This window comes from Cnephaeus nilssonii (assembly GCF_951640355.1).
Source record: "Cnephaeus nilssonii genome assembly, chromosome: 8".
In the NCBI taxonomy this organism is placed as follows: Eukaryota; Metazoa; Chordata; class Mammalia; order Chiroptera; family Vespertilionidae; genus Cnephaeus; species Cnephaeus nilssonii.
The window spans coordinates 97,796,607-97,868,695 of NC_137079.1; the positions used below are offsets into that span (position 1 = coordinate 97,796,607).

General features: G+C 41.2%; 1 pseudogene across 1 annotated transcript; it reads left to right on the forward strand.

Annotated features, from left to right (window-relative positions):
* Positions 1-7,273: 7,273 nt before the first annotated feature.
* Positions 7,274-46,680, forward strand: LOC307104083 (neurofilament light polypeptide-like; annotated as a pseudogene). Its single transcript has 2 exons — positions 7,274-7,333; positions 45,046-46,680. The product of its transcript is annotated as a neurofilament light polypeptide-like (transcript).
* Positions 46,681-72,089: the final 25,409 nt, after the last annotated feature.

A 72,089-nucleotide genomic window follows, 5' to 3' on the forward strand; every position in this document is an offset into this window, starting at 1 on the left:
TATTTTCCATGAAATTTTTACTGTCAGAGTCTTCGTCTGTCATTAATCTTTTTAAATATGCTGGGTATTCTGGAAAATGTATATCATTTGGACAGACTTTACCTTTGCTACAACATTGAGTAAATTTCCCATTGGATGGTTTTTCATCAGATAAATTTAGTGACAGGTAAAATTCACATCTAATAGTCATTCCACCACAACTATGTTCAAGAATTACATCCTCATGTATTCCATTTTCGCTGAGAAGGCAGTTCCTACCAGTATTGGTAGTTCTTGTTGATGACTGTTCTCTAGACATATTCTGTCATCACCACTGCCTTCTTTCAACTTCAAAGGCACGTTGATCTTTAGACATTTTCTGTAGATGACACCGGCGTTTTTTTGGCTTCAGAGTGACTTTTTTCCAATAGCTGCTGTTCAGATACATTCTGTCACAGGCACCGCCTTCTTTCAAGATCAGACACCCGTTGCTCTTCAGACATTTTCTGTCAATAACACCGGCATCTTTCAGCTTCAGAGGTACGTTGTATCAACAGTTGTTCTTTAGACATGGTCCCACCTCTCTGCTCTCATGGTCTGAGATGCAGGTGAATGAGAGTCCTGGCTGTCAGGCCGCTGAGAGCAGTCTGACCCACGGCTGATTCTGGCTGATTCTGTGGGGGCAGGAGTTCCTCCTTCCTGCTGTCAGTCTCCATGGCGGTGATGAGGAAGCTGGGGCAACTGAGGGAGCCAAGCCCCCCAAGCCACCCGCTCTCCGTTTGCTCTCCCGCTCTGCCAAGCCCCCCAAGCTGCACGCTCTCCACCCGCTCTCCACCTGCTCTCCCGCTCTGCTCTCCATCCGGCCACAGGCCCACCATCTTTATTGGGTTAATTTGCATCCTCACTCCTGATTGGCTGTGTGCATCGTGGATGGATGGTCAATTTACATATTTGTCTATTATTAGTATAGATGATTATCTTAGTGGTTTTCTTTCCCACTAAATTATGCTTCATGTAAACAAAAACTGTTGTTCATCCCCAGCTTCTTGCAGAGCTCCTAACATATTCTAGGGTATCAAAGCTCAATTAACATAGGTTGAATGAATGAATGATTCCCTCAGAATGTTCTCAAGCACATGGTCAGCATCATTTACTTAAATGTATCTGCCTCCACTCCTAGAGAGTGGATTCTGGAGTCTAGAGATAGTTTCATCAGGAACTATTTATCAGTGAATACATGAATAGATGGCAGAAAGTATCATAGTTATGACATGTGAAAGATCTAACCACTTCCTACAGTAGGCTTAGATAAAAATCAAGGTGCTAGGCCAGTTGTGGGGTTTAAGGAAATTAGAGCTGGTAAATAGGACATTTAAGGACTGAAACATGTCTTATTCACTTAGGTCTGATTTGAGGCAAATTGATTGTATCACTTTTCCTCCATAGATCACTTGAGTGTTCAGAGATGAATATACTTATAACTAGGGCTGAATACATGGGTTTACACAGTCCTATATAGCTTGTGACCACACATTCCTAGCCCTATCTGCAGTTGCTTAAGTAAGGCATGGACACCTGACCCAAATGTATCTAATTTTATCCTCTTCATTAAATTTGGAATTGGAAAACTGAGAGACTCTGGAGCCAAAAAAACATACAAAATCAAGACCAAACCATTCTATAACAGAACAAAGCCAATGACAAGCTTATCTCCAGTGAACAGAGGGAACCATACATAGCAGAGAAATGCAGGTAAATAGAGAGGCATGAAGGATATTACTAGATTTGGAATATCTTTAACACGAGAAATGAACAGAGCAGCCTCATTTATTTATTTATCTATTCAAATATTTACTGAACCTCCTAGGATCCCTACATTGCCATAGGTGCTGGGAATTCAACAGCAAATGGGACAATGCAATCCCATGCCTTCCTAGGGCTGAAGTCCTATAAAAGGACTGAAAGGAACAAATTATAATGAAGTGTCACCAGTGTTATGACATGGGAAGTTCAGGACACTCTGGAAACATAAAACTGGGGAGCCCAACCTGGTGTATCTTTACTATAGACCTTCCAGTTCCAATACTTTTGTGGTCCAGTTGTATTTCATTTCCTACCCTTTGATTCATCTTTATTCCCTCAAAAATAAGCTTTTTTTTCTCTTGAACCAGCATACCAGATATCATATGTATTTTGTCTACCCAGCACCTTTTTGGATGCTAACATTATAGGAACTGTCCCTTCTCTTCCTGGTAGGGGGTTAGAGGGTTGCACACAAACTACCCTGGGTGACTTGGAATCCTTTTGTGGAGACTGATAGAGAGTCTCTGTCCTTCTTTGTCCTATCTAGAACAAAGGGTCTTTTGAGGTTGTAGTTGTTGGGACTGTTCTTGCCACCACTCGGAGAGGATTTGCCCAAGCATAAAGCACAAAGGATGGCAGAGTCAAGAGATTCTGAAAAAGATGAAGATTTCTAATGACATATTTTTAAGCATCTCTAAGGCTTTCTAGTTACAGGACCCAATGAGTTCATTTTTTCCTAATTTACATGAGTTGCTTTCAATCACAACTAAAAGTATCCTTACTAATATAACTATTATGAATAAATTTCTATTTCATGCATAATAATCCTGACCAAGATGATTTATTGGGGTGGGAGAGTGGAGAACAAAATTAACTTGCTCTATCTTTCCCATACTCTTTCCCAGCTTGTAATAACTCATTTGAATAATACTTTATGCAATAGTTACTCACACAAGTTCCTCCGGCCCTTCTGCCATTTCTGTGAAGTAGGTGTTAGAACACCATTTTGCAGTGGTGTTATAAGGTTAATTTGGTACTTGGAATGTCATTCTGAAACCAATACACAGCTCTGATTCCTGTTCCCCCAAACCCAGTCCCCCAGTCTCAGTGCCACCATAATCAACCACCAGGTCCAGCTCTAGTCCCTTGGGGTATTTACTGGAAAATTATCCATAAATTTAATTATCTTTCTTGAGGAATTAAAATCATAACATACATTTTATTACCCAGGAAGAGTTTAATTTTCATATGCAAATTTTAATAAGTTAATAGTAAAATCAGATTTTTTCAAGAACCATGCCAAGTTATTTAATGCATGAGATAAAATACATATTTTCTTGACACTTGGCAAAATATCTGGAAATAGTAATAGCAATAATCACACATAGGTATAATCACACATGGACAATAGACAGAAAGATCTTTTTTATCCAGAGTTCTTCTCTTAAATATATGAGAGTCCTCAGCAAGAAATAAAACCCAGAAAACTATAACTGTTTATTTGTTAATAAAAAATTCCTATAGTGCTATGAGATATGATCCTTAAATCTGTAGGATTTGGGAGACATAAATAATATTTTGTTCCATTACTCTAAAATATTCCAAATAATTATTAAATTTGGATTGGAACATTTAAAATACCATTTATTTCATTCATAATTAAATTTATGTTAAAATGGGGCCCTGCACTTTATTTCCTTGACAGCCTAATAAAACTAAACTTTCTCTTTCACACTCCATTATATTTTTAGTGTTTAGAATTTCATTTGGATACTATCTTGTTATTTTTGTGTCCATTTCTGAAGAATGACACCAACAATTATGCACTTGAAAGCCCTCTCCTAAATTACCTGCTAAAATAAGCCAGGGACTCTCACCACTCAACACACTTTTACTTTGATGTGCTATTAATTAAAGCTTTATTTTAAAATATAAATATTGCCATTTGTTACCCATTAACATAGGCTGGGGTCATTTAATAAATCTCATATTTGTGTTTGTAAGCCACAATTTTTTCATTAAAATATTATCCTATTTATATATTAAGCAAAAGAAAAAATCTAAAAATCTTTTTCCAAGCTCATTCTGAAACCCTTCTTTGGTTATTATAATTCTATTAAGAATTTTTCTGAACTTATTTCCATCTTGCTTACACAAAAATGAAGCATTAAATAATAATCAGACATGAAGATTTGATTCTGTGTGCAGTCTGAGTAACTGCCTATGCAATATGATTTTGAAGACTCCACATCTCTCAAAATTGAAATCACTTAATACAGTCTGAGAGCAGGGACCTTTGTACCTCCTTGCGGTATCATTGTCAACTGCTAACACCTGGCCATGAACAAATGATGAACAAATCAGATTTTCTATTGTAGCAAAACATTAAAAAAATGAAACTGAGAATTGATGTGTTTTGTCAGAAGCTTAAAAGAGACAGTAAGAAAGTACCAGATGACTGCATGGAGCTGTGAGCAGCCAGGGAACATCATAAAAGCCCTAGAGTCCTGTGAGTATGGAAGGGCAGAAATAAAAGATAAGAAATGTTAAAGGAACTAAAGAGAAACTCACAAGAAATTTCACCTACTTCACATTTTAGACAGCACTAATTCTATTTAGTAACACTTTCAAAATATAATATCAGTATCATGACATTAAAAACAGACCCTGGAACTAAGGGTATTGGTGGTGGAAATTATTCTCTTAATTAAGTTCACCGAGATAGCTGGCTAACTGGCAATGAAATTTAATTTATTCTTTTCCCCATTCTCTCATATGCACACTCTTCTGCACCTTACTGAACAAGCTGAACATTCAATAGATAAATGTATTCATTAATAATTTAGTATAACCCAAAAAGAAAGGAAAAATGCTGGAGTCACTCCCAGGGTCTCCACTTTGCCTAAAATGATTACAGTGGTGCAGAACCAATCTTTCGAACCTGGCTGTGGGGGCCCTGGGATGCTGCTGCTCTGCAGCAGCCGCTGTTTGAGCGATCCTCTCGATAGCCTTAGTATTTGCACACCCACAGTGAGAAAAGATAAACTTAAATGTATTCATGTTAAGGGTTTTTTCCTTCTCCCCCTTCATTATGCACCAAGAGATGTTCTAATAAAATTCAAGACATCAGCTTAGAATATGTTAATGTTCATAAATTAACTTGCTCACAGAAGGTGATCAATTTTTAATGTTTACACTCAAGATGTTCTTTTTAATTAACACTTAGCTACATTTGTACTCTCTGTTCACTCAGAAAATGTATGAACTTGCAAAGAACTGCAATAAGTTGTAAGACATCAGACTACAATAATTTTCAAAGCTGTGCCCTTCAACTGAACAAAAAGGGATTAGCTGGAGAGTGTGGACATCACAAAGAGACCTAACTTACTCTTAGAAAGTGGTGGGAAGCTACTCTGTGTGCATAAATATTTTTGGAAAGTTACCTATATTTCTCATATGGAAGTGGAAATTACCCATCCTTAAATTTCTATGATGTTTTCTAAGACATATATGAGAAAATTAAAAGGGAATTTCCAAATTTAATGAGCAGAAACTCAGTAATGAAAAATCCACTGCTTTATAATTGATCACTTGTTAGCTATATAGGACTATAAGCAGATTGTTTACTAGCTGTATAACCTTGAGAAATTCACTTACTCCTCATCAGTAAAAATGAGAATATACAATGGTTTCTTATGACCATTAAGTAACATAGCACTTGTCAGTACCCTGCATACAGTAGCTACTAAATAAACTTTAGCTTCTTTCCTGTGTATACTACCATACTTAGTTGCATTGTGCTTCTTAGTACTTTCTCTCTAAAAATGGGAATATGATATGTATAAGTATATATACATATACATATATATGTGTGTGTGTGTGTATGTGTATATATATATATATATATATATATATATATATATATATATATATACTAGAAGCCTGTTGCATGAAGATTCATGCAATAAGCCTTTCTTCCCCTGGTTTTCCTCTGACACCCGGGACCTAGGCCTTCGCTCTGGCCGCTGCCTTCCATCTTTGCTCCGGCCGGAGCCTTCAGTGTTCACTCTGGCCAGAGCCTTCAGTCTTCTCTGCTCCGGCCAGAGCACCGAACCTGTAGCTCCCTCCACCCCCTGCCCTCCCCCTTATAGCAGGCATCCCGCCCTGCCCGGCTGCTCTGCACCTGTGTATGTAAATTAACCCGCCATCTTTGTTGGGTTAATTTGCATACTCACTCCTGATTGGCTGGTGGGTGTCATGGAGGTATGGTCAATTTGCATATTTCTCTTTTATTAGTGTAGATAAGTATATATCTTCTTGTGGATAATGTTGCTTCTGGTATAGTCCAGGGGCCTGCTCCGCGATAGGAACAACTCAGGAAAGCAGACCCAGGACTATAAAGTATTCTACAAAGGAAGGAGTATGGCTTATAATTTTAAAAAAAACTAGTCTCAGTAGAAAAACAGATATTCATGTACCATAAATAACAGAATGGCTTTCATGGTGGAATTGTCAATTATACAGGAAACTAGAGGCCTGGTGCACGAAATTCATGCATGGGGGGGGTCCCTCAGCCCAGCCTGCACCCTCTCCAATCTGGGACCCCTTGAGGATGCCTGACTGCCAGTTTAGGCTCAATCCTGGGGATCGGGCCTAAACTGGCAGCCGAACATCCCTCTCACAATCCTGGACCACTGCCTCCTAATCGCTCACCTGCCTGCCTGCTTGGTCACCCCTTACTTCCCCCCCTGCCGACCTAGTCGCCCCTCACTGCCCCCCTGCCAGCCTAATCACCCCCAACTTCCTCCCCCTGCCAACCTGGTCACCCCTCATGGCCCCCCCCACTGGCCTGGTCACCCCATGCAGCCTGCTGTTCAGTCGTTTGGTAGTCCCTCACTAACTCACCTGCTGGCCTGGTCATAGGCAGCCATCTTGTGAGGGCATGAAGGTCAATTTGTATATTACCTCTTTATTATATAGGATAAAAGCAGAACAGTGTAACGAGAGTATAAAAGAGTAATTTTTTTAAATGTTATGCATTCTTTCTCATCCTTATGTTCTCTCTATGCTAACTGTATTTTTTTAAGTATCTGTAAGAATATCTTGAGCAGATTTCAAAGTTGTTTTAGTTTGCTGGGAGAATAAACTTCAAGCCTAAAGAAGATAGTGATAAAGGAGAAGTATTGGCACCAAAAAGGGTGGGTGGGGCCAAAAAAAATTTTGCAGACTAATGAAGTGTGATTTTGACAAAGTGGATTTTTTTGGGCATAATTCTACATATCTATGCTCAAACTAGCTGTTGAGCGGCTGAAATATCCTATCTAATAAAACAGTAATATGCAAATTGACCATACCTTCGCTATGCCCACAGCCAATCAGAGCGAACAAGATGGCGGTTAATTTGCATATGCTGAGGGAGGGAGGAGTGAAGAAAGCAGAAAGCATGGCGGCTGCGTGGGTGGGTGGTGGTGCAGCTGTGGAGCAGGCGGCCATGGTGGCCTCTGAGGCGGTGGTGGGCAGTGTGAGTGGCGGCGACACGGCCACAGTGGCGGTGGGCGGGGCGCACAGTGGAGGCGGCAGGCAGGGCATGGCAGGCAGTGTGCGAGGCCGTGGTGGCCTTGGAGGCAGTGGTGGCTGCGGGCGGGGCATGGCGAGGTGGGTGGGCGGGTGGGGCGCGCAGCAGCAGCTCTTGGGGCTGAGGAGGCGGTGGCAGTGTGCGCGGCAGGTCGGGGTGATCGGAGGTGACGGCAGTGCATGGCCACAGAGGCAGCTGCGTCAGCGTCAGCGGGCACAGAGGGTCGGGAGTGTGGGGCGAGGTGGGCTGGGTTCAGTGGGCGGGACGGGCGGGAGGCGCCACGCCCATTCAGCCCACCCTTCCCCGCCCGCTGCAGCGGGAGAGGTGGGGGTGCGGGAGGGAAGCCCACCGCCATAAGTTTTGCAGGAAATATTCCTGCAACGGGTCCCTAGTCTATAATAATAAAAAGCATAGTATGCTAATTAGACCAGACAGCTGAATGACCTTCTGGATGTCATTCCGAAAGTCCTTCCAGACAAAGCTATGGCAACGGGGGGGGCCAAAGCAGAGTTGGTTAGGTGTGATTAGGCAGGCAGGCAAGCAGTTAGGGGCAATCAGGCAGGCAGGCAAGCAGTTAGGGGCAATCAGGCAGGCAGGTGAGTGGTTAGGGGTGATCAGGCAGGCAGGTGAGTGGTTAGGGGCAATCAGGCAGACAGGCAGGCATGCAAGCAGTTAGGAGCCTGTGGTCCCGGATTGCAAGAGGGATGTCTGACTGCTGGTTTAGACCCGATCATTGGGCCTAAACTGGTAGTTGGACAGCCCCTGAGGGGTTCCGAATTGCAAGAGGGTGCAGGCCAGGCTGAGAGGACACCCCCCCCCTTGCATGAATTTTGTGCATTGGGCCTCTAGTTAAATTATAAATGCATAATTTTTACTCTTGGTGTGTTAACCTGACCAGGAAGTTCTCAAGATATATTTTTGGGATAAATATCCTGAAGTTTGAGTTTCTTCATCTATAAACAATTTCTACCTATCTGTAATTCCAATAATTCATGTGTCTTACTTCGAGATGTCTATAGAAAATTTTGGTGTGTGACTTATTCAAATTATCATTTAAGCCCATAAAAATCAATGGTGCACTAGACAGGTCAATGAGAGTGTATATTCTTGGAATACTTAAAACCAGATCTGTGAGAGAGCTTCCTGATCCATTATATCTGGGATATCTTACCTAATAATAGAGTAATATGCAAATTGACCACACCTTCGCTATGCCTAAGCCACGCCCACCAGCCAATCAGGAACAAATATGCAAATAAACCCAACCAAGATGGCTACCGCCACTGAGAGCAGGAAGGAGGCTTGGGTTTCTGCGGTAACAAAAGAAGCCATCCTGTTGCTGGCCTAAGCCTCCACTCAAGGCTACAATGTTTCAATTATAGAAGGTGAATTAACTCCAACAGAAATCGTTGCTGGCCGCCGAGCGAGCAGGAGGGAGGCTTGGGTTTCCGTGGTAACAAAAGAAGCCAAGCTTTCCGAGCCTCCTGTTACTGGCCTAAGCCTCCACTCAAGGCTACAAAGTTTCAATTATAAAAGGTGAATTAACTCCAACAGAAATCACTGCTGGCTGGGAAGCGAGCAGCAGGCTTGGCTTTGCTCCAGGCTACAAAGTTTCAATTGTAGAAGGTAAATAAATTCCAGATACCAGGGCCTCCCCTTTGGTCTCCAGGGGGCGTGGCCAGCCTGCAAACCACCAAAGGCACCTCGCTCAGGCCGCCCCACGCCCCAAGGGAACCCCCACCCTTCAGGGCAAACCAGTCAGCCCCCACCCATGCACCAGACCTCTATCCTATCTAATAAAAGAGTAATATGCAGATTGACCATCACTGCAACACACAATATAGCTGCCCCTATGTGGTCAAAGATCCTACCCCCATGTGGACACTAGATGGCCACCACAAGATGGCCAGCAGGGGAGGGCACTTGGGAGGCACCAGGCCTGCAAGGGAGGGCAGTTGGAGGTGATCAACCCTGCAGGGGAGGGCAGTTAGGGGTGACCAGGCCGGCAGAGGAGGGAAGTTGGGGACAAACAGGCTGGCTGGGGAGCAGTTAGGCATCAATCAGGCTGGCAGCGGAGTGGTTAGGGGGTGATCAGGCTGGCAGGCAGAAGTGGTTAGGGGCAATCAGGAAGGTAGGCAGGTGATCAGTTGGGAGCCAGCAGTCCTGGATTGTGAGAGGGATGTCCAACTGCCTATTTAGGCCTGAGCCGGGATCGGGCCTAAACGGGCAATCGGACATCCCTTGAGGAGTCCCAGATTGGAGAGGGTGCAGGCTGGGCTGAGGGACACGCCCCCCCTCCGTGCATGAATTTCATGCACTGGGCCTCTAGTCCTACCAAATAAAGAGAGTAATATGCAAATTGACCGTCTCTCCACTACGCCCACCAGCCAATCAGGAGCGAGTATGCAAATTAGCCCAACAAAGATGGCGGTTAATTTGCGTATGCAGGCATGGAGTGAAGACTGAAGACAGCGTAGAAGGAAGCCAAGCACTGCAGAAGGAAGCGAAGCGGTGGAGAAGGGAGATAGCGAGGCAGGAGAGAAGGGAGGGAGCAAGGCAGCGGAGATGTGAGGGAGCGAGGCAGCAGAGAAGGGAGCAAAGCCTACCACAGGAAACCCTATTCTTGTAGAATAGGCCTGAGGAAGCCCTATTCTTGCAGGAATCTTCCTGCAACAGGCCTCTAGTTCATTATAATTTGCTACATGTTAAAGTAAAAAAAATGATTTGCCTTTACCTTACCAAAACTTAATCTTCTTGTATTTAAACTGATTTCCCAAATACTTTCTAAGCATTGCAATGTAAACAAATTTTCTAACAGCAAGACAGAATATAACTATACATGATATGGAGTTTTATTTTCTAAAGTCAATTATTCAAGAGTGTTAAGGCACAAAAAACAGACTAAGTGACTCTTTTGTTAGCCTGACAATTAGTTTTAAATCTGGAGGCTTGTGGGGGAAGCAATGTTAGTTTACATAAAAGAAACTTACACCAGCAAAAATTCCATTGCCTTGGGACTTTAAGAGGACCCACCCAATCCTAATTAAACACCCACCAGTCCTTGAATTTTTTTATTTTGTTAATCTATTTCAGATTTACTTTATATCATATTTGAGTCACGGTAAGTCAAACTGGATAATCCTACATAATAAAATGGTAATATGTAAATTACCATCACTCCACTACGCCCACGATTGGGCCAGCAGGAGGCACAGGGGGCGGGACTCAGGGTGGCTGGGGTAGCTGATTGGGCCTGCAGGATGCTGAGCCATGGCTGCGCCGGAGGCTTTCAGAAGGCCTGGTGCACCGGCGGACAGCCGGCCAGCTCCCCCGCGATCAAAAGCCAAAGCGGTGGAGCTGGCCGGCTGTCTGCTCCGGCACAAGGCCTTTCGAAAGCCTCCGCCGCGCCGGAAGCTTTCGGAAGGCCTGGTGCACCGGCGGACAGCCAGCCTGCTGGTGCACCAGGTGCATGATTAAATCATGCACTGGGCCTCTAGTTACATAATATAACCCTTAGAGCAAATAGCTGAAGTGTAAAATAATAATCCTGATCAGTGCTTTGTAACTTTGGAAAACATGCAATATCCATCTCCCACACAGTTCATGTCCAAGTAACTGTAACACTACCCAAATGATTTTTTATGTGCAGACAAGATTAAAAAGCACTGCTCCCAATAAAGCCTTTTATTAGATAGGAAAGAGACAAAAAACTATGCCCACCATAATTCCCTGAATATGGAGAACAGTCAACAAATACTAGAGCCTTAAGTATTTAAATCCATCATGGTTGGAAATTTTTTCTGTAAGAGGTAAGATCATAAATATCTCAGGTTTTTCAGGCCAAAAGGTCTCTGTCACAACTATTCATTTCTGCTGGTCTCTGTCACAACTTCTCAATCCTGTCATTGTAGCACATAGTAACCATGGACAATATGAAATATACTAGAAGCCCGGTGCATGAAATTTGTGCATGGCGGGGGGGTTGTCCCTCAGCGCAGCCTGTACCCTCTCCAATCTGGGACTCCTGGAGGGATATCTGACTGCCTGTTTAGGCCCGATCCCGGATCGGGCCTAAACAGGCAGTTGGACATCCCTCTCACAATCCAGGACTTCTGGCTCCCAACTGCTTGCCTGCCTGCCTTCCTGATTGCCCCTAACCGCTTCTGCCTGCCAGCCTGATCACCCCCTAACCACTCCACTGGATCAGGGTGGGGTTCCCTTGGGGCGTGGGACGGCCTGAGCAAGGGGCCTGTGGTGGTTTGCCTGGTTGATGCTTAACTGCTCCCCTGCAAGCCTGTTTGCCCCCAACTTCCCTCCTCTGCCAGCCTGGTCACCCCTAACTGCCCTCTCCTTCAGGGTTGATCACCTCCAACTTCCCTCCCTTGCAAGCCTGGTCCCTCTCAACTGCTCTCCCTTGCAGGCCTGGTCCCTCTCAACTGCCCTCCCTTGCAGGCCTGGTCCCTCACAACTGCCCTCCCTTGCAGGCCGGGTGCCTCCCAACTGTCCTCTCCTGCTGGCCATCTTATAGTGGCCATCTTGTGTCCACATGGGGGCAGGATCTTTGACCACATGGGGGCAGCTATATTGTGTATTGCAGTGATGATCAATCTGTATATTACTCTTTTATTAGATAGGATAGAGGCCTGGTGCACGGGTGGGGGCCAGCTGGTTTGTCCTGAAGGGTGTCCCGGATCAGGGTGGGGTTCCCTTTGGGTGTGGGGCGGCCTGAGCGAGGGGCCTGTGGTGGTTTGCAGGCCGGCCATGCCCCCTGGCAACCCAAGGGGAGGCCCTGGTATCTGGAATTTATTTTCCTTCTACAATTGAAACTTTGTAGCCTGGAGCGGAGCCAAGCCTGCTGCTCCCTCTGGGGCGGCAGCCATTTCGGTGGCAGTTAATTCACCTTCTACAATTGAAACTTTGTAGCCTTAAGTGGGTGAGCCCGGCCAGGGTGTGCGGAAAGCTTTGCTTCCCCTGTTGCCACCGGCAACCCTGGCCTGCTCTCTCAAGCTCCATTCTGCTGCCATTTGTTTGAATTTATTTACCTTCTATAATTGAAACTTTGTAGCTTGAGTGGAGGCTTAGGCCTGCAACGGCTATGGAAAGCTTGGCTTCCTCTGTTACCTGGGAAACCTTGCTCTCTTTGGCTGTAGCCATCTTGGATTGGGGTTAATTTGCATACTCGCCCTGATTGGCTTGTTGGCGTGGCTTGGCTGGTGGGCGTGGCTTATGTAGCGGAGTGATGGTTAATTTGCATATTACCATTTTATTAGAGAGGATGGACCTATCTCTGTTCCAACAAAACTTTAGTTACAAAAACAGGTTGCAAGTTGTATGTGGCTCACCTGCACCTGGCAGTCATTTGCCAACCCCTACAGTGCATCACTTCTCAATTCTATTGTATAGTTAAAAATTGTCATGGATTAAATAACTAAGTAGCTAACATAGATTATTATTAAAGAAACTAGAGGCCCAGTGCATAAAAATTTATGCACTGGAGGGGTGTGTCCCTCAGCCCGGCCTGCTCCCTCTCACAGTCTAGGAGCCCTCAGGGGTGGGAGGCTACCTGGCGATCAGGGGAAGGCAACGCCCTATCACACCTCTGCTGCTACCACTGCCAGCAGTACCAGCCTTGGCCAGGCCTGATTACCTGAGCCTTGGGTGACCCTGGGCAGCTGGGCAACTGCCATCCAAGGCTTGCCTGCGCCTCGGGCTGGCCCTGGGTGGCTGGGGTGCTGAGGGGACTGGGGGACACCAGAGGCAGGCGCCTCAGTGGGGCTGAGGGGACTGGGCGCCACCATCTCGTGTCTGTGGGCACCGCCATCTTCGAGGGTGTGGCAGTCAATTAGCATTTCCCTCCTTATTGGCTGTGGGTGCCGCCATCTTTGCGATGGCATGAGGGTCAGTTAGCATATTCCCTCTTTATTAGATAGGCTTGTATAAATGAGAATGATCAAAATAATAACCTGCGCACTTTTTATGAGCTTACCATCTCTAATGATGTTGATTATGAGTGAATTTCATTAAACTTTACCAACTTAACTAATACAACTTTTTAAACTATGCCTACTGGATATGAAGTAACTAAATAGAAATTTCTCAATGCTACTACTACTAGAGGAAAGAAGCTATTTAATTATTTTCATAGAACGTACCATGGACAATGATAAGAAATACTTGGTATATAAAGGGCCACTTTTCTCTCTAGGAAATACATTGCCAATCAGTTATAACTAAGCTTGCATGTGGCCTCATAATATTTCTTAATATTGCTGCAGTACTCACCACAAATCAGAGTTAGAAGACTGAATGAAATCCATGTGATGTTCTTAGCACAAAAGGAGGTGTTTTTCCAGCTCAGACAACAAGCAGGAAATTATTCTCCTCTCCAAGGGTATACTAGTAAATACCCATCCCATCACCTCACTAAAGAGTTGGAATTTCATGCAGCATATTTGGAAGACAGCAATAATTCCTATTGAAGTCAACTGATAACAATTCTGTAATTAAAGACTATAATTTCAGTGCCTGCAAAAAGGAACAGTCAAAACTTTCTATTTATAGAAAATTTATTTACTTTACAATTTATATAAAATAACGCCTAAAGCAGAGATTTTTTGGGTAGCTCACAGGAGACTAGAGAAATGTGTGGCACACCAAAGGTGATCCAGATTGTTCCAAAGTTTTTTTCATACTCTCATGACTGATATTTTGTGCTCTGCTGTCACCTGAGCATCCTAGTTCTGCTTCCCTTGGCCTCTCATCTTCCAGTTCCTAGACCAGTTCCCACACATTCAGTTAGAGCAAAGACAAAAGTTGAAAGGCCTTTGAGGCCTAAGGTCCAGCACTTGCAGAACATCACTACACCCGCATTCTATAGGTCAAAGCAAGATTCAAGGGTAGGAAAACAACTTGGTGGGAGGCTCTACAAAATATTTGGACATGCTTTTGAATCTGCCACTCATGCTGGAGTCATAATCTTACTTAATACGTTCTTCTATTTCTTCATAAAATCCCAAAGTAAGCCTTTCTAGTATGGATAGCAGGACCAGATGGCCTCTCTGACACAATTTGAGGTTATGATTGCCAGAGTGACCAAAATGTATAAGAAGTTGATCTAATAAAATTCTGTCACAGTGAAGCTTATTTCTGTTTAAGAAACATATCTTACATGTTCGCTCTCCTCTCATATTTAATCTTTTAGGATCCCAATATTAAAAAGAAGAAAGGACCTTAAATATCATTATACTTCATGGTAAGCCAGGTTACCAATTGATGAAAAAAATTATTTTATTAAAAAATATTGGGGTCCATGGGGAAAATTATATTTTTCTAAAATTATGCCTTTTTTTGAATAGTGCAATGCAGTACTTTTTAGTGACTAGTGTTTACTATCTGACTATATTTAAGCAGAAGCAAAGCTAGGAAGGCAACGTGACCAATTCCCTGGCTTCCTAAATGAGAAACAGAGAGGGAAACTAAGGGTCTTGTTCAAAATAACAGAGATGGCTAATGACAAAATCTGTGCCATCAGACAAAACTTCCCACTCCCCAAAGTATTTTTCCCATTGCTCCATCAGGACAGTTATGTGAACTCAGGAAATGTATTCTAGTCTTTATGTGTAGAGCATGCTGCTCTGCCAAGATCAGGGACCAGTAAACTTGTTGTAAAGGGACATATAATAATTATTTTGGACTTTTCAAGACAGATGGCCTCTTGTCACAGCTACTCAATTCTGCCATTGTAGCAGGAAAGCAGACATGGACAATACATTAAAAAATCAACATGCCTGTGTACCAGTAAAAATTTATTTATAAAAAAGGACAGCAGGCCAGGTTTGATCCAAGGGTCATTATTTGTCAATTTCTGCATCTAATTTAAAATTTAAGCAATTAAGACCCCCATTCCTTACTCTTTCCTGCATCCATACCCCTGCCATATCTTCATTTTGTATACAGTTTATTACGCCTTTACACTGGGTTTGAACTTGGGTTGAATTGCATCCCCTCCCAAACAAAATATTTATACTTTAAAGTTCTAACCACCAGAATCTGAGAAGGTGACTGTTAGGTTTGAGGGAGAAATTGAGTTGATACCCTTCCCCTGAGAACTGGCTTTTCAGGTCATTTCACTATGGACATTCCCTTTGCTGAAGACCACTTTTCCCTTGCGGTGACCACATTCCATTCTCTCCCCTCTGGGTGCATAAAGAAGTCTCCGCCCAGAAAAATCCCTTCAAAAGTCCTTTAAAAGCCACTGACTCCCCTCACTGGATGCTGGAGCCATCCAGGCTCAGCCACCTGGTGTGTGGATGATCGAATAAATTCATAATCCCTCACCACTCTGGCCTCATGCTTTCCTCTTTCAGCGACATAACATTTGGTGCCCAAACCTGGGAGGGTTCCAAGGGGATGGGGAGCCATCGTCCAGGCTTCGGTCAACCCGAGTTTGCTACTTGGGGAGCAGTAGGCAGCAGCAGCTAGTCCTGGGCTTACCTCCGAATCCTACTCGGGTGACTCGATTGCCAGCCTCAATTAGGCCTCCCTCCCTTGCGGGTCTTCCCCAGCCAGCCAAGGAGGATGTGAGACCAGGAATCTCTCTTTCTCCATTGCTGACCCTCCATCCCACACCGGCCACTCTTCTCTAGGTGAGTGACGTTCCACAATTGCCCTCATCATGGGTCCTCTGCCCACTCTCTCTCTGACTTCTCATGAGTCTCTCACCTCAAAAGTCCTAGCGCTAGGCCAGAAGACTCCTCAGCCGTTCCTCTTTGGGTCCTTCTGGATTGGGCATGCCCAGTCCACAGGGTTACCTTTCGTTTCTCGTGGTGATTTGTTTAGCAGCAGGGACGCCTGCGCTAAACGGTCACCTTTGGATTTGTGGTCTGTCACTCACCCTTCCTTTCTTGTGGGCCACGCCCACTCCCTCTGCACACTCGCGGGGGACATCATGCCCAACCACCTCACTTTATTTTGTAACACTGTTTGGCCACAATATAAACTAGATAATAAGTCTCAATGGCCTGAAAACAACACTTTCAATTTTAACACACTGAGAAATTTACGTAATTGCTGTCACTGCAATGGAAAATGGTCAGAAATTTCCTACATCCAGGCCTTTTTCACCCTTCAGTCCCAATCCTCTCTCTCAGTCCTGCTCTACCCATCAGATCTTTCTCCTTCAACAAAACATCTTACCCCTAACAATTCTGATTCTGAATCACTGAGCAAGAAAGTGAGATTTTATTCTCCAAGCCTGGCAGGACAAGGTTGCTGGATACTTCTTAAGCTAAACCAGAATATTCAGAAAAACAGCAGGGATTGAGATTCAGTAAAAATAAGAAGTTAAGCCAGCACAGTGTCTTACTTCTTATCCAACCATCCAGGTGCCTGGCTTCCACTGCTCCTTCCTTCCCTTTCTCTTTTCCCTTGGATAACAGCCCATTCTAGCATTCCCTCCCACTTTCACTGCAATAAAATCTCAACCACTCATCTGTCACCCCTTATTGGTAGCGCCAAGGCGACTATCCTCTCAGCTTGGAGTGTGGAACCGGGAAAGGGAATATCATACCTTTTAGTTCACCTCTTCTCCTTACACCTTTCAGCTTGTCTCCATGATCAGGGATTTTTCTTCCTCTGTGGGGAAAACACATACATCTGTCTCCCCATCAGCTGGACAGGAACCTGTACTCTTATCTCTCATCCATGTAGATGTAGCCCAATAATCAGTCTTTACCTGTCCCTGTAACCCATCATATCTGACACAAAACAGGGGTCCAGATAATCCCTCTCCTCCTAACCCTCAGCATCACAACAGGGGTTGGAACTGCCATAGGGCGCTTAACCACTGCTCATCCTATATTGAAACCCTGTCTCAGGACCTACAAGAAACCTGTGGATGCCCAGCAAGGGGAAAAACTGGGAAAACAAGAACCTCACCCCCAGGGTAACCTATTCTTTCCTTTCATATCACTAGTGAGGCAACTGAGACCCCTATTCTTTTCCCCCCTAAAAATAACATCTAAGTCTCAGTTGTATTTCAGCTCCAGCCCCAGAAAAGCAGCAAAACCAGACAAGTGATGCTGTGGAAGCCTCAGGACCAGCTTTTACCTCCCAAGTCACTCAACAGGATCTCTCTCGAGACTTCACCAACCAGTCTCTTGGGGAAATCATGCTGCTGCACCCCTAGTCCAGCCCACTGCTATCAAAGTCCATTCCCCAGTGATCTCAATGTCCCACCTCAGCAGGAAGCAATTACAGAAGATATGACCTTCGTCCCTATTCCATAAAACAAAAAGTCTGGAATGTTAGGTTTGATGGAGAAATTGAGGTGATACCCTTCCCCTGGCAATTGGCTTTTCAGGTCATTTCACTATGGACATTCCCTTTGCTGAAGACCACTTTCACTTGCGGTGACCACATTCCATTCTCACCCCTCCGGGTATGCATAAAGAAGTCTCCGCCCAGAAAAATTCCTCCAAAAGTCCTTTAAAAGCCGCTGACTCCCCTCACTGGATGCTGGAGCCATCCAGGTTCAGCCACCTGGTGTGTGGGTGATCGAATAAATTTGTAATCCCTCACCACTCTGGCCTCATGCGTTACTCCTGCTACCTAACAGTGACTTTATTTGTTGATAGGTTCTTTACAAATTAAAATGAAGTCATTTGGGTGAGCCCTAATCCAATCTGAGTGGTATCCTTATAAAAAAGGGGAAATTTGAAAATAGAGAGAGGGAAATCACTATGGCACCCCACTCCCAACCTATCAAACAACTAGGTCTGCTGGATTCTGCTGTGATCCCAGCCTAAGGAAAATGGTGTGGGGCTAGAAATATGAGCCCCTACTGCTCTGTCTGATGGCACAGCAGACACAGAGCTTGCTGTATGGAAAGATTGGAATGCTAAGCAGGGCTGATCTTTGTTTTGTATTGTTGTTTGTTATCCCTTCCTACTTTAGTGGTGGTGAGGGGTTCCTGGAATCCAGATGGAGCTGAGGTATTCCAACAGTGTCTCCTGAAGGGGGAGAGAGGGTTCTGTCCAGGAAACAGAGGGGTGTGTGCTGGACCCTTCAGCAGCATTACAGAGAAGCAGATCCAAGCTCCCCAGTGAGAACAGCCAGCAGCCAATGGAGTCTGGAAAGAGAGGAAATGCCTTCCCCCACTCCTACAGATTATAAATCTGTTTATACCACCCTGACCAAGTCCCAGGTAACCCACAGAGCTTGGATCCATGGGGGAAGGGAAAGCAATTCAGAGCAGGGACCTTCAAAGGGGAAGACCAAAGGCAGACCAAAGTCTCTGGGCTTCAGAGTCCCCACCCACCAGACTGTTTTGAGCTTTGACCTGCTTAGCATCAGACTCCTGGCCTAAAACCAGGCAGAGAAAGCCACCAGAGATTGCACCAGAGAACCTATGGGAATGCCTGTTAATGGCACACCCATGGGCCAGCCTTAGATAACATCAGAGAAAATCCAGAGAGCTCCAGAAATAGCAGATATAGAGTGAACACAGAAGGCACCGAAATCTGTGGAGGCTAACTCCACTTTTTTTCCTTTTCTATTGATTTATTTATTATTACTTGGTATATAACCTTTTATTTCATTTCTTTTCTTCCCCTTTTTCTCTCAGATCCCTTATTTCTCTCTTTCCTTTCCTTCATTTCTTTCTTTGCTTTCATAGTTATTTATTTATTTATTTCCATTTTTATTTTCCTATTCCATATATTATTTTATTAACTATTATTATCTTTTTAAAATTATTATTATTATTTCATACTAGAGGCCCAGTGCACGAAAATTCATGCACTCCGGGCCAGGGTCCCTCAGTCCAGCTTGCATCCTCACACAGTCCAGGAGCCCTCAGGGGATATGCGACTGATGGATTAGGCCCACTCACAGCGGACATCCCTGTGGGAGTGCACAGACCACCAGGGAGCAGCTCCAGCCCCGCCCCCTGATCTCCCCTCCCGCCTCCCGCCACTAGTTGCTGCAGTCCCCCCCGACCCCCCGATCGCCATCACCTCCCGCTGCCCACTGGCACCCTCCTTGGCTGGCCTGGTGCCACCTGCTTGCCAGCCCCGCCCCTGGCTGACCCATCATTCCTCAGTTTCATCAATTTGCACATTAGGCTTTTATTATATAGGACTAGAGGCCTGGTGCACGAAATTCGTGCACAGCGGCAGTGGGGGGGAGGTATCCCTCAGCCCAGCCTGCACCCTCTCCAATCTGGGACCCCTTGAGGAATGTCCGACTGCCCATTTAGGCCCGATCCTGGTAGGGATCGGGCAATCGGACCTCCCTCTCACAATCTAGGACTACTGGCTCCCAACTGCTCACCAGCCTGCCTTCCTGATTTCTCCTAACTGCTTCTGCCTGCCAGCCTGATCACCCCCTAACCACTCCCCTGCCAACCTGATTGATGCCTAACTGCTCCCCTGACAGCCTGTTTGCCCCTAACTGCCCTCCCCTGCAGGCCTGGGTCCCCCCGAACTGCCCTTCCCTGTAGGCCCAGTCGCCCCCAACTTTCCTCCTCTGACAGCCTGGTCACCCCTAACTGCCCTCCCCTGCTGGCCTGATTGCCCCCAACTGCCCTCCCTTGCAGGCCTGGTCCCTCCCAACAGCCCTCCCCTGCTGGCCATCTTGTGGTGGCCATCTTGGGTCCACATGGGGGCAGCCATCTTTGACCACATGGGGGCAGCCATCTTGTGTGTTGGAGTGACAGTCAATTTGCATATTACTCTTTTATTAGCTAGGATTAGAGGCTTGGTGCACGGGTGAGGGCCAGCTGGTTTTCCCTGAAGAGTGTCCCGGATCAGGGTGGGGGTTCCCTTGGGGCATGGGGCAGCCTGGGTGAGGGGCCTGTGGTAGTTTGCAGGCCAGCCACGCCCCTTGGTGACCCAAGTGGAGGCCCTGGTGTCTGGGATTTATTTATCTTCTATAATTGAAACTTTGTAGCCTTGAGCAGAGCCCAGGGGCAACCCAAGCCTCCTGCTCTCTCCAGCTCTATGGCTGCCGCCATTTTTGTTGGGATTTATTTATCTTCTACAATTGAAACTTTGTGGCCTTGAGCAGAGGCCAGGGCCAGCCAGAGCAGGTGGGAATCTTGGCTTCCTCCATTGCCGGGGAAACCCAAGCCTCCTGCTTGCTCCATGGCTGCAGCCATCTTGGTTGGGTTAATTTGCATACTTTATCCTGATTGGCTGGTGGGCGTGGCTTGTGGGCATAGCAGAGGTATGGTAAATTTGCATGTTTCTTTTTTATTAGTGTAGATTTTCTTCTCTTTTAGTCTTTCTTTTTATTTTCTCATGCTTTTATTTTTTATTATTATTTAAAGTATTACATATGTCTCCTTTTTCCCTGATTGACCCCTCCCCGCCACTCCCACCCCTGAGGGTAAGCCCCCACCACTCCAATGTTTGTGTCCATTGGTTATGCTAATTTGCACATATACAAGTTTGCCTACTCTCTAAGATTGAATGGTCTGTTCAGTCCTACCTAGTCTCTGGACCTATTTTTGTTCATCAGTTTATGTTGATCATTATATCCCAAATATGAGTAAGATCATGTGATATTTATCTTTCTCTGACTGGCTTATTTCATTTAACATAATCCTCTCCAGTTAAATGGTAAAAGTTCTTTCTTTTTTATAGCAACATAATATTCCATTGTTTAGATGTACCACGGAATTTTAATCCATTCCTCTGCTGGTGGGCATTTAGGCTATTTCCAAATCTTAGCTATTGTAAATCGTGCTGCTATGAACATAGGGGTGCATATATCCTTTCTAATTGGTGTTTTTGGTTTTTTGGGATATAGTTCTAGAAGTGGGATTACTGGATCAAATGGGAGTTCCATTTTTAACTTTCTGAGGAAACTCCATACAGTTTTCCACAGTGGCTACACCAGTCTGCATTCCCACCAGCAGTGCACGAGTGTTTCTTTTTCTCCACATCCTCACCAGTACTTATCATTGGTTGATTTGTTGTTGATAGCCATTCTGACACGTGTGAGATGGTATCTCATTGTTGTTTTGATTTGCATCTCTCAGATGATTAGTGACTTTAAGCATGTTTTCATATGACTCTCAGCCTTCTATATGTCCTCTTTCAAAAAGTGTCTATTTAGGTCCTTTGCCTATTTTTTTATTGGATTGTTTATTTTCATTTTGTTGTCTTATGAGTTCCCTGTAAGTTTTGGATATTAAACCCTTAACTGAAATAGCATTGGCAAATATGTTCTCCCACGCAGTGGGCTTTCTTGCTGTTTTGTTGATGGCTTCCTTTCCTGTGCAGAAGCTTTTTATTTTGATGTAGTCCCATTTGTTTATTTTCTCCTTAGTCTCCATTGCCCTAGGGGCTGTGTCTGTAAAGATATTGCTATGACATATGTCTGCTATTTTGCTGCCTATGGAAGCTTGTAGGATTTTTATGCTTTCTCATCTTACATTCAAATCCTTTAACCATTTTGAGTTTGCTTTTGTGTATGGTATAAGGTGGTGATCTAGTTTTATTTGGTTGCATGTATCTGACCAAATTTCGCCAGCACCATTTATTAAAGAGACTGTCTAGACTCCATTGTATGCTCTACACTCCTATGTCTAATATTGATTAAGCATAATGGCTTGGGACTATTTCTGGGTTCTCTGTTCTGTTCCATTGGTCTATATGTCTGTTCTTGTGCCAGTACCAGGCAGTTTTGAGAACCGTGGCTTTGTTATATAGCTTGATATTCGGTATTATGATCCCTCCAACTTTGTTCTTCTTTTTTAAGATTGCTGTGGCTATTGGGGTCTTTTTTTGTTCCAAATGAATTTTTGGAGAGTTTGTTCTAGGTCTGTGACATATGCCATTGGTATTTTAATGGGGATTTCATTGAATCTATAAATTGCTTTGGGTAGTATGGAAATTTTAATGATGTTGATTCTACCAATCCATGAACACGGTATGTTCTTCCATTTGTTTATGTCTTTCCTCTATCTTTTTTTTCATTGTCTTGTAGTTTTCTGAGAACAGGTCTTTTATCTCCTTAGTTAAGTTTATTCCTAGGTATCTTAATTTTTTTGGTGCAATGGTAAATGGGATTGTTTTGTTTTTGTTTTTGTTTTTTTAGTTTCTCTTTCTGTGAGTTCATTATCCTAATATATAAAAACCCAGAGTCCATATCAACTGAAGGATTGACCGAACACCACTGCAGGCACTTGACCCAGCACTGACTACTGAGGGGGCTGCGGATCAGGCCTGGAGACAGGCCCAGAGAGAGAGGCAGGGTCTGATCCGCAGCCTCCATGGCAGCTGTTGATCAGCCCTTGCCTCTCACTTTCTCTCCGGGCCTCTGCAGGGGCTGCTGACCAGCTCCACCTCTCTGATCAGGCCTGGAGATAGGTCCAGAGAAGCTGACTGGCATAGAAACCAACCAATCAGAACCAAATCTGGGTGAACTGTGAGGAACCAATGGCTGCCTAGGTGGCGGAGCTTTTGATGCTGTCTGGAATAGAAACCAACCAATCAGAACCTAATCTGTGTGAACTGCGAAGGCAGAACCTAAGGTGGGGGCTGAGAAGGGGTTTTAAGGGCAACAGCTATTTGGTGTAAAGTGTAAGAAAGTGATTCAATTTTTTAATGACTGGTTTGGCAGTACAGTACCTATGGCTGGCTATCAGTCCAGATATAGGGATTATGTATTTTTGTCTTCCAAGAGCATCTCCTCCTGCTGAAAAAGGCTTTGCTCCCCACCCCATTTGAGCAATCTTATCCTAATCTATCTATACTAATAAAAGGGTAATGTGCTAATTAGACCAGATTGACCAGCCATCTTCCAGATGTCTGACTTCCTTCCGGACAAAGCCATGGTGGTGGTGGCTAATTCAGATGCAGTTAGGGGTGATCAGGCCAGCATGGGAGGGCATTTTGGGGTGAGATCAGGCCGGCAGGGGAGGGAAGTTGGGGGCAAGATCAGGCCAGGAAGGGAGGGCACTTGGGGGCAACCAGGCCAGCAGGGAGGACAGTTAGGGGCAAGATAAGGCCGGCAGGGGAGGGCCATTGGAGGCAAGATTAGGCCGGCAGGGGAGGGCAGTTGGGGGTGAGATCAGGTCTGCAAGAAAAAGCAGTTGGGGGCAAGATCAGGCCAGCAGGGGAGGACAGTTAGGGGCAACCAGTCCAGCAGGGGAGGGCAGTTAGAGGCAACCAGGCCAGCAGGGGAAGGCAGTTGGAGGCAAGATCAGGCCGGCAGGGGAGGGAAGTTAGGGGTGATCAGGCAGGCAGGCAGGTGAGCAGTTATGAACCAGCAGTCCCGGACATCACCCAAGGGGTCCTTAATTTGAGAGGGTGCAGGCTGGGCTGAGGGAACCCCTCTCCGTGCACAAACTTCATACACTGGGCCACTGGTTGGTGTATAAAAAAGCCATAGATTCCTGGGTGTTAATTTTGTAACCTATTATATTGCTGAATTCATTTATTAATTCTAGAGTTTATTGATGGAGTCTTTGGGTTTTTATATGTACAGTATCATGTCATCTCTGAATTATGATAGTTTTACTTCCTATTTTCCAATTTGATGTGTTTTATTTCTTCTTCTTGTCTGCTCACTATGGCTAGATTCGAGCACTATATCAAACATAAGTGGTGAAAGTGGGTGTCTCTGTCTTGTTTCTGTTCTTAGGGGAAATGGATTTAGTGTTTTCCCATTAAGTATGATGTTGTCTGTAGGTTTGTCATATAAGGCCTTTAGTATGCTGAGGTCTGATCCCTCTATTCCCACTTTGCTGAGCGTTTTTATCAAGAAAGTGTGTTGGATTTTGTCAAATGCTTTTTCTGCATTGATTGATATGATTATGGGGTATTTGTCTCTCAATTTGTTTATGTGATGTATCACACTTATTGATTTGCAGATATTATACCATCCTTACATCCCTGGAATAAATCCCACTTTCCTAGAATTTTGATGAGGATTTTAGCATCTATGTTCATCAAGGATGTTGGCCTGTAGTTCTCTATCATTGTGGTGTATTTATCTGGTTTTAAATTTAGGGTAATGCTGGCTTCATAGAAAGAGCTTGGAAGTGTGCCCTTCTCTGAATTTTTTTGAATAGTCTGAGGAGGATATGTTCTAGATCTTCTTTCAATGCTTGATTGAACTCCCTTGTAAAGCCATCCAGACCAGGGCTTTTGTCCGCAGGAAGATTTTTGATTACTGTTTCAATTTCTTCAGTAGTTATTTGCCTATTCAGTTTTTTTTATTCTTCCTGATTTAGTTTTGGAAACTTGTATTTTTCTAAGAATATGCCTATTTTGTCAAGGTAGTCCAGTTTCGTGAACTAGAGTTGTTCATAGTATTTTTTCATAATTTTTTTTTATTTCTTTGGGGTCAGTTGTTACTTCATTTCTTTCCCTTCTGATTTTGTTTATTTGGGTCCTCTCTCTTTGCTTCTTGGTGAACCTGGCTAAATTTTCTTCAATCTTGTTTATCCTTTCAAAGAACCAGTTTTATTGAGCTATTGTATTTGTTTTTGTTTGTTTGTTTTGTCTCTGTGTTGTTTATTTCTGCTCTGATCTTTATTATTTCCTTCCTTCTACTTACTCTGCGTTTTTCTTGTTGCTCTCTTTCTTTAAGTTGTAGGGTTGGATAATTTATAACCTTCATTTTTTGGGGGGGAGAGGGGCGGTGGGTAGGCCTGTAGAGCTATGCACTTCCCTCTAAAGACTGCTTTCACAATGTCCCATAGATTTTGGATTGTTGTGTTTTCATTGTCATTTGTTACCAGGATGCTTTTTATTTCATCTTTGATAACACAATCATTGTTTAATTGCATGCTATTTAGCCTTGAATTGTTTGACTTTTTATTGTTTTTAATGTAGTCAATTTCTAATTTTACACCATTGTGATATGAGAAGATGGTTGATATAATTTTTATCTTCTTGAATTTGGTTCATCTCTTTCCCCCCCTCCCCAAAACTCCCCAGACGTTTCTCTGTAATTTGACAGTCTGTTCAGTGCTTTACTGCCTCTGTATTTATCTTTCTGTTCATCAGGTTATAATGTTCTTTATTTTCCATAAATAAGTGAGATCATGTGGTATTTTTCTTTTATTGCCTGGCTTATTTCACTTAACATAATGCTCTCCAGGTCCATCCATGCTGAAGCAAATGGTAAGAATTCCTTCTTTTTTTATAGCAGCATAGAATTCCATTGTGTAGATGTACCACAGTTTTCTAATCCACTCATCTGCTGATGAGCATTTAGGCTGTTTCCAAATCTTAGCTATGGTGAATTGTGCTGCTATGAACATAGGGGTGCATATATCCTTTCTGATTGGTGTTTCTAGTTTCTTGAGATATATTCCTAGAAGTGGTATTACTGGGTCAAATGGGAGTTCCATTTTTAGTTTTCTGAGGAAACTCCATACTGTTCTCCAAAGTGGTTGCACCAGTCTGCATTCCCACCAGCAGTGCACGAGGGTTCCTTTTTCTCCGCATCCTCCCCAGCACTTGTTGTTTGTTAATTTATTGATGATAGCCATTCTGACAAGTGTGAGATGGTACCTCATTGTCATTTTGACTTGCATCTCTCAGATAATTAGTGACTTTGAGCATGTTTTCATATGTCTCTTGGCCGTCCTCTGTCTTCTTTGGAAAAAATTCTATTTAGGTCAGTTGCCCATTTTTTTATTGGATCATTTATCTTCATTTTATTAAGTTGTATAAGTTCTCTGTAGATGTTGGAGATTAAACCTTTATCAGTTATAACATTATTCAATGGGCAAAAAATAAACCATTTCCCCTAAGAACAGGAACAAGACAGGGATGCCCACTCTCACCACTCCTGTTCGACATAGTACTGGAAGTATCAGCCATTGCAATTAGCCAAGAAGAAGAATTAAAAGGCATCCAAATTGGAAAAGAAGAAGCAAAGCTGTCCTTATTTGCAGATGACATGATATTGTACATAAAAAAAATCGAAAGACTCCATCAAAAAACTAATAGACTTAATAAATGAATTCGGCAATGTAGCAGGATACAAAATTAACACCAAGAAATCTATGGCATTTCTATACACCAATAGAGAACTTACAGAAAGAGAGACTTAAAAAGCAATCCCATTTACCATCACATCAAAAATATTAAGATACCTAGGAATAAACTTAACTAAGGAGGTAAAAGACCTATACGCGGAAAACTACAGGACACTGAAAAAAGAGATAGAGGAAGACATAAACAGATGGAAGAACATACCATGTTCATGGATTGGTAAAATTAACATCATTAAAAAGTCCATACTACCCAAAGCAATCTATAGATTCAATGCACTCCCCATTAAAATACCAATTACATATTTCACAGACCTAGAAAGAACTCTCCAAAAATTCATCTGGAATAAAAAAAGACCCTGAATAACCACAGCAATCTTGAGAAAGAAGAACAAAGTAGATGGGATCTAAATACCAGATTTCAAGCTGTATTCTCAAAACAGCATGGTACTGGCACAAGAACAGACATATAGGCCAATGGAATAGAATAGAGAACCCAGATATTGACCCAAACCACTATGCTCAATTAATATTTGACAAAGGAGTCATGAACTTACAATGGAGTCAAGAAAGTCTCTTCAATAAATGGTGTTGGGAAAATTGGACAGATACATGCAAAAAAATGAAACTAGATCACCAACTTACACCATACACAACAATAAACTCAAAATGGATAAAGGACTTAAACATAAGATGGGAAACCATAAAAATACTAGAGGAATCCACAAGCAGCGAAACCTCAGACATATGCCTAAGCAATTTCTTCACCGATACCAGTCTTAGGACAATGGAAACTAAAGAGAAAATAAACAAATGGGACTACATCAAAATAAAAAGCTTTTTTACAGCAAAAGAAACCATCAACAAAACAACAAGAAAGCCCACTGTATGGGCGAACATATTTGCAAATGTTATCACTGATAAAGGTTTAATCTTCTTGAAATTGAAGAGACTTTTTTTTCTTCTAATACATGGTCTGTCTTTGAAAATGTCCCCTGTGTACTTGAGAAGAATGTATATTCTGTAGCTTTGGAGTGAAATGTTCTGAAGATATCAATTAATTCCATCTGATCTAGGATTTAGGATTGATGTTTCTTTGCTGATTTTTTGTTTAGAAGATTTATCCAGTGGTGTAAGTGGGGTATTAAAGACCCCTACAATGATCATATTACTGTCAATCTCTCCCTTGATATCTTCCAGAAATTTTTTTTATGTATTTGGGTGCTCCTGTATTGGGTGCATATATGTTTACCCAAGTTATATCCTGTTGATGACTTGCTCCCTTTAGTATTATGAAGTGGCCTTCCTTATCCCTAGTTATGGCCTTCACTTAAAGGTCTAATTTGTCAGATATAAGTATTGCTACCCCAGCTTTTTCTCATTTTCATTCACCTGAAAATCTGTTTCCATCCCTTCACTCTCATTCTGTGTGAGTCCTTTGTTCTGAGGAGGGTCTCTTGTAGACAGCAGATACATGGGTCTAGTTTTCTTATCCATTCAGCTACCCTATGTCTATTGATTGGAGCATTTAATCTATATATATATATTTAGTGTTATTATTGATAGGTACTTGCTCGTCACCATTTTTATTCTTTATGCTTTTGTTCCTTCTTCCCTTCCTATTTCTTCTTTGTATAGCAGTCCCTGTATTGTATTGCTCATTTGGTGATAATAATCTGCTTTGGCCCTTTATTTTCCTGTGAATCTTCTGATTTCCCATTCAAATCTGAATGATAGCCTTGCTTGGTATAGTGTTCTTGGTTTCAGTCCCTTCTTTGCATTACTTTGTATATTTAATTACATTCCCTTCCTGTCTGATGTGTTTCTGTTGAGAAATCAGCTGATAGTCTAATGGGAGATCCCTTATAGGTAACTCTCTGTCTCTCTCTGGCAGGCTTTAAGATTTTAGTTTGCCACTGGTGCTTGCCAATTTAATTATAATATATCTTGGTGTCGGTCTTTTGAGTTCATCTTGTTTGGAACTCTGTAAGCTTCTTGGACTTGTGTGAGTTTTTTCTTCCCAATATCACAGAACTTTTCTGTCATTATTTCTTCAAACATATTTTCTACTTCTTGCTCAGTTTCCTCTCCTTCTAGCACCACTATTATGTGGATGTTGTTTCATTTCATTTTGTCCCAAAGCTCCCTTAGGCTCTACTCCTGTTTTTTAGTTGTTGTTTTTTTCCAGTTGCTGCTCTGCTTGGGTGTTTTTTTCCTACCTCGTATTCTAGCTTGCTGATGCTGTCCTCAGCTTCTTCTAGTCTACTGTTGATTCTTTTTATTGTGTTCTTTATTGCTTCTATGTCACTCTTCATTTCTTCTTGGTTCGTCCTCATTTCCTCTTGATTCTAACACATGTTGTTGAATTTGTCTTCCATCTTTTTTAGCATCCTTATGACCATTGCTATGAATTCTTTCTCTGACAAATTGCTTGCCTCCATTTCATTTACTTCCTTTTCTGGTGAGTCCTCCTTTTCTTTCATATAGGGGCTATTTCTTTGTCTCCCCATTTTCACTCCTCTCAGGGTGTCTGGTTAAGTGGCTCACTCTCTATCACATTGACCAAAAGGCACAAAATACAACTCAACAAGACACGACAGAGAGGGAACAAAACACAAATGTATTCATGACACCAATAACCCCAAATAAAGGTGACCACCAGAAAAAAGAGAATTAGGGGAGAGAAAAGAGCACAAAAATGATATTGAAAAAAGGAACAAAGGTAAGAGAGAAAATAAAAAAGGGGGGGAAATATACATATCTGGGGAGAAAACTCCACAAAACCAACAACCAATCCAAAAATATGCAAACAACAAACACGCAGGGAAAAAAGTGGGGGGGGGGGGGCTGAATCTGAAGAGGCAAAGCTTATTTCCAGAATGTAAGGTAAAGGAATTGAATGAATGGGGAAATAGCCACAATTCAGTAGAGAGAAGGTAGAAAGAGAATTAGTGTATAAGAAGAAAAGTAAAAAAAAAAACCACACTCAATAATTTTTTTTAATTTTTAAAAATAAAGAAGAATAATAAAATAATTAAAAATAATAATTAAAATATATGTAAAAAGAAAATTTATATATATATACATATATATATATGAAAATTTAAAATTGTTTTTTTCTTTATCTATCTATATATTTATCTATTTTTTTTTAAAGGAGAATATAGTAGAGAACAGATAGGCCTAAGTTTGGTGAGTGAAACTAATTAAGCTATTAGTAGAAGAAGATAATAAGTGAGGGGAGGAAAAACAAAAGCATAAAGTAAAAAAAAAATCAAAAACAAAGCTAACAAACAAACAACAACAAGGAAGAAAAAAATTGGCTAGCAAAGAAAGAGAAGAGAGAATGGTGCAGAGACTTGGAGCAGGGGTGAGAAATTAGATATATGAGTAAGCAAACAGAGACTACTATAATAGTAATGTGTCAATAAAGCAGATAAAGAAGGTCAATTTTTAACAAGAAGTAAAAAGAAAGGAGAGAGAAAAACTAAAGCAGGAACTGGAGAAGAGAAACAGGATGAAAAAGGGATAAGTGAGGAAGAAAGGGTTGGCATAAAGGAAAAAAATGAGATAGAGTAAAATAATGATAAAAAATAAAAATAGAATGTAGAACACTAATCCCCAAAAAAAGAAAGGTTAAAAAATAATAATTAAAATAATAAAAAATAATAAAATAAAGAGAAAAAATTAGTTTAAGTACAAGATAAAAAATAAAAAAAAAGTGTAAAGGAAAGTAGTGAAATTCTTTCACTTAATTTGAGTTTTAATGTCCCCTGGTGGCTGTTTTAAGACCCCTCTCTACTGTTCTGTCTGCCACGTTTCAGTCTCCTGTTAGGTAGTCAGCACCATGTTGAATTTCCCAGTGATCTACCACTTCTCTGTGTCAGACTCCACAGCCTTGTTTTCAGGCGTGTGAGATCAATCTGTCCACTTTGTTTCTCTGCCTGCTTTCAGTAGTATTTACACAAATGTCTATTTCTGACATGGCCTCTAGGTGGCAGTGTTTATGTATTAGTTTCTGGGACCAAATGACCCCTCAACGCAGTCCCCAAGGGCTCCCTGGGGTTATTTAGAATCTTTGTTTCCCTGCCCAGCTCAAGGCTGGGTGTGGCTGCGCTGCTAGGAGGGGTCTGGTCTTCGGGAGAAAAAGATCTGTTCAGGGTTGGAGGGATCGGACTATCCCAGAACTGGATTCCTGATTGTCTCTTCCTATTTTGCTCCCCAGCTTCCACAGAACCACCTTCCTCTGCACAGTAGCCTCTGTGAGTGTTTGTAATTGAAAGATCCTATGCATTGCATTTAGCGAGTAAAAGCAAGGAAATTATAAAGACAGAGCAACCATGCTGCTGTGTGTCTCTCTCCCCCTGGCACTGTGCAGCCAGTGCAGAAATTCAGGCTGCCTTTCTGGGCATAGCCTCCCATGGCTGTGGGCTTAGATCTAGAGTCCCACGCTGCCAGCAGCCCTGTGGACACCCATCCACAGTCAAGGCCTACACATGTCCTCAAGGGACACGGATTTGGTATGGTGTAGTCTCCCTCTAAGACTCTTGTCACAACTTCATATGTTTCTCACTCCAGTCCAGATCCCTGATCCTATCTCTCTCCAGTCAACCTCTGGTGTTTCCGTCCATGGATTGTCTCACCACCTGTGTTTAATTCACCAATTCCAGGTGGATGTTATTCTATTCAGCTCTTTCTTCTATCTGCTCCATGAGAAGGCCCAGGATCTGTCCACCTATTCAGCCGCCATTTTGTCTCCCCCTGGACAAACTTTTTAGGAGCGGGGAGGCTGGAGTCTCAGTGTTTGTGGGTTCGCAGCCAAGGCAGTGTGGCTGTAGGGGCCCATGTGGTGTCCAAGGTCTCCCTGGGTGGAGGTGAGGCTGGGCTCCCTTTCACAGCCACTCTCCCCTGAAAGATTTCTTGGCTGCAGGCTAGATTCGCAGCCACAGTTAGGTTGCATTCGGGGCCCCTCTCTCTCCTCTCTTTCTTCCACTATATCTTCGACAGATGTCACTTTCTAAGGCTGCAGGAAACACACACGATGAGCTTGAAGCATCTTATAGTTCTAGAAAATATGGAAGTACTGAGTAACAATGCCACATCTTAGGTTAGTGTAGCAGATCTGTGGTCTCTCCTGCTTCTTTTCTTTCACATTCTCCTCTTTCCTTTTCCTTCTTTCTGCTCCAATGCTTTTGGTCTCTTGCATTATAGTATTCTATTTTTTTATCTTTTCTCTTTTGTTGCCTTATTTTATTTGTCTTGGTGGGGGTGTTCTTTTTGCTATTGTTAGTTTTTAATGTGTGTGTGTGTGTGTGTGTGTGTGTGTGTGTGTGTGTGTGTGTGTATTTCTGGTTTGGTGTTGTTTTGTTCTGACAGCACCTATATGACAGTTGCCAAAACGTAGTTGGGGTTGAGTCTCATAGTCAGCCATCCTGAAAACTGAGCCTACCCATGAAGGACAAAAACAATCAAGAACCAATTACAATAAGAAGGCCCACATAACATAGATAATGGACATTCTTAGAGCACCCAGCTCAGATCTAGCAGACTACACCACTAAGCTCTACTGGACACCCACTACAGAAGACCACCCCACCAGGACTGGGAGTCATAGCAGATCCACCTAATAAATAGAAACAAACATAAAGAGGCACCCAAACTGGATAGATTAAAAAATAGGCCCCAAATGGAAAAACAAGAGATATTATTTTTCCATTTCATGTAGATATTCCAGGGGAATATCTACATGAAATGGAGATAAGCAATTTATTTGATATAGAGCTCACACTAATGATTATAAGGATGTTCAACAGCATTAAAAAAAAGACATAGAAAACAAGACAACCAGTCAGAAATGAAGAATAACATAGCTGAAATAAAGAATACACTGGAAGGAATAAACAGTAGATTAGAGGAAGCAAAGAATTAAATTGCAAAATTAGAAGACAGGGTAGGAAAAAAACACCCTCAATCAGAGCACCAAAAAGAAAAATAATAATTACAGGAGATCGAAGATCACTGCCAACGGGAAGGCAGGCTGCAAGATAGTGTCTGAGTGAGAGAATGAAAGGAGAGTGTGTGGACGTATGAGGAGTGTCTATTTGTGTGTGAGGGACAGCTATATTCCAAGGGATTACTGGGGACTGCCTGATCGAACTCCCCTGAATGGGCAAACTCCACTGCTGTTGAAATCTCCCCTGGAGAAACTGGTTCTGCCTCAGAGACTGTTCCATCTTGAAGAGAAGAGGGGCTGTGATTGGAAGCTTAGCCTTAATTTCAACCAGGAAGAATCGGATACCTGCCAGGACCCTAAAACCACAACACCCAGGGACTAGCTGCAAACCCACGAACACTGCATCTCAAGCAGCATGAATACGTGGCCTCAGATGAGCTCTGCACCTTCCCACGGAAAGGTGAGCTTTCACCCAGAAAAAGGTGAGGTCTTCGATCCAGGCTGGAGGGAGAAACACACACAGCTGGGTCTAGAGGTACAGAGGAAGTCTACGCCCTACAAAATCCACAGCTGTTGGGGCAAGCATAGTCCATGAATGTGGAAGGGGGGCTGCTGGCAGAAGGGAACTCTATAAATCAACCCATAGCTTGGCTGCACACAAAAAGGCAGACTGAAGTTTTACGAGTATACCAGCTGCACAGTGCCAGGGGAAAAAGACTTGCACAGAGATGTGAGCAGAGTCGTGCACAGTGCCAGGGCTAAAAAGTCATGAGTTTGAGTGCTTACTCTGACTCTTTCTTCTCTTTAAATCCTTGTTTTTGATTACTAAGCCCAGTATATAGGATCACCTAATTAAAAACACTCTCAGAGACTGCAGGAGAAAGTTGTTTTTGTAGAACCTGGGGATCAGAGCAGGGAGAAACAATCAGAAAACCAGCTCTGGGGCACTCCATTCTCACAAACCAATATTAAGTGTAGTAGGGAAAACAAAATCTAAATACTGGCTAGAGAGGACTTATAGCCCTAGATGTCGATATAGAAACACTGCCACCCAGGAGTTGAATCACTAGTTGACTCTTTTGTAAATACAACTAAAGGCAGGCTGAGAAACAAAGAAATATTGCCTGCTTGAAAACAGGATTGTGGTTTACGACACAGAGGAGCGGTGGAATGCAGGGAACTGCAATACTGTCCTGACTACCTGACAGGAAATAAACATGCCAAACAGAACAGTAGAGGAAGTGAATGACCTTCACTACTGCACATTTTTATTTTTTATTTTTACTAAAGAAACTAATTTTTTTCTCACTTGATTTTACCTTTTTATTATATTTTTACTTTTAATCAGTATTATTTCTACTATTATTTTACCTTTTTTAAGTTTCATTTTATTTTCTCTTTATTTTATTTTATTTTGGGATTAGTGTTCTATGTTCTATTTTCATTTTTCCTTTAGCATCATTTTACTCTATCTTGACTTTACCTTTATGCCAAAACTATCTTCATCACTTGTCCACTTTTGTTGTCCTGTTTCTTTTACACTATTCCAGCTTTAGATTTTCCCTAATGCTTCTTTTTACCCTGTTAAAAATTCATTCTACTTATATATCTAATGTCTGATCCCCTGCTCCAAGTCCATACACACTTCTCTCTTCTCTTTCTTCACTATCCAATTTTTTCTCTCTTCCATTTTTTTTGTTTGCTTGATGTTGTTTTTTGTCTTGTTTTATGTGTTTGGTTTTATTTTGATTGGTTTTGCCCTTCTTTCTCTCCATCATATTGCTTTTGTTTGTTTGATTGTTAATTAGATTGTTTATTAGATTGTATGATTGTTTCTCTCTCTTTTTTTTTATTTTGCTTCTGTTTTCCCTCACCTCGCTCATTATTAGTTGTTGTTTCTAAGATTGCATTCACTCTGGGTGTTACTTGTTTGCATTTTTTTGGATTAATTGTTGTACTATTGAGTTTTCTCCACTTATAAATAGTTTTCCCCCTTCTTTTTTATTCTCTTTCTTTTCTCTCTTACTTTTTTTCCTTTTCTCAATACCATTTTTGCACTCTCTTTTTTTAATCCCCTAATTATCTTTTCTCTGGTGGTCACCTTTCTTTGAGGTTATTAGTATCATGAATACATTTGTGTTCAGGGCCTTGTGTGTTGTGCCTTGTTGTGTTGTGTTGTGTTGTGTTGTATTTTGTGCCTTTAAGCCAATGCAGGAGAGAGAGAGCTACATAACTAGAAACCCAGAGAGGAGAGATCATGGGGAGACAAAGAAACAGCCACATACAAAATAAAAGGAGGCATCGAAAGAAAAGGAAGTAAACTAAATGGAGGCAAGCAATATACCAGAGAAAGAATTCAGAGAAATGGTCATAAGGTTGCTGTAAAGATTGGAAGACAAATTCAACAATATGTGTAAGAAACAAGAGTAAATGAAGAAGAACCAAGAAGAAATGAAAAAATGACATCACTGCAATAAAGAACTTAATAAAAAGCATCAACAGAAGACTAGAAGAAGTAGAGGACTGCATCAGTGAGCTAGAAGACAAGGTAGAAAAAAATACCCAAGCAGAGCAGCATGTAGAAAAAAACTTAAAAAATAGAAGGAGAGCCTAAGGGAACTTTGACACAGCACGAAATGAAACAACATCCACATACTAGGGGTGCAAGAAGGGGAGGAAACTGAGCAAGGAATAGAAAACTTGTTTGAAGAAATAATGATAGAAAACTTCCCTGATATAGAGAAGAAAAAACTCACACAAATCCAAGAAGCTCACAGAGTACCAAACAAAATGAACCCCAAAAGACCTGTGTCAAGGCACATTATAATTAAATTGGCAAACACCACCGACAAAGTAAGAATCTTAAAAGTGGCCAGAGAGAGACAGAAAGTTACCTACAAAGGATCCCCCATCAGACTAGTGACTGATTTCTCAACAGAAACACATCAAACCAGAAGGGAAGGGAATGAAATATAAAAAGTCATGCAAAGGAAGTGCCTGAATACAAGAATACTGTACCCAGAACGGCTATCAATCAAAATTGAGGGGGAAATCAGGAGCTTCACAGACAAAAAAGGACTAAGGGAATTTATTATCACCAAACAAGCAATGCAAGAAATGCTAAAGGGTCTGCTGTAAAAAGAAGAAAAAAGAAGCAAAGAAGGAACACAGGCATACAGAATAAAAATGGTGGCAAACAAGTACTTATCAATAATAACTCTAAATGAAAATGGAAAAATGCCCCAATCAAAAGACATACGGTAGGTGAGTGGATAAAAGAACATGACCCATATATCTGCTGTCTACAGGAAACCCACCTCAGAAAAAAGGACACACACAGATTGATGGTGAGGGGATGGAAAAAAATTTTAGGCAAATGGAAATGAAAAAATAAAACTGGGGTAGGTAGCAATATTTATATCTGACAAATTAGATCTCAAAGTGAAGAACATAACAAGAGATAGGGAAGGCCACTTCATAATATTGAAGGGAGCAATTCAACAAGAAGATATAACACTAGTAAACATATATGCACCCAATACAGGAACACCCAAATACATAAAAAAAAAAACTTCTGGAGGACATCAAGAAAGAGATTGACAGCAACACAGTCATAGTAGGGGACTGGAATACCCCACTAACACCACTGGACAAAACCTCTAAACAAAAAATCAGCAAAGAAACATCAATCCTAAATGACTCACTAGATCAGATGGAATTAATTGACATCTTCAGAACATCTCACCTCAAAGCCACAGAATATACATTCTTCTCAAGTGCACATGGGTCATTTTTAAAGATAGGCCATATATTGGGAGAAAGGAAAAGTCTCTTCAAATTCAAGAAGATAGAAATCATATCCAACATCTTCTCAGATCACAATGGCATGAAACTAGAAATCAACTACAATAAAAACAATGAAAAAAATCAAATACTTAGAGATTAAATAGCATGCTATTAAACAATGACTGGGTTAACAAAGAGATCAAAGAAGAAGTAAAAAGCATCATGGCAACAAACGACAATGAAAACACAGCAATCCAAAATCGATTGGACACAGTGAAAGCAGTCCTGATTGGAACTTCATAGCTCTATAGGCCTACCTCAAAAAATAAGAAACAATGGTAATAAATTATCTAACCATACAACTCAAAGAATTAAAAAGAGAGCAACAAGAAAAGTCTAGCATAAACAGAAGGAAGGAAATAATAAAGGTCAGAGCAGCAATAAATGACATAGAGGCCAAAAAATACAACAAAAGATCAATAAAACCAAGAGCTGGTTCTTTGAAAGGATAAACAAGATTGATGAACCACTAGCCAGGCTCTCCAATAAGCAAAGAGAGAGGACCCAAATAAACAAAATCAGAAATGAAAGAGGTAAAGTAACAACTGATCCCACAGAAATACAAAGGATTGTTAAAAAATACAATGAATAACTCTATTCCAACAAAATGGACAACCTACATGAAATGGACATATTCTTAGAAAAATACAAGCTTCCAAAAGTCCAAATACAAGTATTCCAAAAATACAAGATTCCAAAAAGAATCAAGAAACCTGAATAGACTGATACCTACTGAAAAACTGAAACAGCGATAAAAAATCTTCCAGCAAACAAAAGCCCTGGTCCAGACTACTTTACAGGGGAGTTCTACCAAGCATTCAAAAAAGAAATGAAACCGATCTTTCTCAGATTATTCTAAATAAGTTAAGAGGAAGGCACACTTTTAAGCTTTTTCTATGAAGCCAGTATTACCCTAATCCCAAAACCAGATAAAGACACCACAAAAAAGAGAACTACAGGCAAATATCCTTGATGAACATAGATGCTAATATCCTCAACAAAATTCTAGTAAATCGGATTCAACAATACATTAGAAATATCATACACCATGACCAAGTGGGATTTATTCCTGGATGCAAGGATGGTACAGTATCTGCAAATCAATAAATGTGATATATCACATAAACAAACTGAGAGACAAAAATCGCATAATCATATCAATTGATGCAGAAAAATCATTTGACAAAATCCAACACCCTTTCTTGATTAAAATGCTCAGCAAAGTGTGAATAGAGGGAGCATAACTCAACATAATAAAACCCCTATATGACAAACCTACAGGAACGTCATACTCAATGGGCAAAAATTAAACTAATTTCCCCTAAGAACGGGAACAAGACAAGAATGCCCACTTTCACCACTCCTGTTCGACATAGTACTAGAAGTACTAGCCATAGTGCTGAGACAAAAAGAAGAAATAAATGGCATCCAAATTGGAAAAGAAGAAGTAAAACTGTCCTTATTCGCAGATGACATGATACTATACATAGAAAACCCCAAATACTCCATCAAAAAACTATTAGACCTAATAAACGAATTTGTCAATGAAGCAGGACACAAAATTAACACCCAGAAATCTATGGCCTTTTTATACTCCAATAATGAACTCACAGAAAGAGAAATGAAAAATCTATCCCATTTACCATTGCACCAAAAAAATTAAGATACGAATAAACTTAACTAAGGATGTAAAAGACCTGTTCTCAGAACACTATGGGACATTGAAAAAAGAGATAGAGGAAGATATAAACAAATGGAAGAACATAGCATATTCATGGATGGGTAGAATCATAATCATTAAAATGTCCATACTACCTAACGCAATCTATAGATTCAATGCAATACCTATTAAAATACCAATGGCATATTTCAAAGATCTGGAACAAACTCTCCAAGAATTCATCTGTAATAAAAAAAGATCCCAAATAGCCACAGCTATCCTGAGAAAGAAGAACAAAGTTGGAGGGATCACAATAACAGACATAAAGGTACATTACCAAGCCACGGTTCTCAAAACTGCCTGGTACTACCACAAGAACAGACATATAGACCAATGGAATAGAATAGAGAACCCAGAAATTGACCCAAGCCATTATACTCAATTATTATTTGACAAAGGAGGCAAGAGCATAATATGGAGTCAAAACAGTCTCCTTAATATATGGTGCTGGGGAATTTGGTCAGATACATCCAAAAAAAAAAAAAAATGAAACTAGATCACCAACTTACACCATACACAAAAACAAACTCAAAATGCCTAAAGGACTTGAATGTAAGACGGGAAACCATAAAAATACTACAAGACTCCAGAGGCAGCAAAATTGCAGACATATGTCATAGCAATATCTTTACAGACACAGCCCCTAGGGCAATGGAGACTAAGGAGAAAATAAACAAATGGGACTACATAAAAATAAAAAGCTTCTTCACAGCAAAAGAAACTATCTAAAAAACAACAAGCAAGCCCACTGCATGTGAGAACATATTTGTCAATGTTATCTCCAATAAGGGTTTAATCTCCAAAATTTACAGGGAACTCATACAACTTAACAGAAGAAAGATAAACAATTCAATCAAAATATGGGCAAAGGACCTAAATGGACACTTTTCGAAAGAGAACATTCAGAAAGCCAAGAGACACATGAAAACATGCTCAAAGTCACTAATCATCTGAGAGATGCAAATCAAAACAACAATGAGGTACCACCTCACACCTGTCAGAATGGCTATCATCAACAAATCAACAAATGACAAGTGCTGGCGAGGATGTGCAGAAAAAGGAACCCTCCTTCACTGTTGGTGGGAATGCAAACTGGTGCAGCCATTGTGGAATACAGTATGGCATTTCCTCAGAAATTTAAAAATGGAACTGCCATTTGACCCAGTAATACCATTTCTAGGAATATATCCTAAGAAAACAGAAACACCAATCAGAAAGGATATATGCACCCCTATGTTCATAGCAGCACAATTCACCATAGCTAAGATTTGGAAACAGCCTAAATGCCCATCAGCAGATGAGTGGATTAGAAAACTGTGGTACATCTATACTATGGAATACTACACTGCTATAAAAAAGAAGGAATTCTTACCATTTGTAGAAGCAAGGATGGAACTGGAGAGCATTATGCTAAGTGAAATAAGCCAGTCAGTGAAAAAAAAAAACCACTTGATCTCACTCATTTATGGATAATAAAGAACATTATAACCTGATGAACAAAATGATAGATACAGAGGCAGAGAAGCATCAAAAAGACTGTCAAATTACAGCAGGAAGGCTGGGGAGTGATGTGGGGGGCATGGAGGAGGTAAGACATCAACCGAAGGACTTGTATGCATGCATATAAGCATAACCAATTCACGCAGGACACTGGAGGAGTGGGGTAAGGGTATGTGCCGGGGGGTAGGGGACCCCTGGGGGAAGTCACTGGGGGAAAAAGGGGACATATGTACTATTTGTAATACTTAAAACAATAAAAATAATAATAATTTAAAAATAGGACAGTTTAAGGGAGCTTTGGGACATGAAATATAACAACATCCATAATCACAGGAGTACTAGAAGAAGAAGAAAGTAGGCAAGAGATAGAGAACCTGTTGAAGAAATAATGATAAAAAAAATCCCTAACCTGATGAAGAAAAAAGTCACACAATTTCAGGAAGCACAGAGAATCCCAATAAAGATGAACCAAGAGACCCACACCAAGACAAATCATGATTAAAATGCCAAAAAACAAAACAAAACAAACAAACAAACAAAAAACGCAAAGAGAGAATCTTAAAGGCAGCAAGAAAAAAACAATTAGTTATCCATAAGGCTGTCATTTCTCAACAGAAACACTAGAAGTAATGAACAGCGAGGATCTGAACCCAATATTAATCTATTTATCATGGCTATAATTTAAAATTGCAGGTGAAGTAAACAGTTTCCAGACATAAAAAGAGACTACAGGAGTTTATTACCACTTAACCAGCATTGCAAGAAATGTTAAAGCAACTGCTTTAAGAAGAAGAAGTAACCTACCCAGTTTGGTTCAGTGGATAGAGTGTCACAGGCTTAATTCCTAGTCAAGAGCACATACCTTAGTTGCAGGCTTGATCCCTAACCTCAGTCGGGGCGGGTATGGGAGGCAACCAATCAATGTGTTGGTCTCACATGGATGTTTCTCTCTCTGTGTCACTTCCTCTCCCTTCCACTTTCTCTTAAAATCAATGGAAAAATATCTTCTGTTTAGATTATTTTTTTAAAAAAGGAGAAGAAGCAGAACAAGAAATAGAGAGTGAAAGGAAGGTAGGCACAAAGAAGAAAAAAATGACAATAAACACTTATAAATAAATGGATTAAATATTCAAATTAAAAGACATAGAGTAGCTGAATGGATAAGAAAACATAACCCATATATATGCTGCCAGAGCCTGCCAGCATCAGTCGAACAGTACCTGCAAGCGGGGGAGAGGATGAGAAAAGACAGACAGAAAACAGAATGGGATGGGGAGGACAGTAGCAATTCCCGCTTACAGTCCCGAGTTTATTTTTCTCCACACTTTTATACAGGGTCAGTTACATTCCATACAATACATCATTCCTATAATGTGGTAAGCATAATTATACCCCTTTGTTTAAGGTTTCCTACTGACCTTTACACAAAGCTCCTTATCTTGGCTAAGATCCCAACGGCTATACCTCTACATAAACCTCTGATGCCACCTAAGTTCCTTTCCATCAGATAGTCTAGCCATGCTTCTTGCTGAATGATAATTATGCTTATACACTAACTGTGCTTAAAGGTTAACTAAGCTCTAGGGGGCAGAATGTGTGATTTCTAAACTATTGTGCTTAAGGGTCTCTAAGCCTAAGGGGGGCAGGATGCATGACTAACCTTGGGAACAGGCAGGCCACTTTGTGAAACCTGCCCTCTCAGGACTTTGTCAACTGAGGTCGCTCCCGACAATATGCTGTGTACAAAAAACCCACATCTGAACAAAAGACTCACACAGATTAAAAGTGAAGGGATTGAAAAATATATTGCACACAAATGTAAACAAAACAACATCAAAAAAAGCTGTTGTAGCAATGTTTATATAATCAAACCTCAGTTCTTGAACATCTCCTATTTTGAACAATTCAGTTCTTGACCAAGTTGTTCACAGAAAAAAAAAAATGTGTGTTAACTTCAGTTCTCAACCTGACAACCTTTTCATGCTAATACATTAGCATGACAAATACCATCATTCAGGTCACAAACAAAAGAGAGAATGTACCAGTATGAGTCACCTTACAGCTAAACCTTACCTTGCTAATATCTCAGGAAATTGTTGCTGTGAATATTTTGTGGGTTTTGTTTTTGTTTTCTTTTGTTACTGTCAAAATGGACAATTAACACAAATTTATAACACAAAGAGGCCATCAAGTGTGCTAATGCTGCTAAGGGTGTGAAAGAAACAATGATCATAGGCAACTGAAGAGGGAGAAAAACTTGTTGATTTGAATAAATCAAAAGCAGTTAGCCAGCAACAGCATTTCAGAGGCAATGATTTGTGGAAAAGCCAAAATGCTGCATGCTGAACTCCTGAAAGACATCCTTGGAATGAGTGCTGAAATTGATTTGCTTAAGGCTATTAGGGGCTAGTTTGATAAATTTAAGAAAATAAGTGTTTACTTACAAATTAAACAGTACATTAGACCTTTAATGTATATAAGAAAGGTTGAAGCATGGAATAATGTGCAGATCTCAACTAATTAATTAAATTTACATTATTTCTAATGGGGGAAAAATGATTTGATTTTCAAACAAATCGATTCTCGAACAGCCTCTGGAAGGAATTAAGTTCGAGAACTGAGGTTCCACTGTATCTGAAAAAATAGACTTCAAACAAAGGCCATTAAATGAGACAAAGAAGGTCACTACATAATACTAAAGTGATCAATTCAACAAGAAAATATAAGCCTTGTAAACATATATGTACCCAACATAAAAGCACCTAAATATATATTTTTTAAAAACTGCTGGAAGACTTTAGGGAGAGATCAACAGCAAAACAGTTATAGTAGAGGACTTTGACACCCAAATGACATCACTAGATGTGTCTTCCAGATAAAACATTAAGGAAACAGTGATCCTAAATTACACACTAGATCAGATGGATTTAAGTGATATTTACAGAGCATTTAATCCTAAAGCAGCAGACTATATAATCCTCTCAACCACATGAAAGATAGACCATATCTTAGGATAAAAACTAAGTTTTAACAAATTCAAAAATATTGAAATCCTATCAAGCATCTACTAGGATCACAATGGTATGAAACTAGATATCAATTAAAATTTTGAAAAGCTCAAAAACATTCAATCACAAGGAAACAAATGTCCAGGAACAGATTACTTTACAGGTGAATTTTACCAAACTTCCACAGAAGAGCTAACACCTATACTCCTCAAACTATTCCAAAAAATTCAAGAAGGGAGACTTCCAAGCATTTTTTATGAGGCACTTTTTAATCTTAATTCCAAAACCAGATAAAGACACAACACAAAAAAAAGAAAATTACAGGCCAATATCACAGATGAACATAGATGCTAAATCCTCAAAATATATTAGCAAATCAGATCCAGCAAAACATTAAAACGATCATACACCAGGACCAAGTGGGATTTATTCCATTGATATATTGGTTCAATATTCACAAATCAATAAATGTTATTCATCACAAAAACAAAATGAAAGACAAAAATCACATGATCTTATCAATAAATGCATAAAAAGCACTCAACAAAATCCAGCACCCATTTACAATAAAAATTATCACCTATGTTTGAATAGAATTATTGTACCTCAACATAATAAAAGCCATATATGAAAAACCTACAGGCAACAATGTACCCAATGGGCAAAAACTAAAAGTATTTTCCTTACTATCAAGAACAAGACAAGGATATCTGCTCTTATTCAACACTAGAGGCCTGGTGCATGAAAATTCATTCACTGGAGTGGGGGCAGGGCTCCCTCAGCCCAACCTGTCCCCTCTCACAGTCCAGGATCCCTCAGGGGCAGGAGTGACCTGGCAATCAGGGAAAGGCGATGCCCCCATCACACCTCTGCTGCTGCCACTGCCAGCAGCACAAGCCTCGGCCGGCACTGGTTACCTGAGCCTCGGGCGGCCCTGGGTGACTCAGTGAGGGGACTGGGTGACTCCAGAGGCAGGTGCCCCAGCAAGGCTGAGGGGACTGGGCGCCACCATCTTGTGGCTGTGGGAGCCGCCATCTTTGAGGGCGGGGTAGTCAATTAGCATATTTCCTCCTTATTGGCTATGTGTGCTGCCATCTTTGTGACGGTGTGAGGGTCAATTAGCATATTCCCTCTTTATTAGATAGGATAGTTCTGGAAGTCCTAGCCAGAGTGATCAACCAAGAAGAAAAAATAAAAGGCATCCAAATTGGAAAGGAGAAAGTAAAACTGTCATTGTTTGCAGATGACATGATATTGTATATAGAAAACCCTAAAGGCTCCACCATAAAATAACTAGATTTAACCTTTTGCACTCGGATGTCGAGTGTAACTCGACACAGTTAGCATCAGTAGCAGCTCTTTTTATACTCTTTGAATGTAACAATAATTTAAAATATAAAAAAATCCAAATAAGTAAGTTTGTATGAAAAGAAACTCCAGTTTTTTATTCTACTGCCGCGCTTTGTAAAATCTGGGGTATTTAAAAAATTAAATCCCGAGTAGAATAAAGGAATCGAGAAAAAAGCAAACGAGTGCAAAGGGTTAATAAATAAATTTGACAAAGTAGCAAGATACAAAATTAAAAATGGAAATGAGAGCTATTTTTATACACCAACTAGAGGCCCGGTGCGTGAAATTTGTGCACGGGGGGGGGGGTGTACCTCAGCCCAGCCTGCACCCTCTCCAATCTGGGACCCCTCGAGGGATGTCCAACTGCCTGTTTAGGCCCATGGGCAGTCGGACATCCCTTTCACAGTCCAGGACTGCTGGCTCCCAACCATTCGCCTGCCTGCCTGCCTGATTGCCCCTAACGGCTCCTGCCTGCCAGCCTGGTCACCCCCTAAACACTCCCCTGCCAGCCTGATCGACACATAACTGGTCCCCTGCCAGCCTGATTGCCCCTATCTGCCCTCCTCTGCCAGCCTGGTCACCCCTAACTGCCCTCCCTTGCTGGCCCGGTCACCCCTAACTGTCCACTCTTGCCAGCCTGGTCGACCCTAAATGTCCTCTCCTGCTGGTCTGGTTGCCCCCAATTATCCTCCTCTGCCAGCCTGGTCGCCCCCAACTGCCCTCCCCTGCAGGCCTTGTCACCCCCAACTGCCCTTCCCTGCCATTCTAGTCGCCCCCAATTGCCTTCCCTGCCAGCCTGGTCACCACCAACTGCCCTCCCCTGCAGGCCTGGTCGCTCCCTTGCTGGCCCAGTCACCCCTAACAGCCCTCCCCTGCAGGCCTGATTGCCCACAACGGCCCTCCCCTGCTGGCCATCTTGTGGCGGCCATCTTGTGTCCACATGGGGGCGGCCATATTTGACCACATGGAGGCGGCCATCTTGGGTGTTGAAGTGATGGTCAATTTGCATATTACATTTTTATTTGATAGGATAATGAATTCACAGAACGAGAAACCATGAAAGCAATCCTATTTAATAAAATAAGGTGTATAGAATAAACTTAACAAAGGGGGTAAAATACCTATATTCTGAAAACTATAGGTCACTGAAAATGAAATAGAGGATGATACAAACAAGTGGAAGCATATACCTTGTTCATGTATTTAAAGACTAAACATGGCACACAGCCATCCATCTCTCCTCCACCCTCCCTCCCCTGTTCTTTTTTCTCTGTGGGACCCCCTCTCTGCGGCCAGCAGAAGAGCACTGACGACCACGACGAGTTTCTTCAGCTAAGAGCCTTACTACAAGACCTCCTACAAGCAGCACTAGGTGGAAAAGCCGCCCGGGTGCACATCTCCAGCGAGCACAGCAGCTACAGCACTGCGTTCCTTGTGCTCCAGCTACTCAACGCCTGTCTCCTTGCTGTCGCAGCTACTCGTCCAGCTCTGGCTTCTTGCTGCCCAGTCTCGAGAACCTCGACCTGAGCCAGGTAGCCGCCATCAGCAACAACCTCAAGTCGATCCACACGCAGGAGAAGGCGCTGCAGCAGGACCTCAACGACTGCTTCTCTGGCTTCATGAAGCGCGTGCAGGAGCTGGAGCAGCAGAACAAGGTCCTGGAAGCCAGGCTGTGCTGGTGCTGCATCAGAAGCACTCGGAGCCGTCGTGCTTCCTGGCACTGTATGAGCATGAGATCCGCGACCTGCGCCTAGCGTAGGAGGACACCACCAAGGAGAAGCAGGTGCTGCAGGGCGAGCAAGAGGGGCTGAAGGAGACTCTGCCAACCTGCAGGCACACTATGAGGAAGAGGTGCTGAACCTCTAGGATGCAGAGGGCCGGCTGATGGAGGCTTGCAATGGTGCAGACGAGGCGGCTCTCCCCCGAGCTGAGCTCGAAAAGCGCATGAACAGCCTGATGGACGAAATCGCCTTTCTGAAGATGCAGGAAGAGGAGATCGCCAAGCTGCAGGCGCAGATCCAATAAGCTCAGATCTCCTTGGAGATGGACGTGTCCTCCAAGCCCAACCTCTCAGCAGCGCTTAAGAACATCCGCGCCCCATACGAGAAGCTGGCTGCCAAGAACATGCAGAATGCAGAAGAATGGTTCAAGAGCTGCTTCACCATGCTGACTGAGAGTGCTGCCAAGAACACCAACTTGGTGCGCACTGCCAAGGAGGAGGTGTCCAAGAGCCATCGCCTGCTCAAGGCCAGGACCCTGAAGATCAAAGCATGCCAGGGCATGAACGATGTGCTGAAAAAGAAGCTGCAAGAGCTGGAGGATAAGCAGAACATTAGTGCTATACAGGACACAATCAACAAATTAGAAAATGAATTGAGAACTAAACTACAAAGAGTGAAATGGCACGATATTTAAAAGAATACCGGGACCTTCCCCAATGTGAAGATGGCTTTGGACATTGAGATTGCAGCTTACAGGAATCTCTTGGAAGGTGAAAAGACCCGGCTCAGTTTCACCAGCGTGGGAAGCATAGCCAGCAGCTACTCCCAGAGTTCCCAGGTCTTTGGCCGATCTGCCTACAGTGGTTTACAGACCAGCTCCTACTTGATGTCTCCTCGTTCCTTCCCTTCTTACTACACCAGCCAGGTCCTGGAGGAGCAGATAGAGGTGGAGGAGACCGTTGAGGCTGCAAAAGCCGAGGAAGCTAAGGATGAACACCCCTCTGAAGGAGAAGCTGAAGAGGAGGAAAAGGAGAAGGAAGAGGCTGAGGAAGAGGAAGGAGAGGAAGAGGAAGAAGGTGCCAAGAAAGAATTTGAGGACTCAAAGGAGGAAGAAGGAGGTGAAGGTGAAGGAGAAGATGCCCAAGAAGCTGAGGACTAGAAGAAAGATGAAGGTGCTGGGGAGGAGCAAGCAACCAAGAAGAAAGATTGAGCCCCCCTTTCCTTAATTATTTCAGGAATAATCCTCCTGAAACCAGGTCAACTCCATCACCAACCAAGCAGTTGAGTTCCCAATACTATATGAATTAAGAAGTCAATATATGTAACATTCTGAGGTGACTCAGGTTGGACATTAAATGTTGTGCTATGACTTTTCTCCTTATGCAAAGTATCTGCTTGCAGAGTGGCTTCCTGGCTTGCTGCCAGCCTGTGCATGGTCCATGCTTATAAATTCAGGAACTATGGTAATGTGAATAATTCAGACGTTTACAATAAAAACACATAAATACATGAATTCACTAATGTTAATGTTAAACTTCATGTAAAAAATAGTCCTTTGAATCTTTGGTGGTTAGATATTAAAGACCTCAAATCATGTGCAATAAACAGTAAATAAAGCTACACTAAATGAAAAAAAAAAGAATAAACATCATTAAAATGTCCACACTATCCAGAGCAATCTATAAATTCAACACAATCCCTATTAAAATACCAATGGCATATTTCACAGATCTAGAACAAATACTTCAAAAATTTATATGGAATCAAAAAAGTCCCCAAATATCCATAGCAATCTTGAGAAAGAAGAGCAAAGTTGCAAGGATCACAATACCTGATATCAAAGTCAAAACAGCCTGGTACTGGCACAAAAATAGGCATATACATCAATGGAATGGAACAGAGAGAGCCCATAAGTCAACCCACATCTTTATGGTAAATTAATATTTGAGGAAGGAGGCAAAAGCATGCAATGGAATAAAGACAGTTTCTTCACTAAATGGTGTTGGGAAAATTGGACAGGTGCATGCAAAAAAAATGCAACTAGGCCACCAACTTATACCATAAAAGATAAAAGACTTAAATATAAGTTGTGAAACCATAAAAATGCTGGAAGAAAATACAGGTAGTAAAATCTCAGACATTTCTCAGAGCAATATTTTTTTCCAGTGTCTCTAAGGCAATGAGAAACACAGGAAAAAATAAACAAATGGGACTACATCAGACTAAAAAGTTTCTGCACAACAAAAGAAACCATCAACAAAATGAAAAAGGAGTCTGCTGTATGGGAGGACATATTCGTCAATGATTTATTAGATAAGGGGTTAATCTCCAAAATATATAAAGAACTTATACAACTCAACACCAGGAAGACAAACAATACTATAAAAAAAATCTGAATAGACACTTCTCCAAAGAGGCCATACAGATGGCAAATAGACTTATGAAAAAATGCTCAAAGTCACTAATCATCCAAGAGATGCAAATTAAAATGACAGTGAGATATCACTTCATAGCTGTCAGAATGGCTATCATCAGCAAATCAACAAACAAAAAGGTCTGGCAAGGAATTGGAGAAATGAGAACTCTAGTGCACTGCTGGTGGGAATGCAAACTGGTGCAGCCACTATGGAAAACAGTATGGAGTTTCCTCATAAAATTAAAAATGGAACTCCCATTTGATCCAGTGATCCCACTTCTGGGTATATATTCTAAGAATCCCAGATTACCAATCAGAAAGAATATATGCACCACTATGTTCATAGCAGTGTTATTTACAATAGTCCAAATGCCCATCAGTAGATGAGTGGATAAAAAAAGCTGTGGTACATTTACATAATGGAATACTTTGCTGCTATAAAAAAGAGGGAACCCTTGCCCTTTGCAACGGCATGGATGGACCTGGAAATTATTATGCTTAGTGAAATAAGCCAGTCAGGGAAAGACAAATATCACATGATCTCACCCTATGGTATCTGAAGAGCAAAATAGATTGAAATAGGATCAGAGGCATGGATAAACAGAACAGACGGACAGATCTCAGAGGAGAGGATGATGGGGAGGACCAGAAGAGAGCAACTAAAGTATATATATGCATATATGCATAGGCCCTGGACACAGACAACAATGTGGTGAAAGCCTAGGTGGGACAGGGGGAGGGAAGAGGGAGGCAAAGGGGGAAGAGGGATGGTGGACATCTGTAATAAAGTCAATAATGATAAATAAATAAATAAATAGTTTTGGGGCACCAAAAGAAATGGATCCATAAAAATATAGTATTTTATTGTTAACTAAATAATGTAATCCATTTAAAACACACAGAAATATAAAACACTTTTTACCAGATGTTCAGTAGATTCATAAACTCTTTAGTACTTATTCTTTAATCTGCCTAACCTTTTGGTCTTAGTATTTGATCAATAGAATAAAATTAGTCTACTTGTTGTATTAGTTTTCTTTTCTTTTTTAATTTTATTTTATTGGGGTGACATTAGTCAACATGAACATATAGGTTTCATGTGTGGACTACTAATTTACAAAATCTATATATAGGATCATGTGCCCACCATCCAAAGTCAAATCTTCTCCTGTTTTCTAGGGCTACCATAACATAGTACCACAAACTGGGTAGCTTAAAACAGCAAAAATGTGTCACAAAACAGAGGTTTAGAAGTCCTAAATCAAATTGTCAACAGGGCCATGTCCCCTCTGAAACTTCTAGAGGAGAATTCTTCCTTGCCTTGTCTATCTTCTGGTGTTTGCTGGCATTCCTTGGTGTTCAGTCCTTTATTCTCTACCTCTGTCTTCACATGGCTGTCTCCTCCCTGTGTGTCTCTCTCCTTCTATGAGGACACCAGCCATATTTGGTTAAGGGTCCACCTCAGTGGGACCTCATCTCAATTTAACTAATTACAACTATAATGACCCTATTTCTAAATGCAGTTATATTCTGAGGTACTGGGAGTTTGGACTTCAGCATAATGTTTTTGAGAAGCACAGTTAAACACATAACAATTGGTTTTCAGCATTGTTTTGCTATTTTTAAATAACCTTTTTTTTTCTGATTAACTTTTACCCAGAAGTGTAAATTAGGAAAGTAGTTTAAAAGAGAGTTGCTCTGGTTGAAGGAATAGGAAGCAGCACAGAAAACTCACATCTCCAATAGTGTCCCAGAAGCCTTGAATCATAATCTTTGAAACCATTGGTCTACATAAATTCTGGCTTTGAGTGATTTTTTTTTACAAGTAGAAAATATCCTAAAAGATTATATTTTCTTTTAATTATTATGTTGAGTAAATCTTTTATATTGGAAAATCAAATGTTATGCCTTCTAAATAGTTACTATTCTGGGGTGGGCAAAGTAGGTTTATAGTTGTTCATATGGAAAAAGGCATGCAGGTTATGATTACTACAATAGCATTATTAAGTCTGTATTTCATGTACTCACAACTGTACACCTACTTTTGCCCACCCATGTATAAGTGATTAAATTTTCTCTGACAAACTACATTATCTTGAGTGGCCAATTTTATTTTATCTATTTTCTACATATACCTGTTAGGTTTATTTTAACTGTGTTATAAAGGCTTAATATTCAAACTCTGCACTTTCCAAACAAAGAATGACTCTGAATCAGCTCTTGGGCGATCTCCTCTCATCCCTTAAAAAATCCTGCCTGATAAGAGTATCTTTATCTACCTGGGGCCTTTGGCCATGCCAGATAGTTTAAACTAACAATGTGATTTACTTGGGGGCCCCTGGGCCATGCTCATGCTATAATAGTTTGACCTTTGGAGGCACTGAAATTTGAGCAACTAAGGTCGGTCATATGGGTACTCTATGCCTATGTATCCAATCCCTGATAAAAACCCTGAACACAAAGGCTTAAGTGAACTTTCCTGTTGCTGACACTCTGTATGTGTTGTTATTCATCATTTCTGAGATATTTAGGTTCTGCCATATATGACTCAACTGAGAAAAGACAACTGAAGTTTAAGCCTTGTCTCTCCTGGACTCCACTCTCTGAGCCTTTTGTCTTTACTGTTTTTAATCTGTATCCTTTGGTTGTAGAAACAGTTGTTACAGAGATTCAGAACAGTCAAACAATGCAGGAGAGGTTGGAGAGATTCACTTTAATCACCGCGGTGGGCTTAGAGAAAATGAATTCAAATTCTAAGCCCCGTTACAAGTAGAACTTCCCTTTTTATTCAGGAGCCAGCCCTATAGTGGTTATCTCGCAGCTGGCCTTGAAAACAACACAGTTCTATCCAATTAAAAAAATGCACCTGGCATGGCATAGAGATTATGGGCATATCTAGTGTTTGACCTACAAGGTCAGGCAGCTAAGTTTATCTTCAAAGAATTCCAAACAGTAGTTTTACAAAATAGGAGTTTTCCTTCTCATCCCCGCCCCTCTCCCTTGCCCCACAAGCTTTTCAGCCTTGTGGTACAATAACCACGGGATGTTATGGTGAACAGGGGTGTCAAAACTCTTTTAGTTATTAAGGCCCCTAGTACCACAGTCCCCATCAGTACTGTCCACACTGAAGTCCAGTTCCTCTCCTGCAGGCGTGGAGTCTCCTCCTGGCCTGCGTGGAGCCCAGGCTAGGGATCTCACGGGTGAGGCCGCTGGTTGCCAGGATCCAGGCCGTTTCCTGGTGCAGGAGCTGGGAGTGGTGTAGCCAGGTCTGGATGCCATCTACTTCAACAGCCGTGGGCGTGCTCAGGATAACAGTGTAGCGTCCCTTTCAGGTTAGGGTGAGTCCTTGGGCAGTGAACTTTACCCACACCGAGTCCCTGGGCTGGAAGGGATGTACAGGGTCCGTGGTGGGCACTGGCAGAGCATCTCGAACAAGCTTATGGGTGGCTCTCTGGGTATACTGCAGAACCTGTAAGGACTTGAGTAAGGGAATGGTTATGAATTCCAGCTTTTAGTTTCTCCCTGGCCCTGGGAAAAGTGGGGGAGGTCTACCATACATGATCTCTAAAAGGGGGAAACCCCTCCTGGTAGGGGGTAGACCTGGCCCATAAGAGGGTGAAGGGCAGGAGGTTGGTCCAGTTTTCACCGGTTTCTAGGACAAATTTAGTTAAATTCCTTTTTAGAGTCCTGCTCATGCCTGTCCTAAGGCTTGAGCTATACTTTGAGATACCTTGGCTACAAAGGAGGGGCTGTTATCTGATCCTATGGCTACTGGCAGCCGGAATCTAGGTATAATCTCCTGGAGTAATCTCTTGACAACTATAGAGGTAGTTTCTGTCCTAGTGGGGTATGCTTTAACCCAACCCGAGAAGGTGTCTATGAGAACTAGCAGATACTTGTACTCTGATGCTGGCGGCTTAATCTCTGTGAAATCCACCTCCCAATGCTCTCCTGGGGAATTTCCCTGGGGCCCAAATTCCCAGGGGGACCCTCTTACCTTGCTTAGTATTTACCTGTGTACAGACACTACTTCTAGTGACTATGCTTCTAATTACCTTATCTACGCCTATGTGGGTAGCCTGGTATAATTGGGCAACTAACGTCCAACCTAGAGCCTCTGGGACCAACAGTCTGTCATCTGGTAGGGTCCACCAACCATCTGGTCCTTTGATGGCTTGCTTCTGTTCTGCCAATTCCTCCTCTTGTTTGGTGTAAGAGGGGGTCTGCGTAGGTCCAGGTACGGCAGGGTTACTAAAACTTGTAAAGGCCCCACTGGTTTTTGGACGGCTTCTTTGGCAGTTTTTGTTCTGTGCTTCTATTTCCTCTGGCTTCAGTTGTCTCCCCTTTTCTGATGTCCTTTGCAGTGCACTATTGCAACTGCCCTTGGGAGCCAGAGGACCTCTAATAAGGCTAATATCTTTTAATGTCTTTTCCGGCTGAAGTTGGTAACCCTCTTTCCTGGGGGATGGTACTGTGTTCCCATCAAAGGGCCTGGATTAAGGTCAAAAGTTCAGCTTTTTATACTGATTTCCCCCTGTTCAGCGACTGTGCCCAAATGGTGCGGTCCAGGGTGACTACCGCTGCCCCTGCATATCGGATGCCATCCTAAACATAATTGTTCCCATCTATGAACAGTACCTCATCTGGTGATGATAGCGGGGCATCTGTCAGGTCTGGGCGAGCCGTTTGTACTGCGTCTGTTACCTCTGTGCAGTCATGAATGGGTTCCTCTGGATCATCATCTGGAAGCAGGCTGGCAGGGTTGATGGCCAGTGTCTTATGGAACTGGACACGGGGCTGGTCCAGGAGAAGAGCTTGGCACTGGGTGATCCGGGTGTTTGACATCTATCTCTCCGGAGCACCTTGAAGGAGGGCCTCCACACCATGGGGTGTTGTCAGGGCTAGTTCCTGGCCCAGAGTCTGCTTATCTGCCTCCTTCACCAGCAATGCTGTGGTGTCTACTGCCCAGAGGCACGCTGGCCACCCTGCTGCCACGGGGTCTAGCCTCTTAGACAGATAGGCTACAGGTCTCTTCTAGGGACCTAGAGTCTGAGTGAGAACCCCTTTGGCAATGCCTCTTACCCCACTCACGTGGAGGTGGAAGGGCTTCGTGACGTCTGGTAAGGCTAGGGCAGGTGCTGAGATGAGAGCGTTCTTTAGCTCTTCAAAGGCCCGTTGTTCCACTTCGGTCCAGTTCAGTGGCTGCATTCCCTCAGTACTTCAGTATAGAGGTTTAGCAATCTCCACGAACCCCAGTCTACAGTCCTCTTTGATGTCTAAGGAAAACAGGCAATTTGTCTGGTGGCTCCCTGGACTGATGTCTTTTTAGAGGTTATGGGTCCTATCGGCTCTGTCAAGACTGAATAGGCTGCCGCAGTGTCCACCAGGAAACTAATAGGTTTGCCCCCCACTTGTAAGGTTACCCTGGGGGCTTAATGGAAAGGAACCCCAGTCCTGTTAGTCTTTTTCCTCTAAGTTAAAGACCCTTGGAGTCTGAGTCTCCCCTTTCTGCTTCTTTAGCTAACCTGCCAGGACATTCTCTCTTCCAGTGCCCCTGCTTCCTACAGTAAGCATACTAATTCCTTCCTATTTGCTGATGGCCTTTTCTTTCGTTCTCTGTTCCTCTTTCTCATCACATGTACAACCTTTATAAAAATCTTTATAACTTCAAATTAACTTTTAAACCTTTTATTATTTTAAAATATTTAGAAAAAGACAGAGGGTGAAGGAAGCAGACCCTGTACCCTGTTCCCAGGCCTCCAGCTGCTTGAAATTCAAAATGCTACATTCTTCCTATAGAGATAAGGATCTCAGATTCTGATAAGCCTAAAAAGGGGAATTTCTAGCTGTGCCTTCTTTAAGCCCTCTTAACAGAACACGGTGAAAAGTGTCCAAGGAGTCGCCGGGGGTTCTTGGGTCTCATTGGGGCACAGGGGGTCACAAGGGAATTTCTCTCCTCGCCATGCCTCCAGCCATTCAAAACAACCCCTGAAGGGGATGGATACCGGGTGGGAGGAGGCAGGGAGTGCCTCGTGGGTCCCAGGTGGCGAAGGAGGGCTCCCACCGAGGCGTTTTCATCTGGCAGTCCTCTCTCTGTTCCCACTGGGAAAAGCGCCTGCCTCCTGCCAATGAAGGTGGCATGGGGGAACCAGTGACCCCTACACTGCAATCAGACTCCCTGACCTTTCTGAAAAGCCACTCTGCTTGAGTGTGTTTCTATTAAAAATTACTGATCTTAAAACTATAACTTAAGAGATGACATACACATACAAGGACCAAATGGCCCACAAAATATTTTTCTTTTCTTCTAAAGATTTTGCAATGTACTGTAATTATTAATCACATCAAACTTAAATGGCCAATTGAGACAAATACTTCTGAGACCGTTTCTCCACTACTGATTAAGACTGGGTGGCGGCAGGTGTCAGAAATAAAATTCATTTAGTTTTCTGAGCTTGCTGGGCAGACTTGGTGACTTTGCCAGCTCCACTTCCTTCTTGTAAATAGTTAACTTTAAAATTTGCTCCCTGCTTTAAACCTCTTTGGACTACAATTGTTACAACTTCATACCTTCAAATTAATAAACATAGACAGAAATGTTGTTAGGCAGGCCGATTCCCCCTCTGACAGAGAGCAAACACCCCTGGGGAAAAAAGAATCCCAGTGGCCACTTGGGCGGGGGGGGGGGGGGTTGGCTATCCATCAGTGTACTCAGCCTTAAACAACTTAAATGTTTCTTCTTACAGACTTCTATATATTAACAAATAATTATAACCAGGCAAACAAACAAAAAGACAAAACAAACAGTCCTGACACCAACACGAAAAAACACAAAACAAGCACCTGTCTGGAGGGAGAGCCTCCAGCCCCCCTTCTGGGGGGTCCCTCTCTCCTCTCGCAGGAGAAGATTTCTTTCGAGCTGAAAGCCTGGATGGCCTCCTGAAAGAAAAGATCTTTAATCCAGTTACAGATGCTATCAGAATCAGGATGAGAGAAGAAGGGAAAGACCAGGTTATGTCCTCTATGAGGATCCTAATAACTGAAAACAGTAAGTTAAACAAACGGTTAACGGGGTCTATAAAGAGTTAATAATAACTTCAGCCTTAGTTCCACATTGGACTATGATGTCACAGGCAGGGACAGGGCCTGTAAATCTCTCCGCCCTGTGGAGCTGTTTCTCCCTGTCCATGGCAGTCTCCGACCACCAAAAGAGATAAGAAAGCCATAAATAGAAGTTCTTTGAAATATTACAAATGTATACCTTTAAATTAACCTTAGGACTTTAAAAATTCAATTTAATACAGTAAATTCACAAATCAGAGCAAACTGAAACCCTTACTTATACAAACATACAAACAGAGAGAGGAATTTTTATTAGCTAAATGGGATGATTCCCACTGTGGTAGAGAGCAAACGCCTCTGAAAAAATAAATCAGCAGCTCTGCTTTAGACGTTTGCAGACCATCACAGTAGGTCCCATCTTTAAACAAATTAAACAATAGAAAGAGATAACAAATACTCCCATGTGCATAGCCATATAGCACAAAGTAGCTTTTACTTCACACAGACCAGTTAATGAACAGATAATTATGCCAAGACAGAAAAACATCCATACTCACACTTTCTCAGTAGACTAGCCCAGATTGGAGCTGAAACAATGCCTAACTCCCCAGACGGGCTTGGGGGCTCTCCAGGCACCCATGCCCCAGAACAGAATTCTCGATCAATGTCTTGGTGAGAAACTACCGGAGGAGTTAAGACTATATCCAGTCCCCCCTTCTCGGTAACAAATTGGCTAGTCCCACACACAAACAAACAGCAGAGTGAACTCAATTCCTTCAATCTAAAGAGCCTTCCAAGGGCCAGCCAACCCCGAAGGCTGGCCATTCCACTTCACAGAATTTCCTCAATGTTTTAGACTTCATTTTAATTCCATAATCTCTATCAAATCCCTTTTTAAAAATTTTCAACATGCAGTTGAGAACAGTGGGTTTACTCTGTCCCGACCCCATGATGATCAGTGGTGTGAGACAGACAAGGGAAGGGGTGACCTGTTTTCACAGATCCTCACTCAGATGCCCGCCTGGCCGCGTCCCTTGGGAGCTTAGATTCGTCTTAGCTAAGGTGCACCCGTATAAACCCCAGGCCTGGTCACCTCCACGTGGGGGTGAGTCACTGTTATGCCATATGACGAATCGCGGAACCACAGATTGGGGCCCACTCGGACTCCGTAACCGAAGTCGTGGAGCCACACAAAGGAGAGGAGAGGGCAGGCCCTCTCCCTCCACACTCACACACTTTCACCAGACATTCACTCAGAGTTTAAACAACAATCCACCCAATTCTTGATTAATTTGCCTGAGGAAGCTCTATGGCCTCCGGGGAGGTGATCAAGCTCCCCCTTCCACTCACTTGGAGTGGGCTGAACTGACGGGGCCCCTACCTTACAGATTCTGTCGACAGGTCCAGAAATGTCTGTCCGCTCTCTCCAGATGCTGGCTGGGTCCTGGGCTGAGGTCCGGGAGCGCCCAGAGTCCCCCAGTTTAACTCTGCTAATTCATCAGAACGGCGCCTCCCTGAGGCCTGTCCAACACCCCCGGGCCCCTAACCCTGCCCACTCACCAGAGGCTAAAGAGCCAAGCATGGGTTGGTTTTCCCGGCCAATGCACCAAATTATGTTACAGAGATTCGGAACAGTCAAACAATGCAGGAGAGGTTGGAGAGATTCACTTTAATCACCGCGGTGGGCTTAGAGAAAATGAATTCAAATTCTAAGCCCCGTTACAAGTAGAACTTCCCTTTTTATTCAGGAGCCAGCCCTATAGTGGTTATCTCGCAGCTGGCCTTGAAAACAACACAGTTCTATCCAATTAAAAAAATGCACCTGGCATGGCATAGAGATTATGGGCATATCTAGTGTCTGACCTACAAGGTCAGGCAGCTAAGTTTATCTTCAAAGAATTCCAAACAGTAGTTTTACAAAATAGGAGTTTTCCTTCTCACAGTAACAATAAGTATAACAGCTTTTCTGAGCTCTGTGAGGTCTTCTAGAAAATCACTGAACCTGAGAGTGGTCTTGGGGATCCCCAAACACATAACTATTTGTGCAAATATACATGAACGAAAAATTTAAGATTATGATTAATAACTTTTCCATCAAGTACATGTGTAATTATTGTACTCTGTGTTGTTGTACATTACATTCATTTAGAGTACTATGTGTGTGAAAGTTTCCCTCGCTAATGTGTGAGTTGGTGAGCCATTGAAACTGGTAAAAGCCTGAGTCAGTCCCTTCCTTTTTAATAAAAAATATCATTACCATTGTCTCATCCAATTTTTACAGGACATGGATCTGTCCTTAACCAGTCACACATAAAACTTGCCATCTAGTATCTTGCCAAGACCAGGGTTCACAATTCCAGTTGAACCATTTGCTAGCTATCAGGCCTTGAGCAAATTTCATAAACTCTCTGAACCTTAGTTTCCTGATGGTAAACAGTAACTCTCACACAGAATTATTGCTAAGTTTAATAAAGCTAATGTATGTGTTGAATCATTTTAGAGACAAGAGAGGCAGTTTTAGGGAAGGGGGATCCATGGGAGAGGAATGTATACATAACTGGCAGAGACAGCTCCAAGCCACTAGAATGTTTATCTTTCAAAAGAGGATAGGGGAGCGCTGAGTGGGCTCTGAAGCTTTAAAACTTTGAAACTGATACAATAAGGAATAAAGTGACCAATTAGGAAAGCATGGGTAACATAAAATAAGGAAGGGTCCAATTAGAAAGCAGGATGAGCAAACAAAGAGCTTCCAGCATTTATAAACCCATAGACAAAGAGACTCAGAGGACCAGTTTTTTCTCAGATAGAGCAGGTTTATCCCCTTTGGGGACTCCTCCCAGGGGGTCCCCTTTGGAACTTTGTATATGCTTGCAATAAATGTCTACACTGCTGCTTAAAAAATCTTTTAGTCCGCAACTTTTATTCTTCAAACTTCATAGGACAGGAACCCACAATGAGAGTCCGAGCTTGCCCAATTCCACATATCAGTGTGATTGAATACAAATTAGAGGATGACTCAGCCACTAATCTTGCTAAAGAGAATCTTGTCTTTCTATTTCATCTTCCTCCCCTTCCCCACCTTTCAAAGAAGATTCTGCCTTTGGCAGGTTTACTATTTGGAATTTGATGGTGCAGAAGAGAAAAAAGAATATAAAGAGATGAGGTTCATAGATTAATGCCAGGGAACACGTTTTTCAGGAAAACTTTGAGATAGAGCTGGCAGCTCCTGCAGTAGGAAAGAAAGTAGATTAACATAAAGAAGTGTTGTATCCTCTTCACAATATTTGGGAATCACAAATATTTACCTGAATAATCTCAAACAGTTTGCTGTCCAATATATGGCAAAACCCTAGTTGAGAAAAATAATACAGAAAACTGCTTGAAGGACAGTCTTTCTATTTCTCTGTAAATTAGGTCATTTAAGATCATAGAAAATGTCATGTGCTTGTATTTGTCTTGCTCCACAGAAATTCTTTCTGTGAGTTCCATGTGAGCTCTATCTCCTAAGCTTGTACCGAGGGAATAATAGACCCAAAAATATATGGCACTTGGAGACATTTTTTCAGTGTGATGTCACACTGAACAAATTTCACTCAGAACCCAATGCCAGAAAAATTTGTTTCCCTAAAGATCTAATATGATTCTCTTTTTATACACTGATAAGCACATATTTTAAGCTAACATTAAGACCTAGTCCAGGGGTGGGGAACATCTGGCCCATGGGCCCTATAATGCTCATGAAATCATTTGGTCTGGCCCTGGCAAGGCATTAAGGGTGAGATAATTAAATGTTTGACCAAATATAGCAGGCTAATTTTTAAGTTGATAATTTTGTATGGCCAGCAAATGATGTTATAAATATTCAAATGGTCCATGGATAGAAAAAAGGTTCCCCACCTATGATCTAGTCAAATTCCTAGTCTAACTTTTGTAATGATCTAAACCATAAATTCTATCTGTTTGCATTTGAATTGCCTTCTTAATATTTTCATGATGTCCAGATTCAGGCCATTGGGAATGAAGGAGGATAAGAACATCAGAACAGACAGTTTTGAAGTTGGTAAAAGAGGACAAGTAAGTCAACAGACTTCCTTTATGTGTGAGTTTTTTATTTTATTTTATTTTATTTTATTTTTTAAAGGATTACACATAATAGTACATATCTCTCCTTTTTTTCCCCATTGACCTTACCCCAGCCTCCCCTACCCCTTGTCGCATACCCTCAACCAACCCCCCGCCCCCAGTGTCTTGTGTCCATTGGTTGTGATTATATGCATGCATACAAATTCTTCATTTGATCTCTTTCCCCCGCTCCCCAACACTCCCCAACCTTCCCACTGTAATTTGACAGTCTGTTAGATGCTTTACTGCCTCTGTATCTATCTTTTTGTTTATCAGGTTATAATGTTCTTTATTTTCCATAAATGAGTGAGATCATGTGGTATTTTTCTTTCATTGCCTGGCTTATTTCACTTAGCATAATGCTCTCCAGTTCCATCCATGGTACTGCAAATGGTAGAAATTCCTTCTTTTTTTATAGCAGTGTAGTATTCTGTTGTGTAGATGTACCACAGTTTTCTGATCCAGTCATCTGCTGATGGGCACTTAGGCTGTTTCCAAATCTTAGCTATGGTGAATTGTGCTGCTATGAACATAGGGGTGCATATATCCTTTCTGATTGGTGTTTCTAGTTTTTTGGGATATTTTCCTAGAAGTGGGATTACTGGATCAAATGGGAGTTCCATTTTTAGTTTTTTGAGTAAACTCCATACTGTTTGCCACAGTGGCTGCACCAGTCTGCATTCCCACCAGCAGTGCACGAAGGTTCCTTTTTCTCCGCATTCTCACCAGCACTTGTCGTTTGTTGATTTGTTGATGATTGCCATTCTGACAGGTGTGAGATGGTACTGCATTGTCGTTTTGATTTGCATCTCTCGGATAATTAGTGACATTGAGCATGTTTTCATATATGTCTTAGCCTTCCTTCTGTCTTCTTTCAAAAAGTATCTATTTAGGTAAGTTACCCTTTTTTTTATTGGATAGTTTATCTTCTTTTTATTAAGTTGTATGAGTTCCCAATAAATGTTGGAGATTAAACCTTTATCAGAAATAACATTTGCAAATATGTTCTCCCATACAGTGGGTTTTCTTGTTGTTTTGATGATGGTTTCTTTTGCTGTGAAAAAGGTTTTTATTTTGATGTAGTCCCATCTGTTTACTTTCTCTTTAGTTTCCATTGTCCCAGAGTGGTATCAGTGAAGAAATTGCTTTGGCATATGTCTGAGATTTCACTGCCTGTGGATTCCTCTAGTATTTTTATGGTTTCCTGTCTTATGTTTAAGTCCTTTATCCATTTTGAGTTTATTTTTGTGTGTGGTGTAAGTTGGTAATCTAGTTTCATTTTTTTGCATGTATCTGTCCAATTTTCCCAACACCATTTATTGAAGAGACTGTCTTGACTCCACTGTATATTCATGCCTCCTTGGTCAAATATTAATTGAGCATAGTGGTTTGGGTCAATATCTGGGTTCTCTATTCTATTCCATTGGTCTATATGTCTGTTCTTGTGCCAGTACCAGGCTGTTTTGAGAACTGTGGCTTTGTAATACATCCTGAGGTCTGGTATTGAGATCCCATCTACTTTGTTCTTCTTTCTCAGGATTGCTGTGGCTATTCGGGGTCTTTCTTATTCCAGATGCATTTTTGGAGAGTTCTTTCTAGGTATGTGAAATATGCCATTGGTATTTTAATGGGGAGTGCATTGAATCTATAGATTGCTTTGGGTAGTATGGACATTTTAATGATGTTGATTCTACCAATCCATGAACATGGTATGTTCTTCCATCTGTTTACGTCTTCCTCTATCTCTATTTTCAGTGTCTTGTAGTTTTCCGCGTATAGGTCTTTTACCTCCTTAGTTAAGTTTATTCCTAGGTATCTTAATATTTTTGATGTGATGGTAAATGGGATTGCTTTTTTAGTCTCTCTTTCTGTAAGTTCACTATTGGTGTATAGAAATGCCATAGATTCATTGGTGTTAATTTTGTATCCTGCTACACTATCGAATTCACTTGTTAAGTCTAATAGGTTTTTGATGGAGTCTTTAGGATTTTTTATGTACAATATCATGTCATCTGTGAATATGGACAGTTTTACTTCTTCTTTTCCAATTTGGATGCCTTTTATTTCTTCTTCTTGTCTAATCACAATGGCTAATACATCCAGTACTATGTTGAACAGAAGTGGTGAGAGTGGGCATCCCTGTCTTGTTCCTGTTCTTAGGAAAAATGGTCTTAGTTTTTGCCCGTTGAGTATGATGTTGGCTGTGGGTTTGTCATATATGGATTTTATTATGTTGAGGTATGATCCTTCTATTCCCACTTTGCTGAGAGTTTTTATCAAAAATGGGTGTTGGATTTTGTCAAATGCTTTTTCTGCATCAATTGATATGACTATGTGGTTTTTATCTCTCAATTTATTTATGTGATGTATCACATTTATTGATTTGTAGATATTGTACCATCCTTGAATCCCTGGGATAAATCCTACTTGGTCATGGTGTATAATCTTTTTGATGTATTGCTGGAACAGATTTGCTAGAATTTTGTTGAGGATTTTGGCATCTATGTTCATGAGGGATATTGGCCTGTAATTCTCTTTCATTGTGTTGACTTTATCTGATTTTGGTATTAGGGTGATGCTGGCTACAGAGAATGAGCTTGGAAGTGTTCCTTCCTCTTGAATTTTTTGGAATAGTCTGAGGAGGATAAGTTTTAGTTCTTCCTTGAATGTTTGGTAAAACTCCCCTGTGAAGCCATCTGGCCCCAAGCTTTTGTTTGCTGGAAGCTTTTTAATGACTGCTTCAATTTCTTCATTACTTATTGGCCTATTGAGACTTTTAGATTCTTTCTGATTGAGTTTTGGAAGGTTATATTTTTCTAGGAATATGTCCATTTCCTCCAGGTTGTCCAGTTTGTTGGAATAGAGTTGTTCATAGTATTTTTAACAATCCTTTGTATTTCTGTGGGGTCTCTTGTTATTTCTCTTCTTTCACTTCTGATTTTGTTTATTTGGGTCCTCTCTGCGTCTTGGTGAGCCTGGGTAGAGGTTCATTAATCTTGTTTATCCTTTCAAAGAACCAGCTCTTGGTTTTGTTGATCTTTAGTATTGTTTCTTTGGTCTCTATGTCGTTTATCTCCGCTGTGATCATCATTATTTCCTTCCTTCTGGATTCACTGGGATTTTCTTGATGCTCTCTCTAACTCTTTGAGTTGTAGGGTTAGGTAATTTATTACCATTGTTTCTTGTTTTTTTGCTGTAGGCTTGTAGAGATATGAATTTCCCTCTCAAGACTGCTTTTGCTGTTTCCCATAGATTTTGTTTGTTTTTTGTTTTTAATATATTTTATTGATTTTTTACAGAGAGGAAGAGAGAGGGATAGAGAGTTAGAAACATCGATGAGAGAGAAACATCGATCAGCTGCCTCCTGCACACCCCCTACTGGATGTGCCCGCAACCAAGGTACATGCCTTTGACCGGAATCGAACCTGGGACCCTTGAGTCCGCAGGCTGACGCTCTATCCACTGAGCCAAACTGGTTTCGGCTCCCGTAGATTTTGGATTGTTGTGTTTTCATTGTCGTTTGTTGCCATGATGTTTTTTATTTCTTCTTTGATCTCTCTGGTAACCCAGTCATTGTTTAATAGCATGCTATTTAGTCTCCAGGTGTTTGATTTTTTTGGATTGTTTTTGTTGTAGTTGATTTCCAGTATTATGCCATTGTGATCTGAGAAGATGCCTGATATGATTACTATCTTCTTGAATTTGAAGAGACTTTGCCTATGACCCAACATATGGTCTATATTTGAAAATGACCCATGTGCACTTGAGAAGAATGTATATTCTGTGTCTTTGGGGTGAAATGTTCTGAAGATGTCAATTAATTCCATCTGATCTAGTGAGTCATTTAGGATTGATGTTTCTTTGCTGATTTTTTGGTTAGAGGTTTTTTCCTGTGGTGATAGTGGGGTATTAAAGTCCCCTGCTACGATTGTATTGCTGTCAATCTCTCCCTTGATAGTCTCCAGAAGTTTTTTTTATGTATTTGGGTGTTCCTGTATTGGGTGCGTATATGTTTACCAGAGTTATTTCTTCTTGTTGGATTGCTCCTTTTAGAATTATGAAGTGGCCTTCCCTATCTCTTGTTATGTCCTTCACTTTGAGATCTAAGTTGTCAGATATAAGCATTGTTATCCCAGCTTTTTTTTTTTTCATTTCCATTCGCCTAAAAAACCTTTTCCATCCCTTCACCATCAGTCTGTGTGCATCTTTTATTCTGATGTGGGTTTCCTGTAGACAGGGTCATGTTTTCTTATCCACTCAGTTACCCTATGTCTTTTGATTGGGGCATTTAATCCATTTACACTTAAAGTTATTATTGATAGGTACTTGTTTGTTGCCATTTTTATTCTTTACCTCTGTGTTCCTTCTTCGCTTCCTATTTCTTCCTTATACAGCAGACCCTTTAGCATTTCTTGCATTGCTGGTTTGGTGGTAATAAATTCCCTTAGTCCTTTTTGTCTGTGAAGTTCCTGATTCCACCCTCAATTTTGATTGATAGCCTTGCTGGGTACAGTATTCTTGGATTCAGGCATTTCCTTTGCATGACACTGTATATTTCATTCCATTCCCTTCTGGTTTGATGTGTTTCTGTTGAGAAATCAGTCACTAGTCTGATGGGGGATCCTTTGTAGGTAACTTTCTGTCTCCCTCTGGCCACTTTTAAGATTTTTACTTTGTCGGTGTTTGCCAATTTAATTACAATGTGCCTTGGCATCAGTCTTTTGGGGTTCATTTTGTTTGGGACTCTGTGAGCTTCTTGGATTTGTGTGAGTTTTTTCTTTCCTATATCAGCGAAGTCTTCTGTCATTATTTCTTCAAACAGGTTTTCTATTCCTTGTTCAGTTTCCTCTCCTTCTGGCACCTCTATTATGTGGATGTTGTTTCATTTCATGTTGTCCCAAAATTCTCTTAGGCTCTCCTTCTGCTTTTTCATTTTTTTTTCTAGAAGCTGTTCTGTTTTGGTTTTTTTTTTTACCTTGTCTTCTTGCTCACTGATGCAGTCCTCTGCTTCTTCTAGTCTACTGTTGATGCTTTCCATTGAGTTCTTTACATCAGCGATGTCATTTTTCATTTCTTCTTGGTTCTTCTTCATTTCCTCTTGGTTCTTACACATATTGTTGAATTTGTCTTCCATTCTTTTCAGCCACCTTATGACCATTTCTCTGAATTCTTTCTCTGATAGGTTGCTTGCCTCTATTTAGTTTACTTCCTTTTCTGGTGATGCCTGCTTTTCTTTCATATGCGGGCTGTTTCTTTGTCTCCCCATGATCTCTCTTCTCCAGGTGTCTGGTTATGTAGTTCTCTCCCTCCTTATCCCTGGCGAAATCTGACCTTTTTGTGAGAGGGTGCAGAGCTCCTCCGAATCTACATGCTCGCGCCATTTGAGGACCCATGTTCCCAGGTTCGCAGCTGTTCGCTGGGTTCCATTGTTGTAAATTCCCGGGATTTTCAGGCTTTCGACAACATCCACTCTCCCCTTCAAGATGGCGAGGTCACCGCCGTCAGCCTTTATGTGTGAGTTTTAGAGGATATCAGTGAGTGTAGCCATAAGACACAGAAAACAAATCAACACAAATATGGAAGCAACAGTAAGCCAGCACGAATAGAGTAGTTTGATGAAGCTTCAAGAATCAAGAATAAATGAAAGAAACTTCTTATGAACCTTGACTCATTTTAAAATATCTGAGTGATGAAAACAAGTATAGTGTTTTGGTTTTAGGGTCTATACAAAGAACTCAATTCATGGCTGCAAAGTGTACAGTTTTGATTTTTTTAAATTTATCTTTTTTGTTGAAAGTATTACAGATATCCCCTTTGGGGGATTTTCCCATTGACTCCCCTCACCCTGCACCTGCCCTTCCCAGGTCTTCACCACACTATTGTCTATGTCCATGGACTAGCATATATGCATAAAAATTCCCTGGTTAATCTTTCCCCACCCCCATCTTCCCTCTGAAAAGACATTGAACCTGGGTTCCCCACATGCTTAAGGATTTAGAAAGATTTAAGCAGGTGGATGTGAAGAAGTTTACAAATCTAACAATCTAGACAGTTATCCTACCTAATAATAGACAAATATGCAAATTGACCGCACCTTTGCTACACCCAAGCCACGCCCACAAGCCAAGCCACGCCCACCAACCAATCAGGACGAGTAAGCAAATTACCCCAACAAAGATGGTGGCTAATTTGCATATCAAGACAGCATAGAAAGAAGCCAAGAGCTGCAGAAGGGAGCAAAGCTGCGGAGAAGCAAGCAAGCTGCGGGGAGGAGACGGGAGGAGCGGAGGTGGGGCCGGGGGAGAAGGAAGAAGAGCAGGCGGGGCCGGGGAAGAAGGGAGGAGCGGAGGTGGGGCCGGGGGAGAAGGGAGGAGAGCAGGCGGGCTGGCGGAGAAGGCGGGGCAGGGGAGAAGGGAGGAGTGGAGGCGGGGCCGGCGGAGACGGGAGGAGAGCGGGTGGGCTGGCGGAGAAGGCGGGGCAGGGGAGAAGGGAGGAGCGGAGGCGGGGCCAGGGGAGAAGGAAGGAGAGCAGGCGGGCTGGTGGAGAAGGAAGAATAGCAGGGGGGCTGGCGGACAAGGCGGGGCAGGGGACAAGGGAGGAGAGCAGGCGGGGCGGGGTAGAGTGCAGCAGGAAACCCTATTGCAGGATTTTTCCTGCAATGGGAATGCTAGTGTTAAATATTGTGCCATGCAGAGTACCCACAATTTATCTCTGTTATTATAATAACAATGCTATACCTTCAGTTAAAACACTTGAACCATTGATTCAGAAGGCAATATGAGCCTTCTTTTATTTATTTATTTATTTATTTATTTATTTATTTATTTATTTTAAATATATTTTATTGATTTTTTACAGAGAGGAAGAGAGAAGGATAGAGAGTTAGAAACATCAATGAGAGAGAAACATCGATCAGCTGCCTCTTGCACACCCCCTACTGGGGATGTGCCCGCAACCAAGGTACATGCCCTTGACCGGAATCGAACCTGGGACCCTTGAGTCCGCAGGCTGACGCTCTATCAACTGAGCCAAACTGGTTTCGGCATGAGCCTTCTTTTTAAGGGCCTTTTTATTGGTTTCATGAACTAAGTCCACATGTACACATGTACACATCAGTTCTCCTTAACAAACCATAAATAAACATGGACAAGTAAACTAAAGATAAGACACACAGAATCACCCCCACGAAGAACCTTAGAAATGATATATCCCTACTCCTTCATTTTATAGATTAAAAACTAAAATTCAATAAGGACAATATCATATGTCTCAGCTAGTGCAGAGAGTGAGGACTTGGATTCTAGCACAAGCCCCTTGTTCCATGAGAAAAACATCAGGTTAATTTGCCCAAAACACTACCAATGCAAGCTATCCATGACAGTGAATTTGAAGTTATTTCTGGTGCAAAAACAAAGACTCACAGCTCTATTGTTCATTGCTGGGGTCTTATCCACATCTAGAAGGGTTCAGGAATCTGAAGAAGGGGCTGTGAATAAATTAATAAACTAGACATGAAATATGAAGTCATGAAATAGAAGGCATTTTTCGGTGGAGCCAGGGAAGGCTTAGCTTTAGTAGCTGAGCTCCCTGAGTCTCTGAACCCAGGGCTTTTTATTCACACATCTTTCCCTATAGCAAAGCAGATATACATATCAAAGGTAAGGTTTGGTCAGGTTGGAGGAACTGCCCTCAGCTGTCTGGCAGCAGGCCATAATATGCAGATTTTCAGGTTTGGGGAAATGCTTTCAACTATTCCAGCAGCAGGTAATATGATTCAGCCCTGCTGAAACCTTAACCTTTTGCACTCGGATGTCGAGTGTGATTCGACACGGTTAGCATTAGAATAAAGGAATCGAGAAAAAAGCAAGCGAGTGCAAAGGGTTAAGGTTCATCAACCTTTTGATGAATGTCTTGCACTTATGACCTGCTGGAATTATACTCCACATATCCCCCTTATTTGATTTACTAAATTTAACAGGAATGTATGTCATTTGCAGAGCTCGGGTCCTTTTAAGATTTTTAAATTCAATGGAAAAGATAGAGTTCTTACACGTCCCTTTAAATTGCTGCCAGGCATCAAAGGAATCAGTCTATGGTAAGCTCCTTTCTGGGCCAACAGTTCTGTGAGTGCCCTTTCCAATGTCCAACAGTTTTTCATGGGTACCCCTCCCAATTACTGTCCTCTATGATATGACAGCAATGATATTCCAGTTCTGGATGGTGGACAAATGGCAATGCAGGTCCAACCTTCTTTGGCTTGGTCCTGGACAACCTGCAGCAACACACAGCTGCTCACTGATAGCAAGACAAGGTGTCTTCACCATCCTCCTTCTCTGGACTGTTTTTCCTCTGTCTCCTCAGCTGTTACTTGGGGCCACTGCCATCTGTGGCCGGAGTAGTCTGGTTAATTCCTCTTTCGGATCCATTGTTGCAGGAATCCATACGGGCTTGGAGGAGTTTTCTGGAAATATATAAGCATATTCTCAACCAAAGGTTAATAAAGGAATCCTTCTATAAACTAGATTCAGTATCTTTTCATTTTGCCCAAACCATTTTCCTTTGGCTTATTCTGACGTCAGTGTGTCTTGCTATTAGCATTACAAGTGAAAAATAATTTTAAAGTAAAAAATTTAAGTAATTAAGGCTTGAGGTAATTTACTTACAGGATATTTCTCTACTATCCTCCCTTTTTCTGTTTTAAATAAATATTAGGAGGCTTTTGGAAATATAGCAATGCAGTCTTGATAGCTTTTAATTTCTTTTTCTTTTTTTTTTTTTTTTTTTGCACAGAAATATGACTGCTCTGGATTCATTGCATGTTAAGCAGCTTTACTATGAGATGAATCATCAGTAAAAAATCAGTTAATGCTCCAGAAATAGTTTCCTGCTTAGTACAACTAAGTTCTCCTGAATATTCACTTATTTCAATTTGCCAATTTAAATTAGTCTGAAATAAGGTTTATTTTTTAACTTTATTTGTCCTTGGCTTTGGACAGTAAATGACACTAATTAAATTTCTGCTATTAGTCTTTGAGTAATTTTACATAAGCTTTGTTTAAGGAGGCAAAATGCAAATTACTTACTTTTCTTTTTGAGGCCTAACACATTGATTTCTAATTACAGTTTTCCAGACATTTGAAGGAAACCTCTCTTTATTTCCTTCCAGAGTAATTTCTAGGCCACTTTTAAAGTTTCTTTTAAAAACCTTTTTATTTCTTTCACACCAAGCAACCTACATGGTTGCTTTTCAGATGCTGACTGATACTGCTGCCTATGTATAAAGTGACTCTGTTCATGATGACTTTATTTATGGTCAGATTTAATGCTTGAATAATAACCTTCAGATTACCCTGTAAATATTAGCAGAAGAGATATTAAAATTTTAAAGTTTATCCTTTTTATTAAGCTTAAAATTTACTTTTAAACAGCATTCTTTTGGCTCATTTGCATATACAGAGGGATGATGGGAGGTCTCAGTAACTTTCAGAGGACTGGCTTGTAGGGTGTAAGCAAATTTTTAATTTGGCTTTTGTTAAACCTAATTGCTTATAAAGATATTGGCTTCTCATTTAACTGAAATCATATGAGACCTTGATTATATTTTAAAAAGCTAATTTATTAAGTAATTAAAATAGGCATCTTTATTGAAAAAGCAAAGTAAGTAAACTTATATATTTGATCTAGTAAGTATAAATGACGTCCCATCCCCCAAGCCTATCTGAAGTGAAGGCTGCCTGAAGCCTTAGTTTTTTAAAATCCCGTTGCTTTTGTGTGTTTTTTTAATTTCACTGCTGAATGTTAAGAAATATTTAGCTATTTTGTATTGCCCTCCCTTAGAGTCCAAAACCTTCATAATATTTAAAAGATATGTATATAAATAAAATATAGTTATTAATTTTATTTGATAAAGCTTTCCACGTGTATATTGAATTGCCCTATTTCAAAAATATTTCTTTTAAGAAGAAAATAAATTCTTTGAATCACTCCAGGGCCTATGGAATGCCTCAAAAGCCATCCCTTGGTTAAAGTCTTGAAATTTAACTTGGAAAGACTATCATATATATATCCCAAAGATTATATACTTTTTATAATTATTCTAAAAGATATCAATTAAATTTAAACTGGTTTTTATATTAAAAATTTTGTTGAGATCATAGAATTAATCCTCTTTATTAATTCGACAATATAAAATATTATATCTTAGGTTGAAATTTTACCACACTTGGTACATTAATATAATTTAAACTACTAATTTCTCTAGAGAAAATACAAAAATTATTTTCTCAAAAATAAATTTTTATACTTTATGCATTTTGTTACTACAACTATATAATTTCTCCCAACTTAATTTGAACTTTAAACTCTTAGAAGCTTTAAATTTTAGCTGGCAAGTTAAATACTTATCATTTCTCAGATTAGTAATAACTTCATATTTTTAAGAATATATTTCAAAAATACAAGACACATTTAATTAATAAATTCAATTATATCCTTCAGATTTTTCACTTGAGGCAAACTCAGATTAACATTTCAATATTTTGTCATTTTAAAATAACTAGATATTCACAAGTTTTTTATTATTTAATTCAACAACTCCAAAGTTTTAAGTTGCCAGAGGTTCCAGAAAACCACGTTTCTGACTGGCGAAACAGGTTTGGCCAGCCACTTGATGTAAAACTACTACATTTTTTCTGCTGGGGGAAGGGTGACCAGCCCAGCACCCTCCTTCAACAAGGAGTGAAGCCAGTTTCCCTCGGGCGACTGGACCTTCATGTTTAATATATTATTTATCTATGTTTCAACAATTTTGAGATTTTTAAAGCCAATTATTATTATCCAAGGCATTTACTTTGGAATAGAGATAATTTACTGACTTTCTGGCAGCCTTAATGTTAACTTTGGAATGCAGTCCATTATTATTCAAAAACTGCCCTCTATTATGGAAATACCAATCTTGTTGCAAACAGGCAGTATTTTTTCTTTTCTCCTTGGGTCATTTCTGCCATCTTTCTTTTGAGAAAAAAAAAACAGCTTTGGGGTTTTCTATATCATCCATTAAGAGAGTTAAACTATCTAAAATCTGAAATCGGACAGTGCGTGCATTTGTCTTAAGCCAGCTTTCTCTCTTTATAAGTACAGAAATCCCAGACGCATTCCTGAATTCTGTAAAACTTTTAAAAGACGAACCGGGAAAGAAAAATCATGGCGAAGATGAGACTTTTCTTAGCTCTATCAAGAGTGGGCATCCATTTTACAGGATCACCACATGTTCCTAACCCCCACTTTCTGCTTGCTTTGGGGGAATTTCAGTAAATGATCTGGCTGTGTTTCTTTTCTTATTAAATTAAAGGCATGCTTAATAGATAACAATAAACACATTAAACCAAATAAAATGACAGATCCTGAATCTTTTCCTATTCTGCTCTCCATGGCATTGACTACCTTTTAAAGTTATTTTTGCTAAAATCTGCCTGTCCCAAGGTATCCTGTGATAATTTTTAAACAAAGCATTAGAGAGTTCCTCAGTGAGAGAACTGACAGCTCCACCCTCTCTAGCTGCTCTCAACACCAGAAGCGGAGGATCTGGCGAGGCCTTAGGTATTACAGATTTTTGATCCCCAATATGAAATTAGGCATTTTGCAATTTTAACAAGAACCCACATAGTTAAAGATGACAATGGCACTCTTTTTCCTTGAGCCTGATTTAAGAAAGTACATTTGACATTCTAATTTCTTTATCCTTGAGCATGGAAGCTAAAAGTTTACAATGATATTTTTGTCTTTAAACCTAATTCTTCCCCATTATAGTCTGAATTGAAACAAAAGACTTTCCGACCCACTCTGGTTTGTGAAATCTAAAGCTTGGTATGAGCTTTATGCACAGTGACCCCACCTTTATCAGTGATTAACTTTTTTTCTTCTCTCAGGCAAAATCTTCTTCTCCAGACGTCCTTGTCTCAGGTGCCATTAATGCCGGGGTATTATCCACATCTAGAAGCATTCAGGAATCTGGAGAAGGGGCGGTGAGTAAATTAATAAACTAGACATGAAATATGAAGTCATGAAATGGAAGGCATTTTTCAGGGGAGCCAGGAAGGCTTAGCTTTAGTAGCTGAGCTCCCTGAGTCTCTGAACCCAGGGCTTTTTATTCACACATTTTTCCCTATAGCAAAGCAGATATACATATCAAAGGTAAGGTTTGGTCAGGTTGGGGGAACTGCCCTCAGCTGTCTGGCAGCAAGCCATAATATGCAGATTTTCAGGTTTGGGGAATGCTTTCAACTATTCCAGCAGCAGGTAATATGATTCAGCCCTGCTGAAGCCTTAAGGTTCATCAACCTTTTGATGAATGTCTTGCACTTATGACCTGCTGGAATTAGCCTCCAGCAGTTCATCACATCAGGCAACAGTTCACATTGGCTTTTCTTTTACATTATTTCAACTTTAACATTTTTAGTTTTCAAATTCCAGTATAATTTGCATTTTCCACACAATTCTCATATGATCTTACTGACAGTGTAGACGAATTTCATCTTATAACTTGATACTACATATATTTCTGTATGAATCTTCTCTGTTTTTTATGACTCAAGATTTCCTTTAAATATCTTTGGACCAATATTGCTATATTTTCACTAATGTTTTGATAGCTCCTTTAAATTAAAAAATGTAATCTGCAACTATAAAACTTTTTTTCAGCAGGATTGTTGCTCTTTGGCAACTTACTTTTCACCTTATAGCTACTTCCACCTCAAGATATTTGCAGAAAGTCTTATTTTCTTCCCTAAGTATTTCTTCTACGTATGGAGCATCCTCATTTCAAATTGAAGGAAAGATACAAAACAGAATCAAAGTTGTATTAAAGTATAGCAGGTACATTTTCATGACAATTATGAATCTTGTGGGGTTTGGTATTTTTTAGAAATTTTGTGCACTGATTTATTTTTTAGTAACAATATCTATCATCATTTTAAGGACATATATTCTATTTTTTCTGTGTAACATAGCCTATAATTTCT